The sequence below is a fragment of the Musca autumnalis genome, unplaced genomic scaffold (genome assembly GCF_047663935.1).
Source record: "Musca autumnalis isolate F117 unplaced genomic scaffold, ASM4766393v1 scaffold_3, whole genome shotgun sequence".
Classification (NCBI taxonomy): domain Eukaryota; kingdom Metazoa; phylum Arthropoda; class Insecta; order Diptera; family Muscidae; genus Musca; species Musca autumnalis.
In genome coordinates this window covers 262,401,383-262,466,232 of record NW_027411866.1, presented here as the reverse complement: position 1 = coordinate 262,466,232, position 64,850 = coordinate 262,401,383, and the positions used below count along the sequence as shown (strand labels likewise).

At 34.4% G+C, this 64,850-nt stretch overlaps 5 protein-coding genes across 8 annotated transcripts; 2 read left to right on the top strand and 3 right to left on the bottom strand.

The window, feature by feature from the left end:
- Window positions 1–22,500: 22,500 nt before the first annotated feature.
- Window positions 22,501–31,942, bottom strand: LOC141399501 (uncharacterized protein CG5902). Of its 2 annotated transcripts, none has more exons than XM_073978399.1 (4): window positions 31,628–31,942; window positions 23,653–24,052; window positions 23,265–23,581; window positions 22,501–23,210 (listed from the first exon to the last, which is right to left on the bottom strand). In XM_073978399.1, exons 2-4 carry the CDS (start codon window positions 23,919–23,921, stop codon window positions 23,026–23,028), a joined length of 771 nt encoding a protein of 256 aa, XP_073834500.1. In that variant the 5' UTR covers window positions 23,922–24,052; window positions 31,628–31,942; the 3' UTR covers window positions 22,501–23,025. The 2 variants fall into 2 exon arrangements, with proteins under 2 accessions (XP_073834500.1, XP_073834501.1); XM_073978400.1 differs by having other exon boundaries at window positions 31,542–31,922.
- A 16,748-nt stretch (window positions 31,943–48,690) lies between these two features.
- Window positions 48,691–52,147, top strand: Tmf (TATA element modulatory factor). The gene is made up of 5 exons (XM_073978398.1): window positions 48,691–49,277; window positions 49,387–50,980; window positions 51,052–51,307; window positions 51,372–51,587; window positions 51,791–52,147. Exons 1-5 carry the CDS (start codon window positions 48,839–48,841, stop codon window positions 51,977–51,979), a joined length of 2,694 nt encoding a protein of 897 aa, XP_073834499.1. The 5' UTR covers window positions 48,691–48,838; the 3' UTR covers window positions 51,980–52,147.
- Window positions 52,049–55,711, bottom strand: LOC141399505 (uncharacterized Golgi apparatus membrane protein-like protein CG5021). 3 transcript variants are annotated; one of them, XM_073978406.1, is made up of 4 exons: window positions 55,531–55,711; window positions 55,296–55,378; window positions 52,876–53,110; window positions 52,049–52,540 (listed from the first exon to the last, which is right to left on the bottom strand). In XM_073978406.1, the coding sequence occupies exons 1-4, from the start codon at window positions 55,552–55,554 to the stop codon at window positions 52,232–52,234; spliced, it is 651 nt and encodes a 216-aa protein (XP_073834507.1). In that variant the 5' UTR covers window positions 55,555–55,711; the 3' UTR covers window positions 52,049–52,231. The 3 variants fall into 3 exon arrangements, with proteins under 3 accessions (XP_073834507.1, XP_073834509.1, XP_073834508.1); XM_073978408.1 differs by having other exon boundaries at window positions 55,540–55,675; XM_073978407.1 differs by lacking the exon at window positions 55,531–55,711 and adding an exon at window positions 55,411–55,446.
- A 4,646-nt stretch (window positions 55,712–60,357) lies between these two features.
- Cht11 (chitinase-3-like protein) lies at window positions 60,358–62,359 on the top strand. The gene is made up of 4 exons (XM_073978394.1): window positions 60,358–60,639; window positions 60,697–61,598; window positions 61,661–61,808; window positions 61,867–62,359. Exons 1-4 carry the CDS (start codon window positions 60,596–60,598, stop codon window positions 62,213–62,215), a joined length of 1,443 nt encoding a protein of 480 aa, XP_073834495.1. The 5' UTR covers window positions 60,358–60,595; the 3' UTR covers window positions 62,216–62,359.
- Window positions 62,360–62,521: 162 nt separating this feature from the next.
- Window positions 62,522–63,502, bottom strand: LOC141399497 (protein FAM32A-like). The gene is made up of 2 exons (XM_073978395.1): window positions 63,188–63,502; window positions 62,522–63,122 (listed from the first exon to the last, which is right to left on the bottom strand). The coding sequence occupies exons 1-2, from the start codon at window positions 63,395–63,397 to the stop codon at window positions 63,000–63,002; spliced, it is 333 nt and encodes a 110-aa protein (XP_073834496.1). The 5' UTR covers window positions 63,398–63,502; the 3' UTR covers window positions 62,522–62,999.
- Between the last annotated feature and the right edge of the window lie 1,348 nt (window positions 63,503–64,850).

Below are 64,850 nucleotides of genomic sequence, written 5' to 3'. Positions count from 1 at the left end.
CCTAAAAAGATTGCTTCCTGTACTGGAGTCAATTAACATATTACCTGATCATCAATTTGGCTTTCGTAACAGTCATGGTACACCTGAGCAATGTCACAGGGTTGTAAATGTGATAAGAAATTACCTTGAAGGTTAACAATACTGCTCTTCTGTTTTTCTTGATGTAAAACAAGCTTTTGACAATATTAAACTATATTATTTTCATTCATGTTTTCAAAATTTCTCACAATTTTGGTGTTTTCAGCACATTTTTTTAATTTTTCTTTTTTCAAAATTAACGAGAGAGATCTGCCAAATAACTTTTTGGTATACAGACTTTCTGGCAGGTATTTGATTTTTGTTTCTAAATTTATACGAGACTTTGAAGCGATGGATAAGAAGTGCAACTGCAACTGCAACTAGTCGTTAAACAGTTCACATTTCATTCATGTTTTGCAGTTTTTCTAAAAATATTTGGGTTTTTAATAAAATTTTAAATTTTATATTTTTTCTGTCATAATTAATTTATTTCGATCAATTCTCTCATTTGTTAGATATGGGACATTATTTATCGTCGTTCTGAGAGTAATTTAAATTGAACAATGACCAAAAATCGTTGTTCGTTCTCAAAATTTTGTATGGGAAATGAAGTAATTACACAGTCTTACTAGGCGTTTACACCAGACAGTTTGTCTTCAAATACAACTCTGATTTACTAACACATGCATACATTTGTCTCAGCTGTCCATCAGTTTTTCACAGACAGCCGGGTTGACAAATTTTTGACATTTTTGTGAAAAAGAAGTGAGATGATAATTCAAATGTGCTGAAAACAAAAGAATATGTACAAAACAAAATATGTGAACGGAAAACAAAAAGAAATCGGTGATTTTCATTCATAATTTTACAACTGTTTTCGCAGTTGTCTGGACGCCTACGTCACACAGGCAAGTTGTGGGATTTTGACAATCAATACATGAAGTCAACTGTCCTGTCATTTGTAAACACAGGGTTACATAAGTGTACGTACGCCCCATAAATCTCGGGTTTTGGAAAAAGTAATGATATTTATGAAATTCCAAGTACACAGGTTTAATACCAGCGAAATGTTTGCATCCACGGATACAGTTGAATCACTGCAAGTGTACGGTACATTTGCCGTTGGAGTACATTTTTTCCTATGAATTTTATAAGAGAGCGCGCAGCTAGGATGCACTCCATTTCGCTTCCACAGCACACAGCTAGGATGCACTCCATTTTCGATCCAAATCACAACTTAAGATGCGGTTCTTTGGATTGAATTTATATTAATTCTTCGAATTGCATTTTTAATCAGTCTAAAGATGCAATTAAAATGCAAGCCATTGCGAAATATCCCAAAATAAATAAAATGCATTTATTATTTGTGTAAAACAAGAACACAGAGAACTTTATTATATAAACACAAATTAAAAAAGTTTCCATTAAATTCAATCACATTTGAGCTTACTTCCTCCGTCCTCGATTTAATCCAAGCGCATCTGATTTTTTTTCATCATCCTAAATTTTTTTATGTTGCCTTCCCATAACTAGCTCAGCTTTCGACATGGACTCCAACTCCACTCCATTAAAAATTTCCGTCTTGTGAATTACCGCAAAAATGTTCGAAATGTATACACTCTCGTTTACCTTTTGAAGAAATGTGTAGGGATCAACCAACTGTTTTTTCTGTAGGGATCACTACAGCAAATAAAAAGCTTTCTAGGATCTCAAAATCTATAATCTGACACTGATAGTGTGGCTTTTGTATACTCAAATACCTAAAGCGGAAAGAAATCAGCAAGAGTCCGCTTTAACGAGCTATACAAGAAGTTTGGCATTAAATAACGCATTTAACACCCAAAAATTATTTGTTTTTTCTCTAAAATATATCTCGGACACCCAGACACATTCGCCAAACCAATAAAATGTATAAATTTTGCTGCTAATTCCATAAATTGTACGAAAATACTCATATTTCCTTGGGGCGTACGTATACTTTTGTAAGTATCATTTTTTGGTTTTTGTAAAATTTACCGTTATTTATGTATATTATGGAACATACTTTTGTTGTATTAAATATTGTTTATTAGTGAGACGAAATAAACCTGTGTACTTGGAATTTCATAAATATCATTACTTTTTCTAAAACCCGAGATTTATGGAGCGTACGTATAATTATGTAAGACTGTGTACCTACAACTACAGAAATTTTTCAAAAACAGAAAAAGTGTGCATCAATTTCTATATAAAAGAAAAAATACAACCAAAAGTTAGAACATTTTTGCGGTAACTCACGAGAAGAAAAGTGCTGTTGGAGTACTTGTCGCAAGAAAGGATTTTTCCCATTTTGTTCTCCAAAAAAGCAAAACAATTAGGTTTGCTTTTTCCACAATAAAATTGTTTTTAATTTTCACAAACATAAATCAACGAAAAGAAAAAAAACAGATGTTTCATTGCTTTTAAGAAGAAGAAGAGCTGTTACTGTTCGCTAGAAGAAATTTGTCTAGCAAGAATTTGCAAACTCTCAGTGAAAGAACTGTGAAAATGTCCCTCTCGAATCGCTCTCTTTTGCTGGCTTTTTGTGTTAACAGACGACTTCCAGCAACAATTGGTACAAATTTTCGGGTAACCAGACAGACTTAATACAAGAACCCCTTGGATTAAATGAAGAGCGGACGAAACAAACTCAGTTGCGATTGAATTTAATGAAGAAATTTCATAATCTGCGTTAATGTAATAAAGTTCTTATTATTCTTATTTTACACAAACAATAAATTCTTTTTATTTTTTTGGGATAGTTTCATGGTACAAGAAGAAAGGTAGTTTCATGCTCACAACTGTTTAAATTTTTTTTCAAATTTGTAGTACGTTTATTGTCAAACGGGATTTGACACTGAATGTAAACATGTACACAAATGTCATTTTCATTTACAAAAAATATTGAAAATAAAAATGTTTTGTTCAATATTTTCTTTCTATTTGATCGTCATAATGTGAATGTATTCACCGCTGCTCCCGCGGTTGGTAGCGCTATGGACCTTAACCAAGTTACGTGAATTGGTACAAAAACTCAACGATAATTTAACTGAATGGAGCGGTAAGGCCTCGGCAAATAATGAAAAGAAATCTTTGCAAGTTAATCAATTGAATATTGCCACGGAATACCGCAAATATAATTGTCTCAAGCTGGTGAGCATGTTCAAATATTATCTGCCTTTATGCTCGAGTCATGATGGTGACCACGATAACGTTTCCTGCTGTTGATAATATCACCAAGGAGTCCATAGCAATTTGGTTTCAAGTGTCCATTTACATCAAATTCTCTATGGCCTGAATAGTTGTCAACCTGATACATTGTTGAGGACTGGTTTCTCTTTACCAGAAATTATCGGTCAGAAAAAGATAATTTATGACTCTATTGAATTGTTAAATCAAATCAGTTGGATGAGAACTCCACCACCGACAACATTGAGAAAATGTGGCTTTTCTTAATGCCTTGAATTCTGCGCTATTGAAGAAGATTTCTTGAATGTGGCTCAAATGGTCAGAGGGAACGGATAAGGAATAGAAACCTAAGCACAAAAAAGCATATTATATTCACTAAAACCTCATAGAAGCTAGAAAAAGATTATACATATATAAATTTTTAGTAAGGTTTTTCTTTTATCTTAATATAAATTAAACTTCATTTGGTTATAATAAAATATTTTGAGAAAAAACAAAATTGGTTTATTGTTCCGTTTAATTTACATATACATGTTCCCAAAACATCCCGAAGGGATGGTCTATCACCACTTAAAGGGAAGTTTATCATGGCTGAAATACTCAGGAAATGCATGGGAACTCTACTGAAGAGATTTGGCACCGCACAAAATTTTGATGTTCTGCAGACATTCTGAATGCATGACGGACGTGTATACCACGGTCTCTCGCTTGAATTTGTACCAACCATCCTGTGCCCATCTTTCATAACTCGGATTCCAAGCCATAACGCACACTGCAGGACCTTGTGGACTAAATTGGATCTGTTGTTTTTTCATGTTCTACAATTTCGACCTACCAACAAAATACAGATTTAAGTGATTTCATCTTCGAAACATGCATCCACATACACAGGCATTGGTAGGCATCGTAAAGGACTATTCCAATATCACATCAGATTTGCAGCAACACAAATGAATTTGAAGGGTCGCACGCATGTACAAATACATATATTTTGCTCTTTTTTGAAATATTTGGATAATTAATTGTTACTTTTGGTATTTTCAAAAACAAATAACAAATAATTATATTTTGTTTTTGTTATTAAATGTCATTCATTTTTTGTTTCGCTTTGTATTTGACACGGTAACGTACAGATATACAGAGTTGCATCTACACACATTTTTGAGATGCGACTACCTTTAATCATTTTACCATGGATAGTTTGCAATGGCTTGCATTTTTATTGCATCTTTGAACTGCATAAAAACACATCCCAAGAGTGGCTTTAAATTCAATCCAAAGCACTGCATCAAAACACGTGCTTTGGATGCAAATTGGAGTGTATCCTATTCTACCCTAAAGGGTTAGTTAAAATGCGATTCCAAAGGGATAGTTAAAATGCAGTGACGAAGTGTTAGTTAAAATGCAGTGCTAATGGAGTGCATCTTTCAGTAGTCAGGCTCTTATAAAAATCATGAGTGAAGATGCACTTCCAGATCACTTGTACATATGATTTAACTGCATCTTTGGAGGCAAACATTTTGCTGGGATGCCAAACAATTTTAAAAACAATCGAATTCAATGATTTTTAAATTTGTTTGAGAACATTTGTATGGAAGAAATTCATCAGCTTTGCATTGAACCAAACATTTTATAATATCCACAACTCGATTATGTGGAGAAACCTTAATGCTAATATGCTGTTTATATTAGAGCTTTTAGCAGAGTTAACCTTCTTTATGAGGATTTGTTTGAAATATAAGTAATGGAATTGACATTTAAAACCCAGTCGGTTTGTTAAATCCGGTTATATATAAACGGGGTATAAGTTTACATTTACGAAATCCACTCGATTTCAACTGTCAATTCCATAGCTCAAACGTCAAATGAAATCTCATCTGGATTTCATTTGACGTTTAGCTATGGATTTGACAGTTGAAATCGAGTGGATTTCGTAAATGTAAACCAAGCATAACACTTCATTCATATTTCGCGTTGTGCTTGGTTTACATTTACGAAATCCACTCGATTTCAACTGTCAATTCCATTATCTAAACGTCAAATGAAATCCAATGGATTTCGGATGAGTTTTCATTTAACGTATACGCAAAGGAATTGACAGTTGAAATCGAGTGGATTTCGTAAATGTAAACTAAGCATTGCTCAAAAATGGTATTGTAAACAAGCCCACTTGTTGCTTTTGTGTTTACTAATAGGTCTGTCTGTAGTGCGATTCTCTAACTAATTTTTTGAGTTAACGACAAAAATCGATAACTTTAGAACACCAAATTATGAAAGAAAAGTTCAAATAAAAGTGGACAACACTGTTGCTATCAGTAGAACCATGGTACAATAATTCTTAGGTAGGCCACAGCTAACAGCTGATTACAATTTTTTTGTTATGGCTTAATCTGTCAAAACCGTGTTGACATGCAGAGTTGATATTTATTATTGATCAAAAAATTCAACTCTGTTTTGTTTTCATTTCAACATTTCGTTCTTCTTCTTCTTTGTTTACTCATCCGTTATCATTCATCAAAACAATTTTGACGTTTTACGCCACAGGGTTGTATTTTTTGGCGATTCTCATACCTGGCCTACCTATGAATTATTGTACCATGAGTAGAACTTTACGACTACTTCTTATTGGTCGCTAACTTACCAAATAATATCGTTAATTACCGAAATTATAAGCATTTTAATTTTACCGACATTTGTCGGTAACTCAAAAAATTAGTTAAAGAATCGCACTACTGGTTACCCTAAAATTTGTAACAACTTGTACAAATTGTTGCTGGAAGTCGTCTATTAACACAAAAAACCAGCAAGAGAGAGCGATTCGAGAGAGACATTTTGACAGTTCTTTCACTGAGAGTCTGCAAATTCTTGCTGGACAAATTTCTTCTAGCAAGCACTAGCAATGCTTCTTCTTCCTGAAAACAGTCAATCATCTGTTTTTAGTTTTTTGTTGATTTATGTTTGAGAACATTAAGAACAATTTTATTTTGCAAATAACATAGTCTAATTGTATTGTTTTATGGAGAACAAATTTGTAAAGTGGAAAAATACTTTTTTGTTTCATTTTCTTTTTTATTTTCAATTAAATACAACGTGTTTGCATCCTTTATTGGCGGACAAATTGTTCTGTTTTGGCTGATTGCTTGCTGGTTTTTGCTGGGAAGGTGTCTGTTTACTTTTTACAATTTTCTAACAAAAGAGAATAAAACCCCCTTACTCTCTGAGAAAGTTCTTGCTGGACAATTCTTGCTGGGAAAGTAACCAGACGGACTTAATATTGACTTTTTCAGAATTAAGGAAAAATATGGGTTCTATAGATTGTTAGTATAGTATACATTCAAATCATTAGTATACATTCAAATCATATGGTCTGTTCCTTTACTTTTGAAAATGGTAAAACCGGCAAAAGTAGTAAAAATTGTAAACTGCTCCCATATGAATTGTATTGTGTCTGAAGTAAAGGAACGCTTTTCGAGTAAAAAGTGGTAAAACTTGAAGATTCTTGAACGTAAAGGAACAGAGATATAGTAAATTTTGTGTTCTCTGCCATTGCAGTTGGATTTTTGGTCCATTGTTTCAAATTCGCATACAAATCTAGAAACTAAAATCAAATGCCTGCCTGAAAGAATGTATACCAAAAAGTTATTTTGGCAGGTTCTCTCTCGTTAATTTTTAAAATAGAAAATTTGAAAAATGTGTTGAAAACACCACAATTTTTAGAAAAAATAGAAAACATGAATGAAAAGAATACAATTTAAAATAAAATGGATGTTTAAAAGAAAGAAAACTATTTTTCCAGTTCATATCAATTAGTTTAGCATGTCTTTTGTTTGAAAAACCAAATGTATGAAAATATGAACTATGTTGGTATGAAGTATATACCATGTCGTATGAACCGGTTAATTCGTATACGTAATGCTTGGTTTACATTCGGCGTCGTTTCGTGATTTCGAAGGCGTTTCGTGATTTCGCGCGGTATCAAGCAAAATTTATCATGATTTCGCATACAAAAACGAAATCACTTCATTTCGTGATTTCAGCGAAATCAACATCGAAATCACACAACGCTGCAACAACAAAAATTAGTATCAAAATTTGTAAACAACGAGAAAAAAATTAAATGACTTTGTTACAATGCTATTTTCATTGTTTTCCGTACTTTTTTAATGGTAATGTTAGAAATAAACAGCGAATTGTCAAAAATTGCTTCCCATACAATTTTCTTAAAAAATACGCGAACTGAAAAAGTACGTAAATTGCAAAAACTCCAGCAGAAATGTTAAAATCAACGTATCAGCTATCATGTTTAGATGGTAATGAATATGCTGCTAGGTTCTACTATTCCAAAATTGTATGGCAGAAAACAGGAGAAGAGGGTGTTATTCGGCGCTAGTTTCGTTTAAAGAGAAGTGCAAGTCTTGCTAGATTTCGGAGTACGGGAACGCATTTTTAGCACTAAAAGGGAAAACTACTGCAAGTAGTAATATTTGACAGGTTCTGAACACAACTTTTATCTTTATTTTTTCATCATTATCATATTTTATTTTTTCATTTGTTAGTACTATACACAATTAATACGATATATAGATAATTTTACGATAATTTTCGAAATAAAGTTGTAAATGTCTATATTGTCGTATATTTTTGATGCCTAATTCAATTTACAACATTTTTTTTTTTAAATTTCGTGTTCGATCAGCTGCGCATATGCATCTACCTTGATCAATGTGATATGTTCGAAATCAAGAAAAAATAAATGTAAACACAGGGGTGTATTTTAGGATTTCGTGAAATCCAGTGGATTTTGGGGCGTAAGTGTAAACTTGGTATAATTGTGAGAGCGAACAACGTAATCAAAGTACTGGTATGAACATGGCATAAATTATTCCTTATGTTGTTGGTGGTTTAGTTAGTCTCAATTTACATTAGGCGAGTTTACTTGCGGCAGTTGTCAGTTTGTGGGTGAGAGAGGGTGTTAAGAGGCAAAGGGTTACCATATACCTCACCTCTCTCTCCATCAAACTGACAATTGCCGCAAGTAAACTCGCCTAAGTCCCAATTTACATTAGGCGAGTTTACTTGCGGCAATTGTCAGTTTGTAGGTGAGAGAGGGTGCTGAGAGGCAAAAGGTTACCATATGCCTCACCTCTCTCTCCTACAAAATGACAATTGCCGCAAGTAAACTCGCCCAATGTAAATTGGGACTAATGTAAATTGGGACTAACCCTGCGTTTACACATGACAGGACAGTTGAGTACATGTATTGATTGTCAAAAACCCAAAACTTGCCTGTGTGACGTAGGCGTCCAGACAACTGCAAAAACAGTTGTTTAATTATGAATGAAAATCGTCGATTTCTTTTTGTTTTCCGTTCACATATATTGTTTTTGTTCATATTCTTTTATTTTCAACACATTTCAATTATCGTTTCATTTCTTTTTTACAAAAACGTCAAAAATTTGTCTTCCCTACTGTCTGTGAAAAAATAATGGACAGCTGAGAGACAGCCGACAAATGTATGTATGTGTTAGTAAATCAGAGTTGCAGACAGTCTGTCTTGTGTAAACGTCTAGTAATACTGCTTCCTCATTCACATTAGCTCTGTTCCAGAACTAAAAAGTTTTTACAATTTTTACCACTTTTACACATTTTGCGTTCCCTTACACAAAATTTCAATTCTCATAATATTATGCGTGACATTTATATCAAAGTTCTGTTGAAAGTGTATATGAGAATTACAGTGAGTGTCAAAAATATTCGGTTTTCAATTTCACCAATAATAATACCTCAGTATTTTAGAAGCCCATGCCCAATAAAAAACCAAATACTTAAAAAAAATTTGGTCCTGTGGCAAGTAAAAGGTGTATGTAACATAGATCCATGGCAACCCTATAAGCGAGAATAACAAAGAAAACTTTGTTAACCCTGTTTTCTATGCGTCAAAAATATTCGGTTTTTGTAACTTTTGTTAAGTCCCGGTCCACACTACAGTGATTTCATTGAAAAAATTGCATGAAATTATGCGTCTCTAGATCGACTTCAATAGTAAAGTAAAATCATAAAATTGCTGTAGAGGGGAATTCGATTTAAGAACGCCTAATTTCATGAAATTTTTTAATGAAATTCACGCTAGTGTGGACCGGGACTAACCCAGCTCATGATACAATAAGAAGGTAGCAGCAACTGCCGTTTTTGGTAACATAAGATGTCAAAATTTGACATAAATTCAATGCAATTGACACATTAGCTGTGTTCCTTTACTTACCTGAGGTTACCATTTTTACCATTTTTAACCTGCAAAGCGTTCCTTAACCCCGAAAAGTGGCAAAACTGGAAGCAATTTTTAAGAGAGTGAGAGAGGAGAGAGAGCGAAAATGGCTTTCTCTTCTACCCCAGGCTACCAGCAAAATTTCTGCAGGTAAAAAATGACAGAACTGATTTTTCGGCTTTTGTTTGACGATTAACAGAAGAAAAAGTCGAACGCTGACAAAACTAAACTAAAAACTGTGAAATAAAAGACGAAAATTGATTTTTTATGTTTCTTTTTGACATTGCTGTCATTTCTACCATTTTTCCGTTCCTTTACTTTTCTGGTAAAAAATGTTCATGAGAGAGCAATTTTGAGCAATTTTGACACTTTTCTCTTTTACCACCCTTACCATTAAAAAAGTAAAGAAACATAGCAATTATGTTACCATCAGCTGGGCTGGTAATGCTACCTTCTTAAGCTAGGTACACATTGTCAGTTTTGAATGACAGCTTTGCTCGAATAATCGGTTGCTTGCCAGTGTGACCGATCATTTTCGTCATTCATCATGCACCCACAAAAAATTTTGTGGTTGTTGGACGGTCAGGTTTTGGTTGTATGATGGTATGATAGCGTGAACCAAAAACGTCATTCAAGTAATAAATTTGCAGTGTAATTATCAAATAAAAATGAAGAATTCGTGTGTTTTATTAAATTTGGAGAATTACTATTGGAATTGGCGATACACGCGGTCATAACAAATGAAATTTGACGACACAGTGAACGGGATAACAAGGAAAAAAGCAAATGGTTCTGTGGATGACAACAAAACAAAAAGGACTTAAGTGGATTACAAGCAGTGAATAATAGTAAGCATAATAATTATGTTTTAGATGAATTTGTAAAGAAAGTAAATAATAAAACAATAGTTACGGAGATTCATTATGTGCCGGCGCACTCTAACATTCGTTTTAATGAACTTGCAGATGCTGCGGCAAAAGACGCCCACAGAAGTGGTAACCTATTGAATATGGACTGGACAATCAAGGACGCGATTAATGAAATGGCTAAAACCTTATGGAATAAATGGAAACAGGAATATGAAGAGCTCGCACTAAGGGGTAACTCATATTTTTATAAAATTTCGCCAACTGTCTCAAGAACGCCCTGGTTTAAAGATTCTAGGCTTAGCCCAGTAGAGCAAAAAATGATGAATAGGGTACTCTGTGGACACTGTTTTTGTAACAGCACGCTTGCTAGATTTAATGTGGTAGATTCGAATTTGTGTGAGGAGTGTGATTTGGAAGACACTGCGTCTCACAGAATTTTTCATTGTAGAAAGTACGACTTTGTAAGAAGATCCTTTCAAATATTGTACAACTACTTTACAGTAGACGACTTTGTAATATCCAAAGGCTACGAAGGGCTGACTGTTCTAGTGGATTTCTGTAAGGCTGCAAATATTGAACTGTGATAATTCATCCACTACAACATCAAAACAAGATAACAATTAGTTTCAACTAAAATAAATTACTAAAAAATCAAAAACATACAATTAACTCATAAAAATGAACTGATAAAAAAAGCACTCTTTATTTGAAAAAATAAACTATGGCTGTAAAAATAAAAAAAAAAAAAGAAATTAAACACTAGATCAGTTTTAAAACTGAACAAAGAGAATTTTCGCACATTCTATAACACAACAAAATCCAACTTACAGGAACAGAACTTATGTCAAAGAAAATAAAAAAAAAAAAACAAAAAAAATAAATATATAAGCTGTGTTCCAGAACTAAAAAGTTTTTACAATTTTTACGACTTTTACACATTTTACTCGAAAAAGCGTTCCCGTACACAAAAAAGTTGTAAAATGTTCACTTCTCTTTAAACAAAAATGGCGCTGAATGACGCTCTCTTTAAAAACTTTTTACACGACAAATTTGGGCGAGTAAAAAAATAGTAACATGGTTGCCGGCGTCTGATTGGCTGATACGCCGACTTTGACATTTGTTCCAGTTTTTTTGACGTATTTTCCATTTTTCCGTTCCCGAACTATTTCAGAAAACTTGTGTGTAAGAACAAATTTTTTGTAGTTTTCTCTTTTACGAGTTTTACCATTAAAAAGTACGGGAACAAAGCTATAGCTGTGTTCCAGAACTAAAAAGTTTTTACAATTTTTACGACTTTTACACATTTTACTCGAAAAAGCGTTCCCGTACACAAAAAAGTTGTAAAATGTTCACTTCTCTTTAAACAAAAATGGCGCTGAATGACGCTCTCTTTAAAAACTTTTTACACGACAAATTTGGTCGAGTAAAAAAATAGTAACATGGTTGCCGGCGTCTGATTGGCTGATACGCCGACTTTGACATTTGTTCCAGTTTTTTTGACGTATTTTCCATTTTTCCGTTCCCGAACTATTTCAAGAAACTTGTGTGTGACAACAAATTTTTTGCAGTTCTGTCTTTTACGAGTTTTACCATTAAAAAGTACGGGAACGAAGCTTATATTTAACAAGAAAATAAATAAAATAAAACAATTAAAATACAATCAATCAATAAATAGTGCCCATAATTAATAAGCTATGGCTTTTTAAAAAGAAAAAAAAGAGAGAAAAAAAAATCGTTTCGATAAATTCAAACAATCTAATACCCCGTTTATATATAACCGGATTTAACAAACCGACTGGGTTTCAAATGTCAATTCCATTGCTTATATTTCAAACAAATCCTCATAAAGAAGGTTAACCCTGCCAAAAGCTCTAATATCAACAGCATATAAAAGACAAATATATCGATATAATATATAATTCGTTTGTGGCTTAAAACTCCGTTAATACGTGAAGAGTAGGCCAAGGAGTGTAATAGCTCTTAATTTTCACACAAAAAAAAAAACAAAAAGGGAAAAAAAAATAAATTTCTGCATTGTGGTGTTGAAAAAATATCAAAATCTCCCGGAGTTTTAATTGTGTGTGCGGTACTAATAGATGTGGAAATAGCTATACACAAAACCAAATTGTGAAAGGAGTGAATATTATAAAAGGAAAAACGAGATGGTTCTGTGGATGACGCCAAAGCAAAAAAGAAACAGATTCGGGTATTGTGCCAATGGAAAAATGTGCTCAATATCTAAATTGAATGTGCTATACTAATAAATATGCTGTACAGTAGTTTTGATTTTGCTGCCAATCGTTTTAGTGCGAATTTGATTTTCCTGCCAAAAAACTGAAATACTTGCAGTTTTGTCAAATTTTCAATGCAAATTACACATTTAACTGCTAATCATCTAAGTGCGAATTTTATTTAACTACCAATTATATTTGAAAAAATTAACGCATATTCACTGAAAAATTTGTATTTACCAGCCAAAACTAAAATCACGTCATGCGACAGTTGCTAACTCATGCATAGGGTCTTTTGTACAGAAGAAAGCTGTTTTATGCTGATCATTTGTAGACAACCTATGCTATTATGGGAAAAATAGTTAGGCTTTTTTAGTCGTGGGAACACTTTATACGAACTTATAATAATATTCATTAATTATTCTACAAACATCCCAGAAGGGAAAAGGGAGACTTCTCTCATATCGCATCTGCAGGTTCACGAAATATTTATTGTGTCACCTGCAGGTTGTTGCAATGTGGAAGCAAATATTGCGATACTAATTGTTATTTAATTCCATTTTTGTTCTTTCAGCTGAAGCAAAATAAACTTTTTGATTATATGTTTTTATTTTTTCACTATTCCTCTCCAAATAGTTTTCGGATATCAATAATTCTGAAGCTGAATATTACATGAAGAGCCAATTCTTTAGGTGAGCGAATCGGATAACTGCCACCTTTTGGCAGCTAAAAATATTAAAGATAAGTGCGAAATTCGCTTTGCTGCCACAAAATGCGTGCAAAACTTGTTTTGGCAGCTAAGTCAAAACTACTGTATTAATAAATAAATGTTTGTGGTTTTCCAAATTCATTATATGTGTATTTTTAATTTAGTGGGAAGTCATGGGTCGCTGAGTATAGATTTTCATGGAAAACATTCCCAAGTAAATAGAAAATAGCCATATATTTGTTAATATGCATCATTTTATTTTTTTATTAGTTTGTGGTTGCGAGCGTCCATATTTATTGAGCAAATTTTACAATTTGACTGGCGGCTTGGCATCCAACATGAATGATAGTGTGACCGCTCTGTAAAACCCAACAAAACTGAAGCAATCGATATTTTCGAAAAATCGTCAGTCAAAACTGACAATGTGTACGGCACTTTATTGTATCATGACCCAGCTTTTACACGTGCCTAGAGATGGACAGTGGGTAAATACCCAATGGGTAAATACCCGGTAAATTGGGTAAATTGGGTAAATACCGGGTAAATACCCATTTGTGGGTATTTATTTGGGTATTTATTATATTGAATCGCTAATACAACATCTTAGACCCTATTTCTGGGTTTAGGCTATGAAATCGATTCAAAATGGATAGTTTTACAATACTTTAAACAAGTGGGTAAATACTTGGGTAAATACCCGAGTATTTACCCAAATTTTGGGTAAAAACTCTTTAAGTGCCAAACCACTTGACGTACGCTGACGAAATTTGGCTCAAATTTTACTTATATCAAGAGAATATGTAGTATTGAAAATGGGGTCTCTAGGTCCATGTTTTAATATAGCCCCCATATAGCCGTACCTCCCGATTTAAGGTATTTTTTACCTATTAGCCTCATTGTACAATCATAGTGGCTGAAATTTGGCATAGTGAGTTCTCAATATGTAGAAAATACCCTTGCAAAAACTTGTCAACATAGGTCCACGTTTTCTAATAGCCCCCATATAAGGGTACCCCGATTTCGAGTATTTACCCAAATTTTGGGTAAAAACTCATTAAATGCCGAACCACTTGACGTAGGCTGACAAAATTTTGCTCAAATCTTACTTATGTCAAAAGAACTTCTGGTACTGAACATGGGGTCTCTGGGTCCATGTTTTGATATAGCCCCCATATAGCTGTACCTCCCGATTTAAGGTATTTTTCATCTATTAGCCACATTTTACAACCAAATTGGCTGTAATTTGGCACAGTGAGTCCTCAAAGCGTATAATATATCCTTGCACATATTTGTCAACGTAGGTCTACGTTTTCCTGTAGCCCCCATATAAGGGTACCCCGATTTCGAGTATTTACCCAAATTTTGGGTAAAAACTCTTTAACTGCCGAACCACTTGACGTACGCTGACGAAATTTGGCTCAAATCTTACTTATATCAAGAGAATATGTAGTATTGAAAATGGGGTCTCTAGGTCCATGTTTTAATATAGCCCCCATATAGCCGTACCTCCCGATTTAAGGTATTTTTTACCTATTAGCCTCATTGTACAATCATAGTGGCTGAAATTTGGCATAGTGAGTTCTCAATATGTAGAAAATACCCTTGCAAAAACTTGTCAACATAGGTCCACGTTTTCTAATAGCCCCCATATAAGGGTACCCCGATTTCGAGTATTTACCCAAATTTTGGGTAAAAACTCATTAACTGTCGAACCAGTTGACGTTGGCTGACAAAATTTGGCTCAAAACTTTCTTATATCAATAGTAATAAGGGTATTGAAAATGGAGTCCCTGGGTCCATGTTTTGATATAGGCCCCATAGAGCCGTACCTCCCGATTTAAGGTATTTTTAACTATTAGCCACATTTTACAATCATACTGACTGTAATTTGGTACAGTGGGTTCCCAATATGTATAAAATATCCTTGCAAAAATTGTCGACGTAGGTCCACGTTTTCTTGTGGCCCCAATATGGGTTTCTGACATCGGGAGGTACGGCTATATCAAAAAGTGGACCCAGAGACCCCATGTTCAGTACCAGAAGTTCTTTTAACATAAGTAAGATTTGAGCAAAATTTTGTCAGCCTACGTCAAGTGGTTCGACAGTTAATGAGTTTTTACCCAATTTTGAGTAAATACTCGAAATCGGGGTACCCTTATATGGGGGTATCAAAACATGGACCCAGAGACCCCATGTTCAGTACCAGAAGTTCATTTGACATAAGTAAGATTTGAGCAAAATTTTGTCAGCCTACGTCAAGTGGTTCGGCAGTTAATGAGTTTTTACCCAACACTTGGGTAAATACTCGGGTATTTACCCAAGTATATACCCACTAGTCTAAAGTATTGTAAAACTATCCATTTAAAACGAATTTACAACCTAAACCCAGGAATAGGGTGTAAAATGTTGTATTTGCCATTCAATATAGTAAATACCCAAATAAATACCCACAAATGGGTATTTATCCGGTATTTACCCACCGTGTGGGTATTTACCGGGTAAATACCCGGTAAAAACCATCTCTACACGTGCCAGTGACAGTTCGAAAAATTCAATACATACACAATTGTTTACTATCACACATGGTAGAACAAATACAAGGTAAAGTTAATACTACAACAAATACAACTCGAACAACAACCACAAAGTAATTTGTTTTTGTTTGTAACGTTACTGCCAGTTGTATTTGTAAACAAAACAAGGAAATATTTTGGAAAACATGAATGAAAATTCGTTACATTTTCAATTTTTATGTTTCCACATCATTCCACTAAATGCATATATTCTCGCAGAAAGTAGAATTCTTGCAGAAAAGTTTGGGGTCGCTGGAAATTCATAGAAAAAGGAGAAGCTGTTTCAATGTTTTGTTTTAGAAATCAAAGAAGCACATGTTTATTAGGGCTTTATTTTTTTAAATTTTAACAAAATACCTCACATATTAACAAACGTTGTATCGCCTCTACAAGCGGTGATTTACTGCGCGGCTTATCGTTCGAACTTGGAGGAGGTTACATACCATTGATATGAAGAAGTCTTTCTGGGAAATGGTTTTTTCCGAATGATATATTTTTTTCTCAAAAAATATATGTCCCTAATGTACATCGAAATAGAAATAAACGTATAAAATGTCATATGAAATTTGACACTAACGTTACAACCCAGTTCAGTCAGCTGTGTATTGCTGCTACCTTTTCTTATTCTACCATGACTATCACAATTAAATTTTTTGAATTGTCGTCTCCACTGACACTAGATTTTTCATGCCAGCAAAATTTTGAACCGGCTGCCAGTGATATGTCGAAAATGAAAAAAAGAGTTGCCGAGACTATTGTTTAATCCATGTACAGTGAGTGTCAAAAATATTCGGTTTTCAATTTCACCAATAATAACACCTCAGTATTTAAGAAGCCCATGCCCAATATTCAAAAAACTAAATACCTAAAAAAATGTTGGTCCTGTGGCAATAAAAAAGTGTATGTAACATGGATCCATGGCAACCCTATACGTGAGAATAACAAAGAAAACGTTGTTAACCCTGTTTTCTATGCGTCAAAAATATTCGGTTTTTGTAACTTTTGTTAAATATTTTGCCAAAAAACACGTCATTATCGAACTTTTTCTGCAATATTAGTATACATTTTAATAATGGCGAACAGAATCATTGTTCCTGTGTGCAAAAATATTATATTTTATAACAAAGTATTAAATTTTAGCGCTAAGGAAAAACGATATCCCAGAAAAGAGAAAACTGGTTATATTTCATTATAAAAACAGCAGAAATAAAAGGATTTTTTGCTTATTTTTGAATATTTAGTCGAATATAGTTGAAATAATGTGCAAAAGACACGAAAATGTAGAAATAATCTATTTCGTAAAACACATAAGTCAGCCAAAACCAAGGACTGGGAGGGAAGGTAGAAGAATCTCCTGAAAAATGACGCCAAACCTCCCTTAATTTTCTTCAAATTGGTCACCGAGTCCTAAATGACATTCAGAAGATAGAAAATATGCACTTACATTCCATAAAAATCGTAAGGATAAAGCCTTTCATGGCCTTGTAACACATCATAAGTGATTGATAAATACATGACCCATTTTCGACTTTTTGAGGGTTTTATGGAAAAATCCGGGTCCAAAAATCAGTTTTTGGGTTATATCACCTGATAGGGTGGATAGGTATTGGATAGGTATTACCATAAGCTTTCCAATGATACCCATTTTGTAGCAGTCGGTTCAGTAGAGCCGGGTCCAACCCGGGTTTTGTACCCGGACTTTCGGGTCCAATAACCGGGTAACCGGGTCTGTCCCCCCAGAAAATTATACATTTCCGTGATCAGCGCAACAATATCTACCTTTGGAAAAAATTTCAAAAAAATCGGAGAGTTTTTACTAAACTAGAGTTGTTCCATTTTTGCACACAGGAACAATGATTCTGTTCGCAATTATTAAAATGTATACTAATATTGCAGAAAAAGTTCGATAATGACGTGTTTTTGGCAAAATATTTAACAAAAGTTACAAAAACCGAATATTTTTGACGCATAGAAAACAGGGTTAACAACGTTTTCTTTAATATTCTCGCTTATAGGGTTGCCATGGATCCATGTTATATACACTTTTTAATTCCCACAGGACCAACATTTTTTTAAGTATTTGGTTTTTTGGATATTGGACATGGGCTTCTAAAATACTGAGGTGTTATTATTGGTGAAATTGAAAACCGAATATTTTTGACACTCACTGTACATTTTTGTTTCTTTTGAGAAAGCAAAGATTTAATGCATATTTTCAAAAAGGTTATGAAACACAAATAATACATCTCGGTAGCTGCAATATATTAGTGGTAAATAAAGTCATAATTTTAATGTTTTTCATGAAAATATAGGTTGACAAATAATTCCCCTCTGGGATTATACAATACTGAAAAGACGGCAATACGTAAATAAGCCGATGGTTTGCGATGTCTTACAAGGCCATGAAAGGCTTTATCCTTACGTTTTTTTCGTAATGTAAGTGCATATTTTCTATTTTATGAAAGTCATTTAGGACAAGCATGGTCACATTTGGCACGGCGGTGCCGATGATTTTCGGCAATTTACACGCACACGACACGAATGCACAGAAAGATCGTACAAAAGAGAACAAATGTTTTGATTTGTTATTGTTTTATAGCTTGCGTGAATACAAACTTACTAACACACTGTTATAAGTTGCCAATATTTTGAATACATTCACATTTTCTCCGTTCTCTTTTTGGCCATGCCTGATTTAGGACTCAGTGACCAATTTCAGGAAAATTAAGGGCGGTTTAGCCGTAATTTTTCAGGAGATTCCTCTACCTGCCCTCCCAGTTCTTGGTTGTGGCTGGCTTATGTGTTTCACGAAATCGATTATTTCTATATTTTCGTGACTTGCACGCTATTTCAATTACATTCGACTAAATATTCAAAAATAAGCCAAATTTCCTTTTATTTCTGCTGTTTTTATAATGAAATATGACCAGTTTTCTCTTTTCTGGGATAGCGTTTTTCCTTAGCCCCAAATTTCAATAATTTGCTATAAAATATAATATTTTTGCACACAGGAACAAAGAACACAGGAACAAATATTGCAGAAAAAGTTTGATAATGACCTGTTTTTTGGGAAAAATTAAACAAAAGCTACAAAAACCGAATATTTTTGACGCATAGAAAACAAGGTTAACAACGTTTTCTTTGCTATTCTCGCTTATATGGTTACCATGGATCCATGTTACATACACTTTTTAATTTCCACAGGACCAAAATTTTTTTAAGTATTTGGTTTCATGGTTATTGGGTATGAGCTTCTAAAATACTGAGGTGTTATTATTGGTGAAATTGAAAACCGAATATTTTTGACACTCACTGTATATACAACCAAATCAAAAATGTCAGTGACAATCATCTGTTGCTCTTCCAGAAGAGTATCTCTTGTGTCAGACACTGAAAATAACACATGAAAATATTTTAGCTTTTAGGAGAGACCGGAGGTGAAGGAGCTCCCTTTCTCCCTTCTTACCCATAAGCTCAAAACATTTTCATGAAAATTTTCATAGTCTGGCTCAAGACTATTCTGTTATTCTCTAGGGAGATCATTTGAAAAATCTAAGAAAAAATGTAAGCAATCGTCAATGATCGCCGTTGGTCCCGGTCCACACTAGCGTGAATTTCTTAAAAAAATTTCATGAAATTAGGCGTTCTTAAATCGAGTTCCTCACTGCAGCAACTTAAAGATTTTTCTCTACTATGGAAGTCGATCTAGAGACGCATAATTTCATGATTTTTTTCAATGAAATCACTCTAGTGTTCACCGGGACTTAGGAATCACAGAAGATTAATCTGAGCGAACAATCTTCCACAATTTTGAGAAATGTTTGCAGGGCCAATTTTTATGAGGAGTGTCCCATATTTATGATAGCGATAGGTAAGTCGAGTTTCGATTTCAGTGATGCCACATTTCTTCAAAAGACAAAGAAGAGTATATACATTCCCAGCAAAATTTGACGGAAGGGGTTCTTTGCGATGACGTGATTTCATGTCATCTTTTGCATTGATTCAAAGGAAGTCGTGAAAGATCCGATCTTTTCATTAGGATTTGAACCAATGCAAAGGAAGTCGTGAAAGATCCGATCTTTTCATCAGCATTTGTACCCATTCCATCGATCCAATGGAGATGATGTTTGTGTTTTTATTTACACACCTGTTTATTTTCATTTTGGTATGTTCGAGTACTGCAAAAATCTACTAATTTTTACTATTTTTTCCGATAACAAAGGAAAAATTGTTATCGTAGTAAAAATAAGTAGATTCTTGCAGTTTCTGGAACAGACCAAAGTTGTTAGAACTGTCGTCGTGATGTTGTCTTACATTTCCTGCATATCAAACAACTAAAACTTCTAAACAATTGATATTATATGAAGTCCCAACCATCGAGCTAAAAATAGAATCGGACTGCACACATTGCTCTTTTAAAAGTTCCCTTGTGTGTTCTAAATCTGACATAGAATGAAATCAATCAAATCTCGCTTCTTGGAATTTGAAAAAAAAGTCCGAAACGAAAAGGAACAAGAATCTGAAAATAAAGAAGAAACTACTTTTGGAAAGAAACAATTAAAAATAAATTAATTAAGCATAAATAGTATTTTCCATAAAAAGTCTCTCCTCCCCGTTCGTTACATTTTGTTCTTAGAGATCCCTAAAGCAAGCCGGGTTGTAGATCCCTACATATTTCCGTCACTAAACAAAAGAGTATAAATTACCAAAATGTTGTTATAAAATAACAAAATTATAAAATAAAAGTAATTTACGAAATAAAAATACTTAAAGGAGTGGATTTGGAGTCCATGTTGAAATCTGAACTGGTGATGGGAAGATAATTGAAAAACCTTTTGTAAGATGAAAGAATATCAGTTGCGGAGAACGGAGGAAGTAATCTTTTGCGTTGCAACGGTGGTGATTACATTGCAATTTTGGATGTAAACTTTTGAAAAACTAAACTGATAAATTAATTGTAGCTATTTCATGAATTCGTTTGAATTAATAAAGAGTTTTGTTTTTCATGAAAACCATATTTCAATACAGCATTTCCATTTTCCAAACAAGACATGAAAATTTCATGCCAAGGGGTTGGTGAAAATGACATGCCAAAGCATTGGTTAAAATGACATGTCAAAGCATGGGTGAAAATGACGTGTCAAAGCATTGGTGAAAATGACATGTCAAATCATTGGTGGAAATGACATGCCAAAGCATTGGTGGAAATGACATGTCAACGCATTGGTTAAAATGACATGCTTAGGATCCAGAAAAGAACGTCATCTTTTGGGGTCCATGCTCATATCAAATTCATCGATGAAGATGCTAAAAAGATGACATGCTAGATCACTTGCACCCATGATTGAATGTCATCTTTGGCATCGAACATTTTGCTGGGTTACGAAAGAATTTGTTACAAATTCCCGGTCCACATTAGCGCGAATTTCATTAAAAAGATTCATGAAATTAGGCCACAACAGAAATTTCATGATTTTACTCTACTATGTCCTGGTCCACACTAGCGTAAATTTCATTAAAAAATTTCATGAAATTAGGCGTTCTTAGTCCCGGGCCACACTAAAAGTAATTTCACTAAAATTTTGACATGAAAGTAAAAGAAAATGTAAAATAAAACGGTCTGTTTGTTTCAGACGAATATTGGAACAAAGCAAAATTTCAGAACACATGAAACCGAGTACACTAGTTTCTTGAAATTATGCATTTTTCCCAAAAAATGCAAAGTTTCATGTCAAAATTTCATTGAAATTACTCTAGTGTGGCCCGGGACTTAATTCGATTTCCCCACTACAGCAATTTTATGATTTTACTCTACTATGGAAGTCGATCTAGAGACGCATAATTTCATGCAATTTTTTCAATGAAATCACTCTAGTATGGACCGGGACTATGGAAGAACACGATCTAGAAACACATAATTTCATTAAATTTTTTAATTGCGAACATTTTTGCGGTAATTCACGAGACGGAAATTCTTAATGGTGTGGAGTTGGGTCTATGTCGAAAGCTGAACTACTGATGGGAGGGCAACATAAAAAACATTTTCGCTGATGAAGCAAAACCAGTGGCGGTTGTATAAACTGCAGAGTAGAAGGAGGAAGTAGATTCTTTAATTAATTTAATTAATCGAGCTATATGACCTAGGGAGTTTAAATTGACAATTTGATATCTAAGTCCGACACACGCATCAACCGCTATGCGACGATCGTTTCGTTAACATCCTCAGGCATATTAGGTGTTGTTGTTGCTAGACAATTTTCGTCATTTGGAGCTCCTATTTATACATCCAAGATTTCAAATTTGCATTTGTGAATTTCAAATTGAAGCTTTTTATTTCCAAAGACGACTCATTTGTCCGCCTTCCATTCTAGAAATCAAGGATGTAGATTCAGTTTCAATTAAAATTAATGGAAACATTTTTATCATTTGTGTTTATATAATAAAGTACCTAATATTCATGTTTTTCATGTACATATGTATGTATTTACATGTTTTTCGTATATTTCGCAATGGCTTGCATTTTTATTGCATCTTTGGATTCAAAATGAAGTGCGTCCTAGCTGCGTGCTGGGAACCAAAATTAACAATAACAATTACTCACCTTTTCAAAGCCATGTTTGCATTCCAATTTTATATTATCAATAATTTTTATTAAGTGTATTAGATTTCTTAGGGACAACAATTTATATACGCATAAATGAAGAAATCCAGGAAACTGTTAATTATTACTCGCTATTCGAAATAAAACACATCCATTAACGAAAAGTACGACAATTGTAGATAGTCTTGCTTTACACCAGTCAATTATAATTGGTGAAATTATCATTTATTATAGGAGGTAAGGGGAGTGGAAACAGCTAATCACTCAAAAGCTCTCCAACCGACAAACAGGAAATTGTGTCAATTACAATTGGCTAATGTAAGTCAAAACATTGAAAATTTGTCAATTTCTTTTCGTCTGTACAACATATTATTTTTGCTTTGCTATTTGAATAGAAGTTAAGAGTTCAATTATTAATAAATGTGGTATCTTATATTTCCTATTATTATAATCATTCAATGCCTTTACGGCTAGAGAATCCACGTTGAAATCAAATCAAATTTATACGACTTTTCTTTTCGTCGATTTATTCCAATAGTATTTCGGTTGCTGTTAGCATTGCACTTTACAGTATTGTCCTCGACGTTCTATAACTTCACGATATTCTTTATAATTCATTTGAATTTCCTGAGAGCGGTAGCGGGTAAGCTTAATTGATTTACGGGTTTCTGGTGTAATGGCAGCCCGATAACCCCCTTTCCTGAGGAGAGAATCTATTGTTTGTATTTGATCCCAACCTAAAAGTAAAACGTATTAAATGGTAGTTTAGTGCATATCAATGTATTATATACCTTGTTCCGTAGCTACTTGTGGCAGGTATGTAGCAGTTCGTTTGCACCCACGTTCGTTAATAAACTCTATGCGTATCCCATGAACTCCTAGTGACCAATCTAAATGACCATTAGCTTCTTCGAAATTTTGCAAAATAGATACTGAAACTGTCAGTTTGGGTAGTTCTTCTCGTGAGATCGGAGCAAATCTAGAATCTTTCAGTGCGCTTGTCAAGGCATATTCTCGCAACCCTGAATGTAGATGCATTGCACTAAATGTTCCTATACAACCACGTAGTCGCTTGTCGCGACCCGTCTTCCAAGTTACAAATAGAGGACTAAAGAAAATCATTTAATTTAAAATAATGGAATTACACGTGTCTGTACTTTACTTGAAGGATATACTTACTAAGCGTCGTTAGTAAATGGAGGTGTGCCTGGTCCCTCGATGTTATTCAACTCACAATCTAGTACTTGGAAGCAAAATAAGCACATATCCGGCACAGCCACATTAGCTAGAGGTTTTAAATTATAACCATTTGTCAACCGGACAATTCCTTGGTTATGCTGATTGTTAAACTCATTTTTAGTATCACCATTGGAGTAATGTTGATTAGTCCCGCTGCCAGATCCTCCCATGTTATATGAATTGTGATTATGATAATGGTTATTGGACATTTTCACAAGGTATTGCTATTCTTCCGCACTTTTTTTAACAATATTTCAAAAACAACGTTTAAATTTTCCTACGTTTTTATGTCAACGTATTCTAACTATAAATGAATGGCAGTGTAAAGAGTATAGGCGTACTGAAATTAGATGAAACATAATCATGTATTACAGAAACAATTACTTAAATGCCTTATAATTGGTCTTTTCCAGAACCTGCATGAATCTGCTAAATACGTCTGTATCTCTCTGGAACATAGCAAATACTTTGAACGATTATTTTCATTACTGACATTCACTTTTAAACTATGATATATGAATTGCGCAATACGCAATTAATAAGGTAATAAACTAACATTGAGAGAAACTAGCCTAACCCTGCGTTTACAAAGACAATAGCAAAAATACAAACCTTTTTCACAAATACATGCTCTGTTCCAGAACCTGCAAGAAGCTACTATTTTTTACTACGATAACATTTTTTCCTTTATGTTATAGGAAAAAATTTTAAAAATTAGCAGATTCTTGCAGTACTGGAACAGACCAACATTTATACATTTTTAAATATGTGTAGAGAAAAGTATGAATGTATTGGTGAAAATGGTTTGTAATTTTGCTATTTTCTTGCCAATACTGTCTGTGTGTAAACGCCTAGTAAAAGCTAATTTAATAAATCTCTATCGGGGTAGCCGGCCCTCGGCCGGGATTTTAAGACATTCACTTATGGACAGAGCCGAACACCGGTCACGCGATAGAATTTATTTTTAAAAAGTACACGTCTTCGTGAATGGGTTATTTGTTTCCCCATTAAATTAATTGTTTTAACATCTCATGTTACCATCGGCTGTGCTGATACGGCTATGTACCTATTATTTCTACCGTGGTATGTTTCATTTGTAAAATCAGTAGCGCAAATCTTTAACTCATTTTTCGAGTTACCGACAGAACTAAAACGCAAAATTATGAATGAAAAGTTCAAATAAGAATTGACAACACTCTTGCTATCGGTAGAATTTTACGACTACTTTTTACTGGTCACCAACTTACCGAAGAATATCGTTAACTACCGAAATTATAAGCATTTTAATTTCTGTAATAAACATTTTCGGTAAGTGAACAACCAAAATAAAGCTGTCTTATGGATAATTTTCAAATATAATTTTGCGTTTTAATTTTACCGATTCCACATTTTTATGTGGTTGTTGTATTCAACGCGTCACTCACGGACCGTATAAGGCCCCTGCACATACGGTCCGTTGAGTGTCGCGTTACAACAACCACATGAAAACTTCGATAACTCTTATGGCCCGGCACATAAGGCGCGTTGAGCGTTGCGTTACAACAACCACATGAAAACTTCAAGAACTAACTTGGAATCACTTACACATTTTTCATGTGGTTGTTGTTTTCAACGCGCAACGCGTCACGCAACGGACCGTATGTATTTGCATTACACATTTATTACACATTACACATTTATTACACTACACTATTTAGTTTGCTGTCAAATACATTCTTGTGACATAAAATACAAAGGAAATCAAATCACAATAATGAACAATCTGTAGGCCTTGGTTATCGTAGTACAAAAATAGTAGATTCTTGCAGGTTCTGAAACAGAGCAGTAATTATGCAATTGATTGAATATTTGAAATGAAAAATATTTGATTTATAAAATTTTGCATTTGACATTTATTTCCTTTATAAAAGTTTCACATTTTCATAGAACAAGAATTGAGCCCCAGTTCACAACTTTTGCCAATTTTACCATTTTTAAAAGTAAAGGAACAGACCATATACTATGGAAATATCGCAATAAATAAGGCCCATACCTATACGAGGGCAGTTCGAAAACTTCTTAGCCTAGCACAAAAAGCGCGGTATAAACAGAAAAAGTTAAGTGTTTTGGAAACTTCCATCTCTGTTATGAACACATGTTAAATTTTGTTTCGATCTGACAACTCCTTCATATAGAAACAGGTGTTCAAAAAAGACGCATCCGCAATTTTTTTACAATGGAAAAATTAGAAATGCGTGCTGTCATTAAATATTTACATAAAAAAGGTTTATCGGGACAAGAAATTCATAATGATATGGTGAATGTGTTAGGTGAAAGTGCTCCTTCATATGCAACAGTAAACAATTGGGTTGCTGAATTTATACGTGGTCGTACAAGCATTGAAGATGAACCACGTAGTGGACGTCCAACAACAGCAACAACAACAGAAATTGTAGCCAAAGTGCATGATGGGCATCTCAAATGATCGAGTCCATTTAATTTTGCATGAAGAACTACAGATGAAAAAGCTTTCTGCAAGATGGGTGCCGCATTTGTTAACAGTCGATCAAAAACGCATAAGAATGAACATTTCTCAAGCTTGTTTGGATCGTTTTAAGCGAAATAAAATGGATTTTAAGCGTCGTTTCATAACTGTTGATGAGACATGGATCCACCACTATACTCCAGAGACAAAAGAACAATCCAAACAATGGACGGAAGCTTGACCACCCACCTAATTCTCCTGATTTAGCTCCCAGTGACTTTTCCTTGTTCCCAAATCTAAAAAAAAAATCCTTGCTGGCAAGCGTTTTACCTCAAATGAAGATGCAATTACAGTTGTAAACCACTATTTTTAAGACCTTGAGAAAAACTATTTTATTCAAGGGATAATAGAATTGCTAGAAAAGCGTTGGACTAAGTGTATTGAAGTTGATTAGATTACATTGAAAAATAAAAATATTTTTGAAAAACTATTCTCTTTCATTGATAGGCTAAGAAGTTTCCGAACCACCCTCGTATAAGTCCGTATACCCAGGGCCATGGTAGAACAAGAAAAGGTAGCAGCAATACCCAGCTGGCTGAACTGGGTTGTAGTGTTAGTGTCAAATTTCATATGACATTTTATACATTCATTTCTATTGCGATGTACATTAGGGACATATATTTTTTGAGAAAAAAATATATCATTCGGAAAAAACCATTTCCCAGAAAGACTTCTTCATATCAATGGTATGTAACCTCCTCCAAGTTCGAACGATAAGCCGCGCAGTAAATCACCGCTTGTAGAGGCGATACAACGTTTGTTAATATGTGAGGTATTTTGTTAAAATTTAAAAAAATAAAGCCCTAATAAACATGTGCTTCTTTGATTTCTAAAACAAAACATTGAAACAGCTTCTCCTTTTTCTATGAATTTCCAGCGACCCCAAACTTTTCTGCAAGAATTCTACTTTCTGCGAGAATATATGCATTTAGTGGAATGATGTGGAAACATAAAAATTGAAAATGTAACGAATTTTCATTCATGTTTTCCAAAATATTCAATTAAATTCCAATAATTTATAGACATTTCCTTGTTTTGTTTACAAATACAACTGGCAGTAACGTTACAAACAAAAACAAATTCCTTTGTGGTTGTTGTTGGAGTTGTATTTGTTGTAGTATTAACTTTACCTTGTATTTGTTCTACCATGACCCAGGGCGTAGAACACATGTATTCTTATGAGAACTACCGAAATACGTCGAGCGTATTTTATTTCAAGTTGAACAAATTCAACTATGACAGAACGTTTTGTATGCATGTACAGTTTGGCAAGTAATTGCTTTTAATCTAAGAAAACGAACACTTTTCATGCATTAATTAGGGAAAAATGATAAAAAGTTGTGATAGAAATGTCGGGTTTTTTGCAAAAATTAGTTATTCGAATTGTTTAAGACCAGATTAAATGAATAAATAAAAAATTAGCACACGTAGTTCAACTATAGTAACCAAAACTAATAATTAACATGTTATACAAGGTGGCAAACAAATGTTTTCAAAATGTAATGAAGGTTTCAAAATACCCATTTTTTGGGAAATACCATGGCACAATTACCCAGGTAGTGGCATCGTAAAATTTTGAAATGTTATGTCAAAACTTTCTTTATGTTGTTGGGTAAATTACAACGAAAATAATTTTTTTATAAAGGGATTTGACTTTTCATATTCGATCAGCTGGTATGATACCACTACCTGGTAGTTCTGCCATGGGAAATACTTAAAAATCATGACATTATCGGGCATGTTCTGGAATTCAACGTGTATCCAGTTCACATCACACATGCACTTCACCTGTGAAAGCAATTGTTGTTCTGTATTTCACGTGAAAAGAGCTTTCATATTTCACGAAAGAACTTTGGAAAGCTTTATTACAGCTTTCAAACTTTATCATTAACAATGAAAAAATAGGTGTGTACGATAACTTTCCCAGCAAGAATTAGTCAGTTCCAGCAACCTCTCTCAGTGAATTTTACTCTCTCAAGCAAGAAAAATTGCAGAAAGTTATCGAACAGCATTTTGCAAAAACTCGCACGAAAGTCAGCTGTTTCCGAAAATGTATGAAATTTGATTTTGTTTCTTTTGATATTTTAAACCAAACGGAACAAAAACATACATTTTAAAATTGCATTTTACTTATTTAATGCTTTAATCCTATCCACAATCTAAAAAATGTGCAATTGTGAAATTTTGTTGGTCAAAAATGTTAACATTTCGAGTTGTTTACATTGAACAGGTGACTAAAAGTCAGCTGATCAGACTTGCAAGTTTTTGCGGGACAAATTTTCCCAGCAAAAATTTGCAAGTTCTCAGTCACAAAACTCTCCAAAAATCTCTCCAAACTCGCTCTCTTTTGCTGGATAATTTTGTTATCGAACAGCATTCAGTAAAAATTTGTACAAATTATTGGGTTATCGTACACACCTAATATCAGTCTGTGTTGGCGCATCAACGAATACACATGCGTGTGTGGGTATGTACGCTTTGTTCTTTTTGATTGTTTACGAAACAGACGTAAACAAAGAAACGAACTTCTACAAGAGCGCGTAAATGTTGAATTTGGTACTTTAAGAAAAAATACATTTTTTAGCCTTATTTTGTTAAGAAAATTAAATATTTTTTTTTATATGCTAATAGAAAACACATTAAAGTTTAGTCCTATGCAGTTTGTTGTAGAAAAGTCCAATTAGTTTCTTTAAAAAATAAGGATTCACTCAGCTCTCGCCATCAAAATTACAGTGTGAGGAATACACTCCAACTAGGTGTGAAGTGTGTTGCAGAACAGCTTTAGGTGTGTTTGATACACGTGAGGTGCAGAGGTGAATGCCAGAACATTCCCCTATATGACTTTTATTTTTAATAATGATTAACTACTATCAAGTGTTAACAATATTAGGTATATAATATCCCTACTAAGAGGGTTATCATACCAGATCTTATTACATGTAAACAATGTCCTATGGGTCTCAAACCGGGAATATCAGAAAACTAAGGCGTTTTATGAGTTTTTTTAGTTCACCAGGGTGGACTGCCATCAATTACAATAAATGTTGCCTACAGAATAACTTGATGAGGAGGGTTGCCAGATCGACTAAAAAAGTACCAGGTCTTATTAACAGTAAACGGGACCACCTAGGCCCACAACCACGGCCTACAAGTGGTTTATTTAACTCTAAATTAATTAATGGATAAGAATATGTCATGAAACAGTCGAAAATATCACATTTGGAGACTAATATGCCTTAGGAATGTGTGGGGCACAGATTTCTACAATTTTCAGAAATGCTTACTACGACCTACTGGAGACATTTCCTGTACTCTGAAGTAATACTGTTGTATAATTTTCTAAGTGACGGGGAAATAATGCTACAGTATTGCCATAGTATATACCATGAATGCAAAAAAAAAAAAATAATCAGAGAATTTCTCAATCTGGCTGTTAATAGTTAAAATCGGATGTCTATTAGGGTTATGACTTTTTGACATTTTTCCTCAAAAATGATTTCCTGTAGCAGGGATGAATGAACTTTTGCCTATTAATAACTATGCTATCGTTTATTCCATTGAAATATAAAAAAAGTTCACGCACAAATCGATTTTAAAAAAATATATGAAACGAAAAAAAATTTTTTTCAAAAAATTATTTTTTGTTGCGCGAATGAATAAATATAAGCCTACTAATAACTATAATAACATTTATTTCATACAAATTTTAAAAAAGTCGCGAAAAAAGTAGCTTTGAAAAAAATTTTAATTTTTTGTTTTTTGTTAAAAAATTATATATTTGAATAAAAGCGTTTACGACATTTTTACGATTCTCAGAATTACAGAAAATAGTGAGAAAAAAATTTTATGTAATTTTAATTATCTCATGTGGCTCTAAAGTTTATTTTCAATTACATATATGTACATATATCTGCTTTCAGTGACTTCAAAAAATTGTCCATAATTTTGATAAATTCAAATTTTAAAATCATTTTGTGCGTGAGGTTTTTTCACCGAATCACCTTATAATTAAGATGATACAGGGATATGAGGTTGTAAAAAAGTCATAACCCTATTATTCATTTAACCTGGTCTTAAAAAATTCGACTAACTAATTTTTGCAAAAAACCCGACATTTTTATAACAACTTTTTGTCATTTTTCAATTACTAGCCAAATTGTATGTGTGTGTTTTGTATTTTGAAAACAATAGCCCAACAAAACCTGAAATACAATTCATTGCAAAGGAAAAGGCTTAACTCCAGTTTAGTAAAAACTCTCCGATTTTCTTGAAATTTTTTGCAGTGGTAGATATTGTTGCGCTGATCACGGGAATATAACATTTTCTTGGGGGACGGACCCGGTTATTTGACCCGAAAGTCCGGGTACCCGATACCCGCTAGACCCGGTTGTACTGAACCGATAAAATGATAAAGAAAATGTGGGTTATTTTTATCGGTTCAGAAGTTATAGCAAAAATTTCGATTTTTGGACCCGGGTTTTTCCATAAAACCCTCAAAAAGTATGGGTGCTCAACTAATTTATACCATGTTATAGGTAGCTCATACTTTAACCTTTCCAAAATGGTGCTAATTGTTGTTATATCTTCTTTGGATCCAGAGATAATGACCTTATAATCTTCATATCCCGGTTCTAATGGGTTCATTTCTTTAGAATATGATCAAGTTTTGAAATGAATTTTAGAAAAACGTTACTTTGATACTTAGAAAAAGTATCGAATTTTGAAAAACTTGGATCGTGTAGCCGTTGTTGGACATACCCCAGAGGAGAAAATCTCAAGCCCCGGCCGAAGGCCGTCTACATTGAAAAAGTGTCGAATACCCCAGAGTGGAAAATTTTAAGGCAGAAGAATTTTATCACTGGATGCAATGGTTCTAAGGTCAATATCTCTGGATCCAGAGAAGATATTACAACATATATCACCATTTTGGAAAGGTTAAAGCTATAATATGACAATTTAATTTAGCACCCATAATGGGCCACTTTTCGACTTTTTGAGGCTTTACAAAGCTTTGTAAGAAGATTTTATATTCCCGTAATCAGCGCAAAAATACCTACCTCTGAAAAATTTTAAAAAAATCGGAGAGTTTTCACTAGACTAGTGTTGCTCCTTTTGGACTCAACGTATTTGGGTAATATGAGCGTCCATATTAGTGATCGTTGTTGTGGTAGAAAGGTGAAATATTTGTGTACTTCCAGTCGTTAATTAGGTATAGCAGTAATAATACCAAGTATTGCCCTATTAGATTGTTGACATGGCAACCCTGTCCCAATAGTGAAAAATTAATAAATCGTCAGTAACTTACATCCAAAATTAAAATTGGCTACCACAGGGAATGAAACCAGCAGTACAGATTTTAAAAACTGCTTAAAGAGTAGTTTTTTGGTGTACCTTCATTAAAATAATTTGCTTCCTTTGCCTTTCCCACAGGTTCACACACGATTTTTCGGTCAAACACTAGCCTTGTCCAAATTACTTCTTTGTTTAACTTCAACACTTAAAGAAGTTGACACCATCCTCGCGGGACGAACCAATCAGCTCATAAGCTTTAAATTTATTTAAAAAATTGCTTGAAAGACTCAATTTATACTACAGGATATAGGAAGATGTCTCCAATCCAATCCTTTTTCCTTTGTTAATGAAACTGAAACAAACTAGGGATACGTAAGCCGATTTTCTATTAATCGATGTTAGTAATAAAATGACAAAGTCGTTATCGACTATGGGCTGTGCCAAAATCGGTTATTTCTAATCGACTTTCGATTTCTTCCATATATGTATTTATTATGCCGTGTTCATACTAGAGCAGCTATGAACAAAGCAGTACTCTAGCGTCGATTCATGGCACAAATACTACAGTCACACATATTAGCTTTGTTCCTTTACTTTTTTAATGGTAAGAGTGGTAAAATAGAAAAGTGTCAATATTACTCAAAATTGCTCTCTCATGAACATTTTTACCAGAAAATTAAAGGAACGGAAAATGGTAGATCTAGCAGCAATGTCAAAAAGAAACATAAAAAAATTAATTTTCGTCTTTTGTTTCACAGTTTTTAATTTAGTTTTGTCAGCGTTCGACTTTTTCTTCTGTTTTTCGTCCATTTTCTTCTTCATTGTGAAATAATCGTCAAACAAAAGTCAAAAATTCAGTTCTGCCATTTTTTACCTGTAGAAATTTGTCTGGTAGCCTGTGGTAGAAGAGAAAGCCATTTTCGTTCTCTCTCCTCCCTCACTCTCTTAAAAATTGCTTCCAGTTTTGCCACTTTTCGGGGTTAAGGAACGATTTGCAGGTTAAAAATGGTAACCTCAGGTAAGTAAAGGAACACAGCTATTATTTTGTGCATCATTGTACTAGAGCTAGCAAACCATCGACATTAGATATTTTCGATATAATATTTTAAAATATCGATAGCAATAGTTGGAGATGAAAAGGCGGAAATGTCAATGCTTTTCTTGACAGTTTGCACAAGTAGTTCACAGAAGGAGACTCCACTTCACTTTCTCAAAATGTTTAATTTCACGAGGTCTTCGCGAAATCGTCAAATTCGTATCCCACAGCTATCATCTTCTCTAGAACGATGTTTTCATGTACGTGTTGCTCGGGTTTATAATTCATTACCACAGCCCTTAAAAACTTTTAATCTTTCATCAATTTTATTTTGGAAAAGATAGAGTATTTTATTTCAAATTACTCTTAGTTTTGCCCAATTATATATATTTTTTTTGCCCAATTATATATATTTTTATTGCTCATATTTGCATTGTAATGATAAACTTATACATTCATATATCAAAACGTATTTTTTTATTGGAGTAGTTCAAATTCCATTAACTGTGTTATATGTGTGAAACTGAGCATGCACTTTATTGTTGTCGTATTTGAAATCAGGTGGTAGGCAGGCACGACTTATTTAATTTGCTCCGGCTCCATTCAGGGGGCATACTGATTCACTAACAAAAAAAATTGTGTCACACATCAAAGAAACCATGATCATAATATTCAGGTAGATATATATATAGCTGTTGTTGTTTCCAATGTCGTTGGTACCTAAGGGTGTAGTCTAGGTACCCAATCGCCCTCCCTTTGGATTTTGTAAAATCCCCTTATGAGTTCACATTCACTATGTGAACTCCCACTAATTCCAGTTGGCTAAACCTCCTTCTTATTTACATTACCTTAAAGTGAAACCTATTCGAACATCTTCATGTTCATTATTTCACACTATTTTTCATTTCAATTTGATTCATTTATTTAAATGCACTAGATATAGTACATCGACCTTATAACTACTCAGTCATATGTTGTAATCATATATATCATAATTCTAATAATTCTTCAGAATTCAATAAGCAATTAAAATTCAAAAATATTTATATGTATTCCCTTTGTAGGGTGAATCAAAATATATACGACTATATTACTTGGCTTTGAAATTGAATTTCAAAAAAAGAAAAAAAATGGATGTATATCCCAAAATACTGTAGTGCTAATTCGCACTCAATCACTAATTTTACTTTTATCACACCTATCGAGCTCAATCGGTTGACTGTAGTTTCAGAAATATAAAATATTACACTCTGAAACAATTTTGTTTTAATACCGAAAATTGTTGCTGAAGTGTAATGGGATAAACATTTACAATTTGGTCCAAACTAGAATATAGTCTGGATTTGTAGTAAGTACGATGATGAGGGAATAGGGTGACAATTTTGGGAGTTAAAGGTTGTGTATCGGGTAATAAATTTAGGGAAAAAAAATAAAATTTGAATAAAAATTTAAATTATGTATAATCTGTAGTATGATATAGATTAATATAATAATCCCGATACTAATAATTCACAATAACTAACCGTGAGAACACACGTGCAAAAATCCCGAGAATTCACTAAAATTTTAATCCGAACGAGAGTTTTGATAACCGGTCGATTAGGCCAAAAATTTCGTATGCAAAGGAGTAAATACTTTGCCAACTTTTAACATTCAAATATTTGTATTTAATCGGACTCTCTTTAACATCACAAATTACCACATGTACTAAGGTACCGTTATTACTTAAGGGTAGAAACAAATGGAACCCGCAGGGAATGTTGCACGTGGGCTATCTGACTCTTATGAACAAACACTTATATTACTTATTAAAATATGCGGCAATAGTTTTGATTTCACGGGCAAAATTAATTTTTTAATATCGGCTGACCGTCGATTTAATGATAAAAACTAGGTCTCGATACCCCTCGGTCTGTGACTGAGAGATATGAGAACCTAACACACGTGGGTGTTCACCTAGGCAGCCGTACTGTACTCGTAAAACGACACTAACTACACTCGGATTAATTAAGTCTTGACATTTCGGACCTCGATCGCGGCATATACTGGTTCACGCCTCGGTCTAACACGGATCTGGTTACTTACTGCGCTGCTCTTATGTTTCACTTAGGCTTACTGCGAACTATCTGTACTGCCAAACTGTACCCGTGATGAAGGAACTGATCTGGGTTGGTTTGCATATGATGATGTTATGGTGACATACGCAGGTGGAGTTGAAGTGGTTATGGGGTGAATGACGGAACTAATAGATGATGGTAGTATGGAGCGGTGGGGCTGTGTGGTGATGCTGCCCTGGTGGAATTTGTTAAGTGTCCTGTTAGCTAGGTGGTGGTGCGGTTCCTCACGGTGGTAACAGTAGCTGACGCAGCAAATTTTCCAATAAAAATTTGTAGCTTGTTGCATTAAAATTGTGTGCAATTAAATAACGTCGCACATTTAATTGCTTAATAAGAATCACACATCCTTTTGCCCGTACAGAAATTCGCACACCAAAAGAATATTCCAATTGGGAAACAGCTTGAAGGCACTTGTCAGGTAACGGTACAGATACCGCGTGTTTTATGGTACAGCCCCACACAGTTGCAGAAAGTTCCAGAGAAATCTGTAAAATCGCAAATAAAATTCTTTGGATTTTGTTCCAAACAATTTTCACCGCCAAAACTAACTCACCCTTTGTAAAATATCATCAACAGCAAGGCCTCACAATTAATTCCCAATTGGAATTAACATGCAGATTTTCAGCAATGAAATTATTGCGCAATAATGCACCGCTCTACTTTGTTGCAAACTTTTATCTCAATATTAAAATTGAGATGTTGTCGCTGCCGGTAATTGTTAAAAATGAAATGGAATATGTATTCGGCGGCATTCAGTTTGACGTTTGTGGTCGGGCGTTGCCACTCCGGCAAAAAAAGAAAACGAAAGTGATCAAAGCGGAACAAACGATAGTTGGTGTGGCCACCCTCAATGCGATCCTCATAGTACGTTTACATTTAAGAAATCTAAGGTGGCCATTATGTTAAACAAGGTTAACATAACAAACCCGAACACGTGGGCGTAGGCCTGCAGAAGCCTCACTGATTCGGGAAGTTAACCGAAGTTAGTAGAGGTGGAGAAAAACTACGACCCTGATAATAGGAGAATCAAAAACAGCATAGAAGCAAACAAAAACCGATCAATTATTTCTTAGGCACCATATGTTGAAGATCTTTCGAGTGATAGACCCCTATCTTTCTACCTTGTAGGTCTTCAACTTCATAGAGAGAAGTTCCTACCCTTCTGGCAACTCTGCACCGAACAAATTTTTGACATAACTTAGAATTAATATTGCGCGAAGCGTCACTTAGTACAAAGTTCCGTCGTAGTATTTCCTGTCCGGGTTGAACGTGATTTCGCGAGATCGGGTATTGTATCGTGTAGCTGACTTTTCATAACAATCGTGAATTTTTGATTTAATCGTGTCCCGTACTATTTGCAAAACATCGTGTTTCGGAACCAATTCAACTATGCCGTCCTCTAAAACGCCTAATTTACGTGCCAACTCGTATTCACTCGCGTGCGTAATCATATGAGTGCCAAAAAGTGAAAAATATGGCGAACAGCCAAGTGAAGTGTGCATGGTGGATCTCAAAGAGCATTCGATTGCGGATAAATATCGATCCCAATCTTTTTGATCCTCCGAAACATACGATCGAATCGCCGCGATAATGGTCCGATTGACCCTCTCGGACGCATTCGCTTGAGGCGCGTAGACCGCGTTTCGGATCGGGGTGCAACCATATTTGTTTAAAAACGACATGAACTCTGAAGACACAAACTGTTTTCCATTATCGGAATGGATCAATTGAGGCACGCCGAATTTGTGGAAAACTTCAGATTCTAAAAACTTTATGACATTTTTCGAATTGGCTTTCGCGAGTGGTTTTAGAAGTACGTATTTTGTTAAATGGTCCAAAACGATGAGAATATATGCATTACCTAGTGTAGATCTCGGAAATGGCCCAAGAAAATCTATAAAAATCTTTTGCCATGGTCTATCAGTGATAGTTTCTTTACCCATCTTGGCTCTTAATATTTTATTTGGGGCTTTAGTCTGCCTACAAACGATACAACCATTGATAACATCACGAATCTGTTTGGCCATTTTGGGCCAATAAAAATATTGCCTAAGAGCTGCTAAAGTTCGTCCAATGCCGCAATGACTTTTTACTGAAGACGCGTGGGTATTCTCTATAAGTGCTTGTGTTAAACCTGAGGGAACCCAGAGTTTCCATACAAAGTTCTCGTGAACTGGTGTTCCATCTGAAGGAACTGTTTTCTTATAAACGAAACCGTCGGAAATTTTCAAGTCCGGAAGACTCTCGTTGTTCTCTTTAACCATTTCTACTAGCTGTGTGTATTCCTCGCTTCTAAAATCAGGCGACTCTAAGTCTATCAACGGCTTTTCATCGGCAAACATGTTTATTTCATCAGCATGCAATCGGGATAAAGTGTCGGCGACAATGTTTTGGGATCCTTTGCGATGCTGTATATCGAAATTGAAAGCTTGGAGTTTGAGGCTCCACCTTGCCAATCGACCGCTGAGGTCCTTCTGCCCCATTAACCACTTCAAAGCACTATGGTCCGTTACTACCGTGAAAGGCATCAGTTCTATAAAGGGTCGGAATTTCTTTATAGCACTGATAACGGCCAAGCACTCCCGCTCAGTGACGCTGTAGTTCCGTTCAGCCTTGGTCAACTGAGCGGAATGAAAGGCAATGGGACGTTCCAGACCTGCAGCGTCTAATTGGTACAAGACCGCACCAATGCCGAGGTTGGAGGCGTCACATTGGACGTAAAACCGTTTGTCGAAAACCGGATGACTAAGAACGGGGCTAGTAGTCAGGGCTAGCTTGAGTTTATTAAAAGCTTCTATGGCGGTAGCGTCAAAAGAGAACGCCTTGCCCTTCTTCAGAGTGTTTGTGATTGGAGCTGTTATTTCTGCGTAATTTCTAATGAAGCGCCTAAACCACGATGCCATACCGAGGAATCGGCGGACATCACGAGTGCTCTTCGGGATAGCAATATCAGTAATGGAATTGATTTTCGTCGGGTCTGGCTTAAGCTTTCCTTCACCCACGATGTATCCCAAGTATCTCAGTTCGCGACGACAGAATTTCGATTTGCTCAAGTTTATGGTCAGGTTCGCCCCAGACAATAGTTCACCTACCTTGCGAAGAAGTACGATATGCGAATCGAAATCGGGTGAGACCACCAATAAGTCGTCAAGGTATACGAAGACTTTGTTCTTCAGTTCCGGTGAGATCACTTTATCCATTAACCGACATAACCGTTGGGCTGCGTTGCATAACCCGAACGGCATGACGGTGAATTGATAATGTGGTCTCCCCGGTACAGTGAACGCAGTCTTCGGACGGCTTTCTATCGCCAGGGGAACCTGCCAGAACGCATCCTTGAGATCGATACTAGAGATAAAGTATGTATCCTGAAGTCTACCAAGCAAAGCATCGATAAATGGCAAGGGGTACGCGTCTTTAACGGTGACCTCATTAAGCTTGCGCGCATCTAAACATAACCTGTTCTTCTCCCCTCTACGAACTAAAGTAACTGGGGAATTCCAGGGGCTGGTGCTGACTTCTATTACGCCTAAGCTTAACATCCTGTCTAGTTCCTGGTATATTAAAGACTCTACAGCGGGTGACACCGGGTAATGGCGCTGCTTAACAGGAACCGCATTGCCCGTATCGATAATGTGTTCTTCAATGCTTGTCTTCCCAAGACCGTACTTCCCGAAATCCCTGAAACTTTCTTTGGCTTTCTCAAGGGCTTCAATTTGGTCTGGAGACAATATGTGCATACCCGAATCGACATTATTATGAAGCTCAATACTACTGATAAGTTTGGGTGCTATATGGAATGTTTTCCAAAAATCAACGCCGCAGTACATCGCGTTTTCTAAACCAGGGATCAGATAAACGTCCATGGTATTTGTTTGGCCATCATAAGACAGTTCAACTCTAACTTTGCCTTTACAATGAATACGTTGGCCGCTAGCTGTACCGACGCTGCATTTAAAAACCGGTGTAACATTCAATTCCAAACGTTCAATGAGGGAAAAACAATCCTTACCTAGACAGGTGACGGTGGCACCGCTATCAAACAAAGCTAATACGGACATACCATTCACTAAGACTTCTCGAAAAGGACGAGGGTCTTTTGATTTAAAATCAGAAAAAGTGCAAGAAGAAACTGAATTTCTCATAAGGCGTCTCAATTTATAACGTTCACGAGCTTTAAGGATTCGTTTGGACGCGAAAACATCTGATTTACAAGAAATTTCAGAGTTGAAAATACGCTCCCTAGTCTTCAGATAATTCGCCATGCGAATATGAAAAGGCAAGGTCAAATCAGGTTTGGTTTTGACTAAGTCATTGGAAAGTCTGGGTATTACTCTACATGGATCAGAAAGAAATGGATCTGTAGAAGTGGAGACATCAGTAGAGGCTAGTCAATCCACAGTCTGAGTAGCTATGGATTCTGATTTAGAAGGATTAGAAGGACGACTAACTTGTTTGCATTGGTTGCATTGTGGAGTAGTAACCCCTGGAGATCCACAGCGGAAACAAAATACTGACCGATGAGAACTAGTACAATTCTTAAAAACGTGGCCATTGCTACCGCAATTCCAACAGCGTGAATTCTCATTTTTGGAAACACTATTTGCCTTTGGCCGAAGCCTCAGCTCTTCAACATCATGTGTTAAATCATCAGAATCATTAATTTCATTAATCATTCGAGGGGGTTGTCCTGTCCTAAATCTCATCGACGACTCCCTTTCAAGAAACTCTTCAGCTTTTCTAACTTCATTTCGGAATTGTTCAACAGAATAAAAAGTGCCACTAAATGTTAAATGGGCAAGTCTGGGTTTCAATCCCGCTTTGAGGATGTCTATAACTTCAAAATCTTTCAAAGGTTCCCTTAATTGAGTACGCAGATTATTTATAGCGTCTATATATTGTGTAGCAGACTCATCTCTCCCCTGCTTCCTGTCCATAATCTGCCTCATTACATCAAGATTTGATTGAAAACGCTGGAATTCCCTAACTATACACAGCTTTAACATCTCCCAGTTCAAATTTGGATATTGACGGATCAGATCCCAGTACCACTGACAAGGACGGCCTTCCAATAAATGATGAAATTCATCAACCAATTCTTGTTCTGGGCAGCCATAACTATTCCGAAGTCTTTCTACTCGAAAGATAAAATCTTCAACATTCGGTGTCTTTGGGGTAGCATCAAACTTAATGCCCCACTTACTGAGATATGGATACCTGGGCCTACTAAAATCTTCCCTATTTCGATTTGGAACTTCCTGGTTTCTACCACCCGATCCGGCATGTCTGGTATCGGTTTGTAGTGGTGGCAAATCATGAGGCCAATCAATGCTTTGAGAATGTGGTTCTTGTCTGTTAATAGGATTACTTGGAGGAACAGAAGATTGAGAAAAAGCAGCTTGAACTGCAGCAGCAACCGCTTTCTGCATTTCCTTTTTCATGGTTTCAACCATTGATGCTTGGGTGGCCTCTAAGGCGGACTGAACTACCTCAAGAACTCCTGTGCTACTAAGCCTGTCTACCTGATCTTCATCATTGCCACGAATAGTCAAAGGACTAAAAGAAGGTCTAGTAATTGTGCTTGGTGGCTCATTTACTTGCGAAAGAGTAGGTGGACTTGCAAATTCGTTTGGTGTAGGCAGATCATTGCCATCAGCGCTAGCTGGGATGCCCGATTCGGTACCTGTTTCTGTTCCAGCAGCTTCTCCCACTGCTTGACTTGTCGACCTAGTCATAATGCCGTAAGTTTTTGGCTTAGCACCCGTAGCAGGCTGCATGTTGTTCAAATCAAAACCAAATCTCAACAAAAAAAATATTGAAGAACTTTCCAAAAATGTACTTTTATTACTCAGTACAACAATAAATATCAATAAAAAGCTCAAGAAACAATTTCCAAGAAAATATGACTTTTCAAATGATCAACAGGTTATTCAAAAGGTAGGTATGATACCATATATTCAAAAGAGAAATAAAGATATAGATATGTATCGCCGAGATAGTCAAAGTCCAATAGTGAAATTTTAATACACAACAAAACTCGATCAGACTACTGAATGGTTACAACGGGTCTGGTACTTCAAAAAGAATCGAATCTAAAATCAATAAATCATGAAAAGTTTCTCAAAAGCAAAAAAAACTCAAAAATCCTGTAAAACAGAATAAATTGAGACAATAGATTATCTAGGCTGTGGTAGATCAGGGTAAAAGTTTGCAAGTCCGGGTAAAATCAATTCGAATAATATTCGAATCAGAAAAAGAAAGGTCTTAGCTGGTGAAGAAAAAAAAAATAGGACTTCGATAGGCTCTTCAGTCCTCTTCGCCTACCCCTATTGTTCTATGAGGTAGACTGTCAAACGTAGGAGTGATTGTTGTCAGTTAGAATTTCCTCAAAAAGTTACTCGAGGCCTCTTCAGTGTATTTTTAGATAAGCATAGAACGGCTTTCTAAAAATACACTGAGAAATCGCCAACCAGACAACAATCAGTCCTACGGAAAATGCTCCAACTCAAGGTTGAGCGCTGCCGTCCGAAGGCTCTCCAGACTAACCGCCCCTACAACCTTAAGGTACTTCAGTAGACCTCGAGCCTAACTGAAGACCAGTCTTCGGGTACAGTTAGTCCAGTTCTGTGTACACCCTGTGTGTACGTGAAAACAAACAAAAATATACTACTACTTAAAGCCTGTATATTTTAAGAGAAAGAACTAACAGTCAGTAGTTTGAGCCTATCAAACACCTCCTGCCGTCTTTTAATAGAAATAAAAAAACAACAAATGTCTTGAGGGCGACGACCCTATGCCTCACGCAATCGGAAATAGAATGGTAACTACCACGGAAAATGTAAGCAAAGTGAATAGTAATTAACTATCACAAAGTTTTGAGAAAAAAACTGACTAAAACTGATGAACCACAGATCCAAACTAACGATCGGAAAAAATTTTCAAAACATCCCACGACGAAACTCTATAATCAAATCTCAAACCAGAAACAGGAAAAAAAAAAATTGCCAAAAGAAACTCTTAAGTCCTTATCAGTGCAGGTGCCAGATAAAAATGAAAAGTGCTAAGTTTTTAGATGCCAACAATACGACAATTTTGAAGAAAATCTGTATGCAATCACTAATGAATACAGCAGGCAGCAGTAACATGTATCAGTTAAAATTATAATTTTGCCAACGAAAAAAAAAATTAATAATTGTCTATAGCCGGACCTTCTCTCTCAAAAGCTTCAAATCGAAATCATATAAGCTGTGAGCTTTTTGAAAAAAAAACTAAATTTCCTAAAATGCTTCGTTCCTCACAAAAACAAAAATATAAAGTATATAGATATTCGTGTATATTTACCTGATACACGAATATCTATATACTAAATAAGTAAATAAGTTCCGGTTTTAGCCAACATAAAAAAACAACATTGAAAATTACACAACATTACGCTATAATACTAATAATTCCTAAATTCTTCCTGTGTAGGAATTCTATAACTTTTATCGATTCAAAAGTTGTTAAAATTTCTTTTGTTGTTGTAACAACTACAAAACAAACAAAAGAAATTGTTGTAACACAAACAATGAGCGAAGTTGTTAAAAGTTAGAGAATAGGCCTACTAAATCTGAAAAACCCATAAAAATATCTTTGAATAAGTGACACAAAAGAGAGCATATCGGGTATCGCTAATTGCGTGTTAATCATAAAGGTATCAACAACGAATGACTATATACCGTCAATGTCTATAATTGAAACGAAGAATTTCCAAATATATTACTGCAAAATAGATTTTGTAATAAAACAATAAATCTATGACAAGTAATATAACTTTCTATACGTTGTAGTTCCAGAAAGATTATAAAATCTATTAACTTTTCTGAATCGCTATTGGGTATCATCATAGACATCACACCCAAGACGAAACGAAAAAAAAAAAAAAAATAAATTGAAATCCTTCGGGAGTGTACCAGGTTGAACCTGGCCTGCACGTTGGGGCGCCATTTTGTTATATGTGTGAAACTGAGCATGCACTTTATTGTTGTCGTATTTGAAATCAGGTGGTAGGCAGGCACGACTTATTTAATTTGCTCCGGCTCCATTCAGGGGGCATACTGATTCACTAACAAAAAAAATTGTGTCACACATCAAAGAAACCATGATCATAATATTCAGGTAGATATATATATAGCTGTTGTTGTTTCCAATGTCGTTGGTACCTAAGGGTGTAGTCTAGGTACCCAATCGCCCTCCCTTTGGATTTTGTAAAATCCCCTTATGAGTTCACATTCACTATGTGAACTCCCACTAATTCCAGTTGGCTAAACCTCCTTCTTATTTACATTACCTTAAAGTGAAACCTATTCGAACATCTTCATGTTCATTATTTCACACTATTTTTCATTTCAATTTGATTCATTTATTTAAATGCACTAGATATAGTACATCGACCTTATAACTACTCAGTCATATGTTGTAATCATATATATCATAATTCTAATAATTCTTCAGAATTCAATAAGCAATTAAAATTCAAAAATATTTATATGTATTCCCTTTGTAGGGTGAATCAAAATATATACGACTATATTACTTGGCTTTGAAATTGAATTTCAAAAAAAGAAAAAAAATGGATGTATATCCCAAAATACTGTAGTGCTAATTCGCACTCAATCACTAATTTTACTTTTATCACACCTATCGAGCTCAATCGGTTGACTGTAGTTTCAGAAATATAAAATATTACACTCTGAAACAATTTTGTTTTAATACCGAAAATTGTTGCTGAAGTGTAATGGGATAAACATTTACAATTTGGTCCAAACTAGAATATAGTCTGGATTTGTAGTAAGTACGATGATGAGGGAATAGGGTGACAATTTTGGGAGTTAAAGGTTGTGTATCGGGTAATAAATTTAGGGAAAAAAAATAAAATTTGAATAAAAATTTAAATTATGTATAATCTGTAGTATGATATAGATTAATATAATAATCCCGATACTAATAATTCACAATAACTAACCGTGAGAACACACGTGCAAAAATCCCGAGAATTCACTAAAATTTTAATCCGAACGAGAGTTTTGATAACCGGTCGATTAGGCCAAAAAATTTCGTATGCAAAGGAGTAAATACTTTGCCAACTTTTAACATTCAAATATTTGTATTTAATCGGACTCTCTTTAACATCACAAATTACCACATGTACTAAGGTACCGTTATTACTTAAGGGTAGAAACAAATGGAACCCGCAGGGAATGTTGCACGTGGGCTATCTGACTCTTATGAACAAACACTTATATTACTTATTAAAATATGCGGCAATAGTTTTGATTTCACGGGCAAAATTAATTTTTTAATATCGGCTGACCGTCGATTTAATGATAAAAACTAGGTCTCGATACCCCTCGGTCTGTGACTGAGAGATATGAGAACCTAACACACGTGGGTGTTCACCTAGGCAGCCGTACTGTACTCGTAAAACGACACTAACTACACTCGGATTAATTAAGTCTTGACATTTCGGACCTCGATCGCGGCATATACTGGTTCACGCCTCGGTCTAACACGGATCTGGTTACTTACTGCGCTGCTCTTATGTTTCACTTAGGCTTACTGCGAACTATCTGTACTGCCAAACTGTACCCGTGATGAAGGAACTGATCTGGGTTGGTTTGCATATGATGATGTTATGGTGACATACGCAGGTGGAGTTGAAGTGGTTATGGGGTGAATGACGGAACTAATAGATGATGGTAGTATGGAGCGGTGGGGCTGTGTGGTGATGCTGCCCTGGTGGAATTTGTTAAGTGTCCTGTTAGCTAGGTGGTGGTGCGGTTCCTCACGGTGGTAACAGTAGCTGACGCAGCAAATTTTCCAATAAAAATTTGTAGCTTGTTGCATTAAAATTGTGTGCAATTAAATAACGTCGCACATTTAATTGCTTAATAAGAATCACACATCCTTTTGCCCGTACAGAAATTCGCACACCAAAAGAATATTCCAATTGGGAAACAGCTTGAAGGCACTTGTCAGGTAACGGTACAGATACCGCGTGTTTTATGGTACAGCCCCACACAGTTGCAGAAAGTTCCAGAGAAATCTGTAAAATCGCAAATAAAATTCTTTGGATTTTGTTCCAAACAATTTTCACCGCCAAAACTAACTCACCCTTTGTAAAATATCATCAACAGCAAGGCCTCACAATTAATTCCCAATTGGAATTAACATGCAGATTTTCAGCAATGAAATTATTGCGCAATAATGCACCGCTCTACTTTGTTGCAAACTTTTATCTCAATATTAAAATTGAGATGTTGTCGCTGCCGGTAATTGTTAAAAATGAAATGGAATATGTATTCGGCGGCATTCAGTTTGACGTTTGTGGTCGGGCGTTGCCACTCCGGCAAAAAAAGAAAACGAAAGTGATCAAAGCGGAACAAACGATAGTTGGTGTGGCCACCCTCAATGCGATCCTCATAGTACGTTTACATTTAAGAAATCTAAGGTGGCCATTATGTTAAACAAGGTTAACATAACAACTGTTTTCCTTTTTATATTGAATATTGTTCTGGAGTAGTCACAACTCAATAAAAAATTTTTTTTTAATAAGATTTTTTTTTATAACTTATATATTTTACTATTTTAATACAATCAATTCTTATATCTTGTATGTTTTGTTTGGAGTGGTTGACCATCCCTCCCACTCCTTGCTGGAGTAGTTTTAATTCATGCATTTAAATCAAACGTTTTCTGTAAGGAGATACAAATATATATGTTTTTTTTTACCCTTTATTATGATGAGTATTTTATTTTGATTGGAGTAGTATAACAGCCTTACTTTAAGTCATGCAATTTATTATTTTAAATTCAAATGAAGTATACAGCCCTAAGGTTGAAAAACTGGGCATTATAAAATGGAAAATAAATTGAAAAAAATTGAAAATGTAATGGAGAATAGACAATTTCTTTTATTTTATAAAAATATTAAAAAAATACATTTTACTTTGCCGAAAAATGTGTACGTGTAACTACGGACTTACTTTCTCACACACACAAAACCGAAAAACAGCGAAATTTCTATATATTTCAATGAATTTTATGTTGGGGGTTTTTGTCCCGAAATATCGATAGGCAAAACTATCTATCGATATTTAATTTTTAAAAAAATATTCGATTTTATCGATAGTGCCATCGATTTTTTACCAGCTCTATTAGAGCTGGCAAACCATCGATATTCCCAACATTAGATATTTTCGATATAATCTTTTAAAATATCGAAAGCTATCGATATTATCGTTAAGTTGTCATCGCCATTAATTTGGAGATGAAAATGACGGAAATGTCAATGATTTTCTTGAAATTATGCAAAAGTTGTTCACAGAAATGTAAAAGAGAATAAACAACTGCTTTTATTTTATAAAAAAATTAAAAAAAAATACATTTGCTCTGTTCCAGAACCTGCAAGAAGCTACTATTTTTAACTACGATAGCATTTTTTCCTTTATGTTATCGGAAAAAATAGTAAAAATTAGTAGATTCTTACAGTTCTGGAACAGACCAATTTTATTTTACCGAAAAATGTGTACGTGTGACTATGGACTTATGCCAAGTATACACTTGCGCTCCAAAATCCACTGGATTTTACGAAATCCTGAAATACACCCCGGTGTTTACACTTATTTTTTGTTGATTTCAAACATATCACAATGATCAAGGTAGATGCATATGCGCAGCTGATCGAACATGGATTTTCAAAACTAGTTGTTGTAAATTGAATTAATCATCAAAAATATACGACAATATAGAACTTTACAACTTTATTTGGAAAATTATCGTAAAACTATATATACATAGTATTAATTGTGTATAGGACTAACAAATGAAAAAATAAAAAATAATTTTATCATTGAGATATCATAATAATAAATTTTAATAGATAACAGTTTTGCTCAGAACCTGCACAATATTAGTACTTGCAGTAGTTTTCTCATTTAGTGCTAAAAATGCGTTCTAGTACTCCGAAGAGACTTGCACTTTTCTATAAACAAAAATAGCGCCGAATAACACCCTCTTCTCCTGTTTTCTACCATACAATTTTGGCCTAGTAAAAAATAGCAGCAAGCACATTGGCATCTAATATGATAGCTGATACGTTGATTTTGACATTTATGCTGGAGTTTTTGCAATTTCCGTCATTTATCCGATCCCGTATTTTTTAAGAAATTTGTATGGGAAGCAATTCGCTATTTTTTCTAACATAACCATTAAAAAATTACGGGAACACAATGGAAAATAGCATTGTAGCAGAGTCATTTAATATTTTTTCACAATTGTTTACAAATTTTGATACTAAAATTTTTTGTTGCAGCAATTGACCATCTACCTTGTTTATTTCGATACGTGAAAAGTGTTGCAACTTTTGGTACTTTTTTAGGCAAAAACAAGGTTGTATATCATCTGTACTGTGATTTCGATGTTGATTTCGCTGAAATCACGAAATTAGATAATTTCATTTTTGTATGCGAAATCATGATAAATTTTGCTTTATTCCGCGCGAAATCACGAAACGCCCTCGAAATCACGAAACGACGCCGAATGTAAACCAAGCATTACTTTCTAATGCTTGGTTTACATTTACGAAATCCACTCGATTTCAACTGTCAAATCCATAGGTTAAACGTCAAATGAAATCCAGATGAGATTTCATTTGACGTTTGAGCTATGGAATTGACAGATGAAATCGAGTGGATTTCGTAAATGTAAACCAAGCATTACACACACATAACCGAAAAGCAGCGAAATTTCTATTTATTTGAATGGATTTCAGGTTAGGGATTTTTATTCCGATAATATCGATTGGCAAAACTATCTATCGATATTGAATTTTTAAATAAAAATCGATATTTTCGATAGTGCCATCGATTTTTTGCCAGCTCTAATAGAGCTGGCAAACCATCGATATTCCCAACATTAGATATTTTCGATATAATATTTTAAAATATCGATTGCTATCGATATTATCGTTAAGTTGTCATCGCCATTAATTTGGAGATAAAAATGGCGGAAACGTCAATGGTTTTCTTTAAATTATGCAAAAGTAGTTCACAGATATGTAAAGGAGAATAAACAATGTTTTTTTTTATAAAAATATTAAAAAAATGCATTTCACTTTTCTGAAAAATGTGTACGTGTATTTTAGGTAGGGAATTTTTGTGCGATAATATCGATAGGAAAAACTATCTACCGATAGGAAAAACTATTTACCGATATTTTGGCCTGTTCCCGTACTCTATAAAGTGGTAAAAGTTGTAAAAGTCTTAAACGATTTTCATATAAATTTTGTGTACGGGAACGCAAAATGTGAAAAAGTGGTAAAAATTTTAAAAACTTTTTAGTTCTGGAACAGAGCTTTAATTTTTAAAAAATAATCGATTTTGTCGATAGTGCCATCGATTTTTTGTCAGCTCTACTATAAAGTAGAGCTGGCAAACCATCGATATTCCCAACATTAGATATTTTCGATATAATAGTTTAAAATATCAATTACTATCGATATTATCGGTAAGCTGTCAACACCATTAATTTGGAGATGAAAATGGCGGAAATGTCATGCTTTTCTTGACATTTTGCACAAGTAGTTCACAGAAATTCAAAGGAGTATAAAAAATTGCTTTTATCTTATAAAAATATTAAAAAATACATTTTTGGCCTGTTCCCGTACTTTATAAGGTGGTAAAAGTCGTAAAAGTTGTAAAAGTCGTAAACGAGTTTCATATAAATTTTGTGTACGGGAACGTAAAATGTGTAAAAGTGGTAAAAATTGTAAGAACTTTTTATTTCTGGAACAGAGCTTTTACCTTTCCGAAAAATATGTACGTGTGACTACGGGCAGCGAAAAAAGCAGCGAAATTTCTATTTATTTTAATGAGTTTTGGGTTGGGGGTTTTTGTTCCGATAATATCGATAGGCAAAACTATCTATCGATATTTAATTTTTAAAAAACAATCGATTTTATCGATAGTGCCATCGATTTTTTGCCAGCTCTACTATAAAGACGTCTTCGATTTCTAGACTTTCAAACTAAAAAAGTCGATTACTTTAATGTCGATTTGCCTATCCCTAGCTTTGTCAAAAACAATTAGAATTAGAAAATATTAAAATATTACTTTACCAATGAGTTGGTTTGACACCAAAAGGCTGGCTAAAGCATTAAAGGAAGCCCAAAAGAAGATAGACAAAGTATTAGATATCCAGGAAGAAGAGGAAGATGTTGGAGTTAAAACGGCAGATGTCATTTTTGAAGAACCAACTCAATTCAACAATGACAAAGAAGGCGATGTAGGTGTCGAAGATAATAAGATAACGACAGCTTCAAACTCAGATTCGTCAATTGGTATTCTATCGCCAGAACAAATTACTTCGTGCACCGATGAACGAGATGGCTCTGAATCTGTGGATGTGTTGGCTACTGATATGACGTCGGATTCACAAACTGTGTTTCCTGAGGCCACAACGGATAGTATAGTTATTATTGGGAGTTCTGGCGATGTCTGTACCGATGATGGAAATCAGAACGACTCAAACATAACAATTATGTGCCAAGGAGAAATTGGTAATAAAAATGTCCTTCCTGGTAAACAATACAACCAAACATGAGTGGTTGGTGTATACAGGAAATAAACTATTAATAAAATCAGTATAAGTAATCATTTTTTTTTTAGAAAAAGCGCATGCAAAGGAACCTGATAAATTGGAGGGCTCAAAAAATTATCAAACGAAGACGAGGGACGATTTTTCTTACGAGCTCCAAACAATTGATTCTGATTCAACACAAAGTTTTGAAGATGTTCAACTTAACTCTACAAGAAGTGAGGAGAAAGTTTTAGTGAGTAATACACCATCCGTACACACATCAAATGATGAAATGGAAACGGCTACATCTTCCGACATCGAAATCATTTCAAATCCAAGTACCACAACAAGAACCAGCCCCCAGAAAGACGAAAAGAAACCGAATGAAAGAACTAAAGTAGAAAGAACCACCTGTGACGCTACAGCGAAAGCAGGACATTGTCGTGAACCATCGGAGATTTCCATTTTCTCAATTGACTCACCTTCAGAGGACGAAGTAGAGAAGCTACTAAAGCGTATATCTGAATTGAACAGTATTGTAGAGGCCAGAGAATTGCGTTTACTGCAATCAGAACAGCGTAATTCCGAATTGCAAGAACGCAACAATGAATTACTGTCCTTAATAAATGAGGATAGCTCGCCTCCATCCGAAGAGTACACCAAACGACTGTCCGCTTTAGAGAAAAAATTCCAGAATTGTATACGTGAAAGGGACGCATTAAGGGCCGAAATTAAGGAATTGCAATCAAAAATTCCAAAGAGCGACGTGACCGAGGCTTTAGCGGAAAGTCAAACTATGGTTGCGGAACTACGACATGAGGGCGAGAAACTGTCCAAGGAAATATTACAACAATCAAATATTATAAAAAAATTACGTTCTAAGGAGAAAAACGTTGAAGTGCAATTGAAGACAATGAAAGAGCAGTTGACTGCAACTAATGAAGAAATAGACCGACTGAAAAAAACACTGTCAGCTAAAGAGGATGTCGAGAGAACACAAATAGAAGCTGTTCATAAAATGTCTTCGGAGAATCAAAAGCTGGAAAAAGACAATAACTCCCTTCGAAGCAAATTGGAAGACACCCAACAAAAACTTATAACATTGCAACATAGTTTTGACGCGGTTAAAGTAGAACTTCAACAACGGTCAAAGCAACATTCCGATCTTTCCATTTCGCGAACAGTAATTCAAACTGCGGAAAAGGAAAAACTACAACTCCAAGCCGAGAATCAGGAACTCCAGAAACAACTACAAGAATTTGCTGATAAGTTACGGTCAACAGAGTTGGCTGCTATTAAAAAAGAACAACAACTGCGCGAAGAAAATCGAAATCTTATGAGTCGCTTAGAAGCGGCAGAGCTAAGAGCAGAATCGTCCACTCACGAAATAAGCCAAACAACTATACCTTTAATGCGACATTTAGAATCTCTGCAACAAACGTTAAATCAGCGGACAAACAACTGGAATAAGGAAGAGAAGGGTCTACTGGAAAAATTAGATGCAGCCAAAAAACGACTTCATTCTCTTGAACGCATTGAAGAAACGTCGAAGGAACAAATAGAATTGCTAAAATCTCGGTGTCAGGAGTTGGAAGAAAGTCTGTCCAAAACAATAATGCAGGAGGAAAAAACAAAGATTGCTCTACAATTAGAAATGAATCAAAAAGAAGCGGACCATAGTAGGTAAATAACATCAAACACGAAATTCACATCTCGTAGTGTTATAATTCATATTCCATATTCATAAATTACAGAAAAATTTCTGAGCTTATGCTAGAATTGGAGCTTAGTAAGTCCAAGATAAAAACTTTGGAAGATCATCTAGACGAAGTTGAAAATAGACTAAGTGCTTCTGTTGAATGTTTACAACAGGAACGGGAACAAACGACAAATTCATTCACCGAATTGCAAAATTCCGTTTCAGCAGATACAAATAGACATTCTCCAACAGCCAGTGGAGGTGTAAATTCCATAGAAGATGGGGGAAGTATAGATTGGCATCACCAAGAGGTTTTTCTTATTAAACGTAGCACAAATGTACATATTACTGTATTTTGTAACTATTTCAAAACAGGACGATTTCGATTGCATATCTAATCCTGGTGGTCGACAAGGATTGAATTTCCATTTCATAGCAGCCAATACAACCAACAATTTTGAGTACTTGCAATCTATGCTGAAGCAGAGAGATGGCGAATTGGCACAAGCGCAGTGGGAGCTTTCCCGTATACAGGCTGAGAAGAACGTTCTACAAGAGGAACTTTCTCACCTCTCAATAGAAATGGAAAATGTATGTTGGTAGTAGTAAGATATGTATGATTGATCTAATGTTGAAAATCGGTACCGAAGTTTTAACGTTTTATTTGATGAATTACCTTGTTTCTGAAGTAAAAGTAACCCTAAAGATGAAAAAAATCCTACTTTCGGCGCCGAATTTGAATTGCAGATCAATTGGGATTTTATCACCACTTATACATATTTTATTTACTATAGATCAAGGACAAAATGCATTCTTACGAAGCAATGGAGACAAACTACAATGATTTACAAACTAGATATGACGCCCTATTGCAAATGTATGGAGAAAAAGTTGAACGATGTGAAGAACTTGAGTTGGATCTTAACGAATGCAAAGAGGCATACAAAACTCAAATTCAAGATTTGCTCAAGATGAGAACATGATGCATACAACTCTCTTACCTTGTATTTTATTTTAAATCAGTGTGATTATTTAGCAGTTACGTTATATTATTTGTTTTAGTGTTGTCAAAATATGTTTATTATCTTCTAATAATAAGAATGTTATATATCATTTTAGCTCATTAAAATTATCTCCGTGGAAGCTAATAACATGCCCCAAGAATTTTAATTTTAATGTTACCATTCTTAAATATATTTACAAATACGTGACGGTAGAGTGGAATGAATTAAGATTTAAATTACGCCTGTAGGTCGGGCAGTTGTAGGTTGAGCCGTCGGTTTAGTCATAATTTCCATGGCATTTTTGAAAATTTGTGTTTTAACAAAGTCTGTGGCAGCTGAATTTAAGTCTTTGTTGGCTCCAAAATTACATTTTATGTATCCATACAGATTTGCGCCATTTAAAGCAAGAGCAATCATGACTAAGAGCAACCATTTGAACTTCAACCCAAATAATGCAACAATGAAAAAAAGACTCCAAAACACAGGGCACAATATCAGTCCCAGCCAGAATATACGAGCCTCGTGATTGTTGACTTTGCCCTTTGCATAAAAAAACGAGAAATTGAATATGTAGTTCACTTTGGTTGATTAAGCATAGCTCAAGTCTCGTTTAGGTAGGTCACCGTAACACGGTCCTAAATGAAACCACTTAGCTAAGAGGTAGTTTAGACTAGCCATCCATGTCATATGTTCCAACATTTTTCGATCTTATACAGTCGCTAATGTGTTGCAATATTGGGGATTTTCCTTAGTCCCGGTCCACACATGCAGTGAAATTACGTCTCCACATTGTGTGGGTAGATATGGAATGTTTTTATTTCGGTACATATGACATTGATGGCTAGTGTAAGTAAACTTCCTCTAAACGTACCTACCTTTTTAGCTTCATATAACCAATGAGATACTCCCTCATCGTCCACGTAATTCCACCAACGCAAGCCAACCAGCAGACGACCAGTAATGTTCTTTACTGTCCAGAAATCTGCCGATAAGAATAATACTACGAAGACAAAACTTGTAATGAAAGAGTCACTAAACCATCCGCAGAACATGTAGATCACAATTGCAGCACTGCGAAAGAATAAATGGAAGAATGTGACATATGGATGCCTAAAAAGCAAATGTGGAATATTAATTTTTGTTTTCATAATTCAATTCACATATGTAGTCGCAATATACATTGGGCAAGTTTGTAGAAGAGACACGCAAAAAGAATGGCTATTTAAAGAAAACTTTAATTTTTTACTTTTCCTTGTTTGTTCTACCATGGAATAACAAAGAAAACTTTATTAACCCTGTTTTCTATTCGTCATAAATTTTCGGTTTTTGTAACTTTTTTTAAATATATTTGGCAAAAAAACAGGTCTTTATCGAACTTTTTCTGCAATATTGGTATATATTTTAATATTTGCAAACAGAATCTTCGTTCCTGTGTGTTTAAAAATATTATATTTTATAGCAAATTATTAAAATTTAGCGCTAAGGAAAAACACTATCTTAGAAAATATAAAACTGGTTATATTTCATTATAAAAACGGCATAAGTAAAAGGAAATTTTGAATATTTAGTCGAATATACATAGCTGTAATCATATGCAAAAGTCACGAAAATATAGGAATAATAGATTTCATGAAACACATAAGCCAGCCAAAACCAAGGACTGGTTGGAAAGATAGAGGAATCTCCTTAAAAATTTACGGCTAAACCTCCCTTAATTTTCTTGAAATTGGTCACCGAGCCCTAAATAACTTTCAGAAGATAGAAATTATCCACTTACATTCCTAAAAATCATAAGCTTAAAGCTCCTCATAGGCTTGTAACACATAAAAGGTCATTCGTAAATACATGTCTTCTAGAAGATCATTTGTACTTTTTATGTTGGAGTACACAGAAAAGCCAGAAACTTGGTGGTATACTAATTTGTCTGCTTAGGCATTCAAAACTAACACCATTTCACCAAGTTTCTGATTTACATTAAGTTTTGAAGGTACATCAAGGCGAAACTTGAACTAGATTATTCGTTACGTAAATAAGCCGATAGTTTGTGATGTGTTACAAGGCTATGAGAAGATTTAACCTTATGATTTTTTGGAATGGAAGTGCATATGTTTTATCTTCTGAAAGTTATTTAGTTTAACATCCCTTCCATTACCTGGAGTATAAGAATTCAATCAATCAAAATATTTTATATTTAATATAGTTTTTTTTTTTATTTTATAATTACTACCCCTATTTTTATACCTAGTAATTGTGTTTTGGAGTAGTAAAAATTTACTTGTTATCATGGCATTATATTGCAGTGTACTGCCTTAAGGTCGAAAGACTGGGCATATGTCAATTGAAATAAATAAATTTCAAGAAATTTAAGGGCGGTTTAGCCCTAATTTGTCAGGAGATTCCTCTTCCCCCCAGTCCTTGGTTTGGGTTGGCTTATGTGTTTCACGAAATCTATTATTCCTATATTTTCATGACTTTTGCACCTGATAACTATATTCGACTAAATAATCAAAAATAAGCTAAATTTCCTTTTACTTATGCCGTTTTTATAATGAAATAAAACTAGTTTTAACTTTTCTAAGATAGCGTTTTTCCTTAGCGCTAAATTTTAGAATTAGCTATAAAATATAATAATGCTGTGCGCAAATATTAAAATGTATACTAATATTGCAGAAAAAGTTCCATAAAGACCTGTTTTTTTCGCCAAAATATTTAAAAATAGTTACAAAAACCGAATATTTTTGACGCATAGAAAACAGGGTTAACAAACTTTTCTTTATTATTCCTGCTTATAGGGATGTCATGGAACCATGTTATATACATTTTTTGATTGCCACAGGACCAACATTTTTTTTTAAGTTTTAAGTATTTAATTTTATGGTTATTGGATATGAGCTTCTAAAATACTGAGGTGTTATTCGGGTATGTTCTGAGACACATTTAACCTCTCACTTCACACCTCAAGCATTTTCTCCTATTTTTGGCGAATTTCTTGGGGCTAATATTCATTGGCGTATTTAAAAAGAACAGTACACCCTATTCCATCTGTAAAATACTCGAAAAATAAGCGTTAATGGGGTGAAAAAATGCTTTGGGGCGTGAAATGAAAGGTGTGTCTCAGAACATACCCGATTATTGGTAAAATTGAAAACCGAATATTTTTGACACTCACTGTACTCGCGAACTGTCTGTAAAGGAATTTTATTCCCAGATTTTAAAGGGAAACGAGAAAACTTGCCGCAAGGAAAATTGCCGAATGTAAATCTGGACCTGGACATAAAGTAGAATGTTATCTTACGAATATTTTGTCCCTCCTGCACTAGGATCTCGCATCTCATCTTCCTCGCCAAAAGGGATTGTATCGTCATCAAGTAGTGGTACCTAAGAAAAATTATTTTAATTTCAATGTTTACATTCACATTTTTCAGTTCCATTGTATTAAATTAAGGACGAAACATTGTCAATAGCACAACCTTCACCGTACGGCAACACACATTTATGTATATTGAATGATCTTATTGAAAAATTCTTACATTTCTTACCGTGGCCGAAGTCATCTTAATCAGAAAAAAAATATTTTATTCTTTACTTCGCTTTTATGTTTTTTTATTTATTTCATAAACGTCAGCTCTCGCTTAAGAGATCTAAAGCAACATTTTTCTAAGCGATAAATTTTCGATAGCAGACTAGAGCTGGCAAAAAATCGATGGCACTATCGATAATATCGATTGTTATTGAAAAATTCAATATCGATAGATAGTTTTGCCTATCGATATTATCGGAATAAAAACCCATAACCTGAAATCCATTGAAATAAATAGAAATTTCGCTGTTTTTCGGTTATGTGTGTGTAAGAAAGTAAGTCCGTAGTCACACGTACACATTTTTCGGTAAAATAAAATGTATTTTTTTGCATTTTTTATAAAATAAAAGCAGTTGTTTATTCTCCTTTACATTTTTGTGCACTACTTTAGCATAATTTCAAGAAAATCATTGACATTTCCACCATTTTCATCTCCAAATTAATGGTGATGACAACTTAACGATAATATCGATAGCAATCGATATTTTAAAACATTATATCGAAAATATCTAATGTTGGGAATATCGATGGTTTGCCAGCTCTATAGCAGACAGTTACATATGTACACTAGAGCTGGCAAAAAATCGATCGCACTATCGATAATATCGATTGTTATTTAAAAATTCAATATCGATAGATAGTTTTGCCTATCGATATTATCGGAATAAAAACCCCTAACCTGAAATAAATAGAAATTTCGCTGCTTTTCGGTTATGTGTGTGTAAGAAAGTAAGTCCGTAGTCACAAGTACACAGTTTTCGGTAAAATAAAATGTATTTTTTTAATTTTTTTTATAAAATAAAAGCATTTGTTTATTCTACTTTACATTTATGTGAGCTACTTTTGCATAATTTCAAGAAAATCTTTGACATTTCCGCCATTTTCATCTCCAAATTAGTGGCGATGACAACATAACGATAATATCGATAGCAATCGATATTTTAAAACATTATATCGGAAATATCTAATGTTGGGAATATCGATGGTTTGCCAGCTCTAATGTACACCGTAGAGTAGAGCTGGCAAACCATCGATATTCCCAACATTAGTCGATGGTCAGACTAGCACGATTTCAACATGGCGACGTCAAGTTTATAGGCGAGGGGTATGAAGTAGTGAAACCCATGTACATGGTTTTCTGTGTTTGTTGTGTTGCCTCTTCTTGTTCTTCGTTGCAAGATTTTTTCTTCAATTTTCTTTCATTTTTTATTTTCTCAAGCAAACGTTAACAACAAAGCAAACATAAATATATTTAATAAAAACATTTAATTAATGAAATAGTGAAAATTTAACTATTAATATTAATTTAATTATTAATGTTAATTATTTTGTGTTGTTTTTTGGTTTATTTATGTCTTTTTTTGTTTTTATTAGTATGAGAAACACAACAAACGCGAATGGTAAAATAAAGAGGACACGCAAAGATCTTAAATTTCACGTTAACGTGTGTGGACATTAACGAAATTTGAAAAGAAACTTTAACGAAATTGGTTTCATGAAACCTTGCTAGTCTGACCATCGACTTAGATATTTTCGATATAATATTTTAAAATATCGATTGCTATCGATATTATCGTTAAGCTGTCAACACCATTAATTTGAAGATGAAAATGGCGGAAATGTCAATGGTTTTCTTGACATTTTGCACAAGTAGTTCACAGAAATGTAAAGGAGAATAAACAATTGCTTTTACTTTATAAAAATACATTTTACTTTTCCGAAAAATATGTTCGTGTGACTACGGACTTACTTTTTCACACACACAAAACGAAAAACAACGAAATTTCTATTTATTTCAATGAATTTTAGGTTGGGGATTTTTGTTCCGATAATATCGATAGGCAAAACTATCAATCGATATTTCATTTTTAAAAATAATCGATTTTATCGATAGTGCCATCGATTTTTTGCCAGCTCTACCGTAGAGGTGGAAAACAGTCGATATTCCCAACATTAGATATTTTCGATATAATATTTTAAAATATCAATTGCTATCGATATTATCATTATGCTTTTCTTGACATTTTGCACAAGTAGTTCACAGAAAAGTAGTTGGAGTAGCTACGATGTAATGAAGATGTAATGAATGAATTCAAAGTAATTAGATCTCCAATTTCTAGCTTTAACAACTTTTTTCCCTGCGCGAAAATTGATTGTCATTTACATACATACCACATCATATATCTGTTAATTATTATCAACATTAATTTTTTTATATTGTATTATTAATTTGTATTCAACTTACAAGTTGCTTTAGCATTGGAGTAGCTATGATGTAATGAAGAATTTTTTCTAGCTTTAACCAGTTTTTATCACTGCGCGAAAACTTTTTATCATTTGCATACCACATCATACATCTCTTAATGATCATTTCATAATTTAACTAATAACTTATACGATATACTTATTATTAATCTGTTGCTTTAAAATTGGAGTAGCTATGACGTAATGAAGAATTTAAAAAAAAAATTAAAGAATATAATTGTAACCAAAATAATTAGATCTCCAATTTCTAGATTTAAGATGAATTATATATATGAAATTGTTTTTAGAGTAGCTATGATATTTAGGTGGATTCTTTGTAATTATATAAATTGGCCTCAAAATTGGCTTCAATTGCAAAGCAAATAAATAAAATAAAAAATAAAAAAATAAAAAAGTAAAGGAAAATAAACAATTGCTTTTTTTATAAAAATATTAAAAAAAAAAATACATTTTACTTTTCCGAAAAATGTGTTCGTGTGACTACGGACTTACTTTCTCACACGCACAAACCCGAAAAGTCCCAATTTACATTAGGCGAGTTTACTTGCGGCAATTGTCAGTTTGATGGAGAGAGAGGTGAGGTATATGGTAACCCTTTGCCTCTCAACACCCTCTCTCACCCACAAACTGACAATTGCCGCAAGTAAACTCGCCTAATGTAAATTGGGACAAAGCAGAGAAATTTCTATTTATTTCAATGAATTATAGGTTGGGGGTTCTTGTTACGAAAACATCGATAGGAAAAACTATCTATCGATAGTTTTTTGACGTTTTAGATTCAATTAGCTGGGCTGAGGCATCTACTAGAGCTGGCAAATCATCGATATTCCCAACATTAGATATTTTCGATATAATGTTTTAAAATATCGATTGCTATCGATATTATCGTTAAGTTGTCATTGCCATTAATTTGGAGATGAAAATGGCGGAAATGTCAAAGATTTTCTTGAAATTATGCAAAAGTAGCTCACATAAATGTAAAGTAGAATAAACAAATGCTTTTCCAACTGACCACCAGTTGGAAAACGGAAAATGGACAACTTTGTTCTACAAAAAACTGAAATTGAATATTCCTAGTATGAGGAAATGTTCTCTGGGACTCTATCTTTCATTCCATGCATTCAGTTTGGACGAGGTTTGTATATTGAAGATTCCAGAGGCGATTCTCTGTCCTGACCACCAGTTGGAAAACGGAAAATGGACAACTTTGTTCTACAAAAAACTGAAATTGAATATTCCTAGTATGAGGAAATGTTCTCTAGGACTCTTTCTTTCATTCCATGCATTCAGTTTGGACGAGGTTTGTATATTGAAGATTCCAGAGGCGATTCTCTGTCCTGACCACCAGTTGGAAAACGGAAAATTGACAACTTTGTTCTACAAAAAACTGAAATTGAATATTCCTAGTATGAGGAAATGTTCTCTGGGACTCTATCTTTCATTCCATGTATTCAGTTTGGACGAGGTTTGTATATTGAAGATTCCAGAGGCGATTCTCTGTCCTGACCACCAGTTGGAAAACGGAAAATGGACAACTTTGTTCTACAAAAAACTGAAATTGAATATTCCTAGTATGAAGAAATGTTCTCTGGGACTCTATCTTTCATTCCATGCATTCAGTTTGGACGAGGTTTGTATATTGAAGATTCCAGAGGCGATTCTCTGTCCTGACCACCAGTTGGAAAACGGAAAATGGACAACTTTGTTCTACAAAAAACTGAAATTGAATATTCCTAGTATGAGGAAATGTTCTCTGGGACTCTATCTTTCATTCCATGCATTCAGTTTGGACGAGGTTTGTATATTGAAGATTCCAGAGGCGATTCTCTGTCCTGACCACCAGTTGGAAAACGGAAAATCGACAACTTTGTTCTACAAAAAACTGAAATTGAATATTCCTAGTATGAGGAAATGTTCTCTGGGACTCTTTCTTTCATTCCATGCATTCAGTTTGGACGAGGTTTGTATAGGGGAGATTCCAGAGGCGATTCTATGTCCTGACCACCAGTTGGAAAACGGAAAATGGACAACTTTGTTCTACAAAAAACTGAAATTGAATATTCCTAGTATGAGGAAATGTTCTCTGGGACTCTATCTTTCATTCCATGCATTCAGTTTGGACGAGGTTTGTCCTGACCACCGGTCAATTTTAGGTTCAAAACAATGCGTTATTTGATATGGTTTGGTAACATTGACGTACATTTAACTCTTGAAAATTACTTAAATTTTATTATTTATAATAAGATGGATTGTTTTTAGAGTTTTTCATTCATAATTTTATAAAATTAATTAATTATAATATTCGTCGCTAACTTTTTTCGTCAGCAGGGTTGCAAAAATAGTACTAAATGTGAATTTTTGACGTTCTGTGTCACCCTGTGAATTTCGATAACTCTGTGTTATCGAAAGTTGGCGACGTCGCTAACTTCACGCAGGTCTACGATTTTTAGATTTTTGACTGCAAAAAATCGATTAATCGATTAACCGAAAGTCGACTTACCTATCCCTATTTAGATTCGATCAGCTGGGCTGAGGCATCAACCTTTGTAATTGTACCATGCTACAAACCAACTGACGTTTCGCTGTTCAGCTGTTCTTTGTTATTATTATTACTTCATTATCTGTAAACAATCAATAAAATCAATTTCAATTTGTTAATATGTATTATGATTAGAAAAAACAAGTCATTCAAAATAGCTTGGTGTTGAACATTCGAGGGGAGTTAATTTTGCGTTATTAATGCTTCACAGATGGCTACATCCTACGAACTGATTGATGAAACCAGTGGAATAAGGTAGAGTTTAATTTTGCCAGGACTACATCTGCAGTAAATAAATTTTAATTGTTTTAGCTATACGCATTTAAGATGGCGCATACTATTCTTAGTCTGCATATGTGCCTTTTCAACCTTCTTAGTGTATCAAGCCTGGGAGTTTGTTTATAGTCCATTTCATAACGGTGTTCATCGATATCCCCATTCTACACCTGCTGTACCTGCTATTTGGTCACAGAGGGCTTCATTGTACAGCTTAGCTTATCAGGAGCAGAGCGGAGAATCACATGATTTTCGTTTAGTAAAAAACTCAACATTCCGTATAAAATATTTACATTCTGATGAAGACAATGAATACATATCAAGCAACGGCGAATTAAATCCCGCCCCCAATAAAACATTACTCATCTGTTATTATTGTACGCCAGATTCCAAAGATGGTTATGTTGATATGAATTTAACCGATGTAAATGGTACTCTTTGTACGCACATTAATGTAGGAATGGCCCAGATAATCAATTCAACCATAGTATTAAGTACAGATCTCAAAAATGTGCTATTATACGATATATCCAAATTACGAAGTAAACATCCTACCGTCAAATTTTTGTTATGGATCGGCGGAGGCGGATTAGCTAGCGATGGTTTTCCCAAAATGGTTAAGAATCATGAGAACCGCAAACTTTTTATTCAGTCTTTAAAATCGATTTTAAGCACTTATAAATTAGATGGCTGTGATTTAGATTGGGAGTTTCCCAGTGCGTATAACCGAGAACGTATGCATTTCTCCCAATTATTATACGAAATTCGTCAAGAATATAAACGGGAAAGAAGAAACTATTTGTTATCTTTGGCCGTAGCTGCTCCCGAAGGTATTTCAGTGTTTTCCTACGACGTAGGTGAAATAAACAAATATGCCGATCATGTGAACATAATGACATATGATTTTCATTTTTACACAAAAGGGACACCATTCACAGGTATCAGTACTGCAAATGTGTGCGTCCTTAACATATACACTGATTATTACCCTGTATTTTAGGTATTAATGCTCCACTATATAGACGGGAAAATGAACATTCCATATTATCAACCCTAAATATTAATTATTCTGTAAACTGGTGGATAGCAAACGGATTGGAACGTAAAAAGGTTATTGTTGGATTGCCTACTTACGGGCATTCTTTCAGGTTTGTACAAAACATCAATAAATTAGAGCACTGATTCTAGGAATTATTTTCATTACAGTTTAGTAAATCCATTCAACACTAAGATTGGAGCACCAGCATTTGGATACGGCTACTCGGGCAACCAAGGATTTGTAACTGCATCTGAAGTATGCTGGTTTCTTGAACAAAATGTTCTCTCAACATTTGAATTTGACAAAGAGACATGTTCTCCTTATGCAAGCAGCGGGACCGAATGGATTTCATTCGAGAATACAGCCAGTATGAAGTGCAAAAGTGAATACATAAGAAAGCTGGGTTTAGGTGGTGCAATGATCTTTTCATTGAATACGGACGATTTCAGAGGGATATGTACGGCAAATAAAACATTTCCTCTTTTACAAACAGTTTATGACACATTAAAGCTATAAGTAAATAAATTCAAAAATGTCTTTAAATCAGGGTCGCGCTGTCTTTGCAAAGAAGTATAGTGAGGGCGCCCACTGAGTTGTTTTTGCATTTGCTTCTCTCTCTCACGTACAGTGTACGTGTAAATAAACAAACGATGAATATCATGTGGTTGTTGTTTTTTTCACCCATGCATACACATATGCTGTAGTATTGATGGAAATATTATGGGCGACGCTGCTTTAAATGCTACATTTGACATATAAAGTAAGGTACTTGCATATTTATATCTGCAGATAGCCATCATTTGTGATAAAAACCATTTCAACTTGATTTGCCAAAATCATAAACATGGCTTATTGTTTAATTTTAAAAACATTGTCAAAAAATAATTTCCTCTACCGACTCTTCGCAGAACTTTAAATTGCAAGTTTTTTTAAGTAGCCTATGGAGTAAATTTCGGCAACGCGACTAATTTTTTTTAAATCGTAAATTTTTTCAAGTAGACAAGGACATTTTCGGAACTTTGGAAGTATACATTTCCGCAACAAAAAATACATCGTTGGAATGGGCATGAAAAGCACTATTTGTGGTTATTCTCCGACAATTTTCTGGCGTGGGTCGGTAAAGCAAATTTTAGCGAAATCAATTATTCATATCATCAAGGATACATAACAGATGGTTTCTTAGGTATGTTGTCTAGTAATGAATAAATTCACATTGAACAGAATTTATATTTATGTGTTTTTAATTTCTATACATCCCTTAAGGACACAGGAAAATATGTATGTGTCCAAACAAATACTTCTACTTAGTCCATGAAACCTTAGGAATATCAAAGTGCTCAGTTAATGTATCTAAGTGCTCATTGAATTTTTCCACTCTCTCCTTATGCGTGGTCGTTGCCTTCTCCAGAATTCGTTTATTGCGCTAAAAATAAGCAGTATAATTATACATATGTATATACCGGAATAATTTTAATATTTTTATAATACCATTTTTTCCTGTTGTTGTTTAAATGCTAGTTCGGCCTTAGTCAAAGATACGTTGCTACTGCTGGACCTTTCGGAAGAAAGATTTTGTTGCAATATTTTTTCTCGTTCTTTATCTTTGTCCTTGCTTTTCTTCTTCTTCTTTTTCTTTATTCCTGCATCATTTTTCAACTTTAGTTTACTTTTTGCTACATTATCATATTCGTCGGACATTATTATTTATTTTTGATCTGAGAAAAAATTATATTTTATTAAGACTTGTTTTTCAATGGAGTGTTTACATGAATGACCGAACATGGCCCAATTACAGCAAGCGAATTCAAAGAAGAACAAAGATTTGAAACGTCAAAATTCATAAACAGAAGCGAACATTTTCTTGAGGCGAATTTCTTTTCCTTCAATTCAGGTAGATACATGGTACAATTAGAAAGGTAGATGCCTCAGCCCAGCTGATCGAATCTAAAACGTCAAAAAACTATGAATGCGCCATGAAAAATCAAAACAATATACCATATGATTAGGTAAGTAAGAGATAGCATGTCTACACTTTATAGACAAACACAATCGATAAAAAGAGACAACAAGAGACCATTTGGCGAAAATTTTGCGAAATACCCCAGAATAAATAAAATGCATTTATTATTTGTGTAAAACAAGAATAAAAAGAACGTTATTATATAAACTCAAATTAAAAAAGTTTTCATTAAATTCAATCATTATTGAGTGTACTTCCTCCGTTCTCCATTTAATCCAAGCGCAACTGATTTTGCTTCGTCATCCTAAAGGTTTTTTATGTTGCCTTCCCATCACTAGTTCAGCTTTCGACTCCAACTCCACTCCATTAAAAATTTCCGTCTCGTAATTTACCACAAAAATGTTCGCAACTTTAGTTTGTATTTTTTTATTTTATAACAAATTCTTCGAAATATATTGGTCTGTTCCTTTACTTTAAAATGGTAAAACCGGCAAAAGTAGCAAAAGTTGTGAACTGCTCTCATATGAATTGTGTGGTGTCAGAAGTAAAGGAACGCTTTTCGAGTAAAAAGTGGCAAAACTTGGAGATTCTTGCACGTAAAGGAACAGGGTTTATATGTACACTCTTATTTCTCGTTTCTCTAAAGAAGAAATGATGTCGGCAGGGGTGGGTAGGGATCAACCAACTATTTTTGTTTTGTAGGGATCTCTAAAACAACCGCTTATAAAATGTATCCAACGGAGTGCATTTTTCATAACTCCATGTGGACTACATCGAAGGGTGCAGTGAAATCATAACTCCACATGAACAACTTCCAAAATTTTTTGCTGGGATAAACTGCTAAAATAAACTATTGTGAATTTAATTCTCATTATACGTGTACAACATTAATGGCCTGTTCCCGTACTTTATAAAGTGGTAATAGTCGTAAACTATTTTCATATATATTTTGTGTACGGTGGTAAAAACTTTTTAGTTCTGGAACAGAGCTTAAGTTTATTTGTTGTCTTTTTTCGAAATACATCTACCTATTTCTGTACAGTTTGACACTTCTATACCTCACAGCGAATTCAAATTACAAATATTAATTTTGACAGCTCAAATCTAAACCATCTGACAGACTGAAAACGGAAACGTGCCAGAGTTGTCGTCGTACAATGCGAATGACAGACTGAAAACGGAATCGTGCCA

Excerpts from the sequence above, each read along its gene's own strand:
- LOC141399501 (XM_073978399.1), bottom strand. The coding sequence starts at position 23,921 with ATGTCCAATAACCATTATCATAATCACAATTCATATAACATGGGAGGA. Across the intron at positions 23,582-23,652 it reads CCATTTACTAACGACGCTTA|TCCTCTATTTGTAACTTGGA; the intron begins GTAAGTATATCC and ends GATTTTCTTTAG. Across the intron at positions 23,211-23,264 it reads ACAAGTAGCTACGGAACAAG|GTTGGGATCAAATACAAACA; the intron begins GTATATAATACA and ends TTTTACTTTTAG.
- Tmf (XM_073978398.1), top strand. The coding sequence starts at position 48,839 with ATGAGTTGGTTTGACACCAAAAGGCTGGCTAAAGCATTAAAGGAAGCC. Across the intron at positions 50,981-51,051 it reads AAAGAAGCGGACCATAGTAG|AAAAATTTCTGAGCTTATGC; the intron begins GTAAATAACATC and ends CATAAATTACAG. Across the intron at positions 51,588-51,790 it reads TCTCAATAGAAATGGAAAAT|ATCAAGGACAAAATGCATTC; the intron begins GTATGTTGGTAG and ends TATTTACTATAG.
- LOC141399505 (XM_073978406.1), bottom strand. The coding sequence starts at position 55,554 with ATGACTTCGGCCACGGTAAGAAAT. Across the intron at positions 53,111-55,295 it reads GCAGGAGGGACAAAATATTC|GCATCCATATGTCACATTCT; the intron begins GTAAGATAACAT and ends TTTGCTTTTTAG. Across the intron at positions 52,541-52,875 it reads GGTTATATGAAGCTAAAAAG|GGCAAAGTCAACAATCACGA; the intron begins GTAGGTACGTTT and ends TTTTATGCAAAG.
- Cht11 (XM_073978394.1), top strand. The coding sequence starts at position 60,596 with ATGGCTACATCCTACGAACTGATTGATGAAACCAGTGGAATAAG. Across the intron at positions 60,640-60,696 it reads GATGAAACCAGTGGAATAAG|CTATACGCATTTAAGATGGC; the intron begins GTAGAGTTTAAT and ends TAATTGTTTTAG. Across the intron at positions 61,599-61,660 it reads AAAAGGGACACCATTCACAG|GTATTAATGCTCCACTATAT; the intron begins GTATCAGTACTG and ends CCTGTATTTTAG.
- LOC141399497 (XM_073978395.1), bottom strand. The coding sequence starts at position 63,397 with ATGTCCGACGAATATGATAATGTAGCAAAAAGTAAACTAAAGTTGAAA. Across the intron at positions 63,123-63,187 it reads AACAACAACAGGAAAAAATG|CGCAATAAACGAATTCTGGA; the intron begins GTATTATAAAAA and ends GCTTATTTTTAG.